This window comes from Oryctolagus cuniculus, chromosome 3 (genome assembly GCF_051225735.1).
Source record: "Oryctolagus cuniculus isolate XC-2025 breed Fujian yellow rabbit chromosome 3, ASM5122573v1, whole genome shotgun sequence".
Lineage (NCBI taxonomy): Eukaryota > Metazoa > Chordata > Mammalia > Lagomorpha > Leporidae > Oryctolagus > Oryctolagus cuniculus.
This window is the reverse complement of record NC_142869.1, coordinates 41,374,142-41,446,230: the sequence shown is the minus strand read 5'-3', so window position 1 is coordinate 41,446,230 and position 72,089 is coordinate 41,374,142. Positions and strand designations below refer to the sequence as shown.

The 72,089-nt window shown below is 37.6% G+C and overlaps 1 long non-coding RNA gene across 4 annotated transcripts; it reads right to left on the bottom strand.

Annotated features, from left to right (window-relative positions):
* Positions 1-33,552: 33,552 nt before the first annotated feature.
* On the bottom strand, positions 33,553-68,543 carry LOC103348808 (uncharacterized). 4 transcript variants are annotated; one of them, XR_011387171.2, is made up of 5 exons: positions 68,415-68,543; positions 67,595-67,645; positions 44,927-45,044; positions 37,668-37,810; positions 33,553-33,866 (listed from the first exon to the last, which is right to left on the bottom strand). It is a non-coding gene; the product is annotated as an uncharacterized LOC103348808 (long non-coding RNA). The 4 variants fall into 4 exon arrangements; XR_011387172.2 differs by having other exon boundaries at positions 37,745-37,810; XR_011387173.2 differs by lacking the exon at positions 44,927-45,044 and having other exon boundaries at positions 37,745-37,810.
* Between the last annotated feature and the right edge of the window lie 3,546 nt (positions 68,544-72,089).

The window sequence follows — 72,089 nt, the reverse complement described above, 5'->3', positions numbered from 1 at the left end:
TGTATTTCCTACTCTCTTTTGAATTTTAGCCCTTACTTTCCATTACAATTTTTGCCAATACAGCCAAGATCTCAGTTGTTTATCTAATTCTTGATAGACACTTAGCTATGCCTACCTGTTTCTTCATCCTCCAGATGTCCGTGTTTTTTGCATGTAAAGTAATATTTTATGGTAAAAATAACATGTTATAAGATAACATTTAAAGACTTTTATTAAAGATAATAACACAAAAGTGTCTGCACAATCAAGATTTAGTTATAGAGAACATATCAGTTAGTTAAGAAGTCTCAATCTCATCTCCTCCCTCCACCACCCAAAAGTAATCACTACTCTGAATATTATGTTAATTTCACTACATTTAAACCACTAAGTATGGATACTGTTTGATAAGATTAATTACATCTATTTTATCATAGAACTGTATATATTTCCTATTGTATTTATGAGTTTAATCATACTATATATAACATCCAATTAATATTCATATGTATCATACTATATATAAATCACATTGTTTATTTAATATTAAAATTTTAAGATGTATGTAAGTTTATGTATGTGGTAGTAACACGTTTATCTTCATTATTAATATATTTTATTATATAAATTTATTTCAATATTTTATCTCTTAGTTTGCCCTTATCTCTTTCTAGTTTGCCTACTTTGCCTTTATCGTATCTCTTCTTCTTGCCCTTACTTCATTTTTTTTAAGATTATTTATTTATTTGAAAGTCAGAATTACATAGAGACAGGAGATGCAGAGGGTGGGGGAGTCTTCCACCTGTTTGTTCTCTCCCCAATTGGACGCAACAGCCAGAGCAGCGCTGATCCAAAGCCAGAAGCCAGGAACCAGGAGCTTCATCCGGGTCTCCCACATGGGTACAGGGGCCCAAGGATTTAGGCCATCTTCCACTGCTTTCCCAGACCACAGTAGAGAGCTGGATCGGAAGTGTAGCAGACAGGACTCAAACCGGCACCCACATGGGATGTCGACACTATGGCTTTACTCACTACGCCACTGTGCTAGCCTCCTTACTACCTTTTTAAATTAATTTAATTTTAGGGGCTGGCACTGTGCACAGAGGGTAAAGCCACTGCCTACAGTGCCGGCATCCCATATGGGTGCTGGTTTGAGTCCTGGCTGTTCCACTTCCAATCCAGTTCTCTGATATAGTCTGGGAGAACAACAGAAGATGGCCCAAGTCCTTGGGCCCTTGCACCCACATGGGAGACCCAGAAGAAGCTCCTGGATCCTGGATTTTGGCTTTGGATCTGTGCAGCTCTGGCCATTGTGGCCATTTGAGGAGTGAACCAACAGATGGAAGACCTCACTCCCTCTTCCTCTGCATTTCTATAACTCTGCCTATCAAATAAATAAATCTTTTAAAAAATTTTTATTTTTTAAAAGTTTTTAATACATTCAATATAGTTCATAGATCAAATAATAATAATATAATTATATTTCCTTCCTCTCTCCCTCACTCTCTTCTCCTTCCCACTCCCACTTCCCCTCCTTTCCTTACTTTTTTTTTTAGTTTTTGTGATACCATTTATGTAAAAGATTTATTTTATGTATTTGTAAAGCAGAGTTACAGAGAGAGAGAGAGAAAGAGAATCTTCCATCCACTGGTTCACTCCCCAAATTGCCACAGCTATGACTTCCATGATAAAACTACTCTTCCTACCAAGAGTAGGAAGTGTTCCTCTTTCTCCACATCTTTGCCAGCACTTGTTACTCTGTCTTTTTGTTTTTAGCCATTCTGTGAGAGTTGAGGTGATAACTCATTGTGGTTTTCATTTGCATTTCCCTGATGCCTAGTGATATGGATATATTTTTTATATATTGTTGGACATTTGTTTTTCTTCTTTTGAGAACTGTTTGTTGAGTTCCTTTGCTCATTTCTTTTCTTTTCTTTTTTCTTTTTTGACAGGCAGAGTTAGACAGTGAGAGAGAGAGAGAGACAGAGAGAATGGTCTTCCTTTTTCCGTTGGTTCACCCCCAAGTGGCCACTATGGCCAGCGCGCTGCGCCAATCCGAAGCCAGGAGCCAGGTGCTTCCTCCTGGTCTCCCACATGTGTGCAGGGCCCAAGGACCTGGGCCATCCTCCACTGCCTTCCTGGGCCACAGCAGAGAGCTGCGCTGGAAGAGGAGCAACCAGGACAGAATCTGGCACCCCGACCAGGACTAGAACCCCGGGGTGTCAGTGCCGCAGGCGGAGGATTAGCCTAGTGAGCCGCGGTGCTGGCCCTTTGCTCATTTCTTAACTGGATTGGTTTCTGTTGTTGTTGCTGAGTTTTTTAAGTTTTGTTATATTCTGGATATGAATCCATTATTGTATAGGTAGTTCTTGAATACTTTTTCTCATTCTGGTGGATGTCTCTGTACTCTATTGATAATTTCTTTGCTGTGCGGAAGCATCTGAGTTTGATATAGTCCCACTTGTTTAGTTTTGCTTTTGTTGCTTGTGTTTTCATCATCTTGTCCAAGAAATTGTCTCCTACACCAATGACTTGGAGTGCTTCCCCTCCACTACATTTTTTTCTAGCAACTTCATTGTCTCAGTTCTCAAATTTAAGTTTTTGATCCATCTTGAGTTGATTTTGTATATGGTAAGAGGTAGGGATCTAATTTCATTCATATATATGTATGTGTATTTATATGTACACACATATATGTATATATACATCTCACATCCATTTATAGAAGCAATTATCCTTATTCTACTGTATCGTCTGAGCACTTTTGTCAAAAATTAGTTGGCTGTCCATATATGAACTAATTTATTGGTTGTCTATTCTGTTACACTGATCTATGTGTCAGTTTTTATGCCAGTACTATGTTTTAATTAGCATAGCTTTGTAATGTGCTTCAGAGTCAGGTATTGTGATGCCTACAGCTTAATTTTGTTGTTGTTCAGGATATCTAACTCTTCTGGGTCTTTAGTGATTCCATGTGAATTTTAGGATTGATTTTTCTAATTCTGTAAGGAATGTCTTAGTATGTTGATAGGGAGTGGATAGAATTTGTAGATTGCTTCAGGTAATATGAATATTTTAATAATGTTATTCTTCCAATCTATCATCAGAGAATATCTTTCCTTTTTTGTTTGTCCTTGCTGATTCTTTCATCAATGTTTTATGATTTTTGCTATACAAATCTTGCACTTCTTTGGTTAAATTTGTTCCTAAACATTTAATTTTTTGTGCCTATAGTGATTGAGATTTCTTTCTTGATTTCACTTTCTGTGAGTTTGTCATTACTATGTAAAATGCTGCCTTTTTTGTATGTTTATTTTTTAACCTGAAACTTAACTGAATTTGTTAAGATAGATTTTAACAGCTTTTTTGGCGGATTGTATAGGTTTTCCCAAGTGTAACATCAAATCATCTATACACATGGATATTTTGACTTCTTCTTTACTAATCTTGATACCCTTTATTTCTCCTCTATATTTAACCTTGATAAAGCTTCCACTAATATATTGAATAAGAGTGGTAAAAGTGAATATCGTTGTCTTGTTCTAAATCTGAGGAGAAATGTTTTTAGTTTTTCCCCATTCAGTATGATATTGGCTGTTGGTTTGTCATATATAGCTTTTATAATTTTGAGGTAAGCTCCTTCCATACTTAATTCGTGAAGGGGTTTTATCTTCAAGGGTTGTAGAATCTTATCAAATGCTTTCTTGGCATCTGTTGAGATAACATATGGTTTTTGTTTTTCATTTTGTTGATGTGGTTTATGACATTTATTGATTTGCAAATTTTGAACAATACTTGAATCTCTGGGATAAATCCCACTTGATCGTGATGTATATGCTATTTTTTGATGTGGTTTTGGATCGGTTTGCTAGTATTTTGTTGAGACTCTTTGCATGTATGTTCACTAAGGATATTGGTCTATAATTTCCTTTTGGTGTTTTGTCTTGATTTGGTTTTTGTGTCAAAGTGATGCTGGCCCCATGAAGAGTTTGGCAGAGTTCCATCTTGTTCAATTACTTTGGAATAGTTGCAAAAGTATTCAATTAGTTCCTTTTTAGGTGTTTTGTAGAATTCAGTAGTAAAACCATTAGATCTTAGACATTCTCTGGAAGACTTTTGATTATTACTTCAATCTCCTTGCTTTTTATGTCTGTTTAGGCTGTTGTCTATGTTAGGAAAAGAGTAACAGATTGGTGCCTCCTCACACAGGGCACCAAAAATGTCAGGAAAAGATAAACAGAATAAAAAAAAGACAGTGTACAAATTTACAGCCAGACCAAATTTATTCAGAGAAAATAAATTAGCAAAGGTTGGTGACCAACTGCTGGCATGCACACTGATGGAACACCTGGCAGAAGGCCCTGATCCCAGGGGCTGGGCCTTTTTATATTTTAGGAGGGTGAGGGATGGGGAATTATTGGAACTGGTCTTTCAGGTGTTCCAGCAGCTGGTCTTTCAGGTGGCTGTGGAGTTAGGGTGTGAAGACCATAGTGTGTGAGACCCAACTGAGATTCAGGGCAAAGAATAAATTCCATTTATCTATCTTTGGGGCAATGAGGGAGAATGGCTGAGGCTAATGTCTTTGTTCCATCAGTTTATATCTTCTTGATTTAATCTTAGTAGGTTAGATGTATTCAGGACTTTATCCATTTCTTTGAGGTTTTCCAGTTTATTATCATATAATTTTTCATAGTAGCTTCTTATGGTACTTTGTATTTCAGTGGTGTTGGTTTTAATGTCTACTTTTTCATCTCTAAGTTTATTTTATTTGAGTTCTTCCTCATTTTTCTTTGTAGTCTGGCTATAAGTTTATCTATTTTGTTTATCTTCTTAAAACGCTACTTATTGTTTTGTATTTTTTTAGTTTAATTTATTTCTTACCTTCTGCTTATTATTTTTCATCTCTTGCTGCTTTTGGTAATAATTTGTCCCAAGTCATTGATATGCACCTTTAGATATTTTATCTCCAATATTTCTCTTTTTTTTAATGTAAGCACTGAATACTATAAACTTGTCTCTTAACACTGCTTTTGCTTTATCCTACAGGTTTTGTTGTTTTCATCTATTTTTAAGAAAGTTTTTGATTTCCTTAATGACCCATTGATCATTCAGTAGAATGGTGTTTAATTTCTGCGTATTTATGAGTGTTTTATTGTCATTCCTATTTATTTCTATTTTATTTCTTTGTGGTCTGAGAAGATACATGACATGATTTCAATTTTTTAAAATTTATTGAAAATTGATTTGTGGCCCAAAATACAGTCTGTCCTAGAAAATTTTCCATGTGCTGATGAGAAGAGTGTATATTCTGTAGCTGTTGAATGAAATGTTTTGCACATGCCTGTTAAGACCATTTGCTCAATTGTAAGTTTCAACGCTAATGTATCTTTATTGATTTTCAATTTGGATAATCTGATATCAATCAGAGTGGGGTGTTGAAGTTACCCACTCTTATTGTATAGTAGTCTATCTCTCCCTTTATGTCTAATAGTATTTGCTGAATGTATCTGGGTGGTTTTGTGTTGTGCATGTATATATTTATAATTACTGTATATTTTTGGTTGAACAGAAACTTTAATCAAAATGTAGTGTCCTTATTTGTATCTTTTTATAGTTTTTTATTTAAAATCTGTTTAACTGGTCTCAGGATAGCTATTCCTGCTCATTTTTGGTTTTCATTTGCCTGGTATATCTTTTTTCAGCCATTCACTTTCAGTCTATGTGTATCTTTGTGAAGGAAATTTCTTGTAGACAGCATACATTGGGGTCTTGGTGATTTATACATTCAGGTAATCTGTATTTCAGCTGGAGAATTTAATCCACTTACATTCAAGGTTAGTATCGATATACATAAGAACTAACACACTATGTTTTGTTGATTTGATACTGATTACACCAGCTCTGTTAGTGAATTTGGTGGTGCCCTGCAGTTTCATGATGTTTTCTATTAATGCAGGACACACTTTAGAATTTATTGTAAGGCTGGTCTGGTGGTGGTGAATTCTCTCAATTTTTGCTTATCTAGAAAATACCTAATTTCTCCTTTACCTTAAAAGGGTAGCTTCACTGGATATAAAATTCTTGTTTGGAATTTCTTCTTTTAAGATCTTGTGTATATCATACCACTCTCTTCTGGACTCTAAGGTTTCTGTTGAGAAATCTGATGTTAATCTAATTGGTTTTACTTTATATTTAACTTGACATTTTTCTCTTACTGTCTTTAGGACACCATCTTTGTTCTTAGCATTTGACAATTTGACTATAATATGCCTAGGAGAAGGCATTTTTTAGTTGAATCTTATAGAGATTCTTTGAGCTTTTTATATCTGGATGTGCATGTCTCTTTTGAGACAAGGAATATTTTTAACTATTATTTACTTTATCAAGTTCTTGATACCCTTTTTTCTCTTCTATAGGAATACCTATAATACAAATATTTGGTCATTTTATGGCATCTCATGTTTCATGTAGACACTCTTTATTCTTTTTAAATTCTTTTCTCCTTATTTTTGTCTGTTTATCTCAAAGGTCTTGTCTTTGAGGTCAGAAATTCTCTCCTTCATTTGATCTACTATTGTGTTAAAAGACTCAATCCTATATTTTATGTCAGTGATTGAGGATTTCATCTCCAAATCTTCTATCTGGTTCTTCTTAATGATCTATCTCCTTAGTAATGTTTTCATTCATGTTATTCATCTCCTTATTTTTTAAAAAAATTATTTTAATTTAAAGTTTTTTAATATAAAGAACATTTTAAAGGCACAATTCTTTCTTAAAAATGTTATTTAAGTTATACAAGTTTCATGTATTTCATATATACAGATTTAGGAATATAGTGATACTCCCCCCAACTCTCCCTCCTACTCATGCTCCAATCCTTCTTCCTCCTCCATCTCTTATTTCAGCTCTTAATTTTTACAAAGATCTACTTCCAACTTACTTAATGATTGTATAGTTAACCCTACATTAAGTAAAAGAGTTCAACAAATGGTATGAAGAAAAAAAATCACTCTTCCTCAATGGAGGAGAAAGGGCTGTAAACAATCATCAAATCTCAAAATGTTCATTTCACTCCAGTACATTACATTTTAGGTACTTTATTAGTTAACCTGGATCAGGAAAAACATATGATATCTGTCTGTTGGGGACTGACTTATTTCACTAAATATAATGGTTTCTAGGTGAGTCCATCTTGTTGCAAAGTAGGATTTCATTATTTTTGTAGCCAGGTGGTTCTCTGTATGTATATATACTGTAATTTCTTTATCCAGTCAAAAGATGATGGGCATCTTGTTTGATTCCATATCTTAGCTATTGTGAATTGAGCTGCAATGAAGATAAGGATACAGATGACTCTTTCAGATGCTGATTTCTTTTGGTTTGGGTAAATTTATAGGAGTGAGATGGCTGGATTAAGATTTCTGAGGTATCTCCATACTCTCTTCCACAGTGGCTACACCATTGTACATTCAAACCAAGAGCAAACCAGGCTACCTTTTTCCCACATCCTTGTCAGCATTTGTCATTTGTTGATTTCTGTATGGGAGACATTCTAATTGGAGTACGATGAAACATCATTATGGTTTTGGTTTGCATTTCCCTGATGGCTGGTAATCCTGAGAATTTTTTCAATTGTGTGTGTTGGCCATTTGAACTTCCTCTCTTGAAAAATGCCTATTTAAGTCATTTACCCATTCTTAACTGCATTGTTCATTTTGTTGTTGTTGAATTTCTTGAGCTCTTTTCAGATTCTGGATGTTAACCTTTTATCAGTTGTGTATCTTACAAATATTTTCTCTCATTCTATCAGTTGCCTCTTAACTTTGCTGAGTATAACTTTTATAGTGTAGAAGCTTCTCAGCTTGATGTAATCTCATTTGTCAATTTTGGCTTTGATTGCCTGTGCCTCTGGGGTCTTTTCTAAGACATCTTTGACAATGCCAATGCATTTCAGAGTTTCCCAAATGTTCTCTAATAATCTAATGGTAGATTTATGTCTTTGAATCATTTTGAGTGATTTTTTGTGTGTAAGGTATAATGTCTATGTATACAAAGGCTATTTTTTTCTGTGTTGATTTTATATCCTACCACTTTCCCAAACTTTTTTTTATGAGTTCCAGTCGTCTCTCAGTGGAGTCTTTTGGACTCTGATGTATTGAATCATGACATCTACAAATAGGGAAAGTTTGATTTCCTCCTGGCTAATGTATATACTTTTAATTTCTTTTTCTTGCCTATTGGCTCTGGCTGAAACTTCCAGTAATGTTGAGAATGGATATCCTTGTCTGGTACTGGATATTATTTGAAATGCTTCCAGCTTTTCCCATTCAGTAGGATGCTGGCTGTGTGTTTGTCATAAATTCCCTTGATTGTGTTAAGGAATGTTCCTTCTATACCCAATTTACTTAAGATTTTCATCATGAAAGGATGTTGTATTTTATCAAATGCTTTTTCTGCAGATATCGAGATAATCATATGGTTTTTGTTCTTCAGTTGTTAATGTGATGTATCACATTTATTGATTTGCAAATGTTGAACCATCCCTGCATATGCGGAATAAATCCCACTTTGTCTAGGTGAATCTTTCTAATGTGTTGTTGGACTCAATCAGCTAATATTTTGTTGAGGATTTTTGCATATATGTTCAGCAGAGATGTTGGCTTATAGTTCTCTTTCTCTGTCGTATCTTTTTCAGGTTTATGAATTAAGGATATGCAGGCTTCATAGAAGGAGGTTGTGGGGATTTCCATCCTTTTAATTGTTTTGAGTAGCTTGAGAAGAATTGGAATTAGTTCTTCTTCAAAGTCTGGTAGAATTAAGCAGTGAACCATTCTGATCCTGGATATTTTTTCTTTGTTTGTTTTTTTCTTGGGAGAATCTTTATTACTGATTCAATTTCTGTCTTGGTTATTGGTCTGTGTAGGTTTTCCATGGCTTCATGATTCAGTTTGGTAGGTTGTATGTATCTAGGAATCTTTCCAATTCTTTTCCCAATTTTTTGGCATACAGTTCTTTGTAGTAATTCCTAATGATTCTTTTTATTTCTGTGGTATCTGTTACATTTCCTTTCTCAGCTCTGATTTTATTGATTTGAGTATTCTCCCTCTTTTTTTGGTTAGTTGGGTCAATGGTGTGTCAATTTTGTTTATTTTTTCAGAAAATAAGCTCTTCATTTTGCTGATATTTTATATTGTTTCTTTGGTTTCAATTTTGTTTATTTCTTCTCTAGTTTTAATTATTTCTTTTCTCCTACTAGATTGGGGTTTGGTTTCTTGTTATTTTTTCTAGGTCCTTGAGATGCATTGATATCTTATTTATTTGGTACCTTGCTAATTTCTTCATGTAGGCACTGATTGCTATAAACTTCCATTTTAACACTGCTTTTGCATAATCCCATAAGTTTGATATAATATATTGTCATCTACATTCATTTCCAGAAATTTATTTATTTGTCTTTTTATTTCTTCCATGGCCCTCTGTTCATGCAGGATCATGTTGTTTAATATCCACATATTTGCATATGACTTATTTATTTATTTATTTGACAGGTAGAGTCATAGACAGTGAGAGTGAGAGAGAGAGAGAGACAGAGAGAAAGGTCTTGCTTGCATTGGTTCACCCCCAAAATAGCCACTATGGCCAGCACTGTGCCAATCCAAAGCCAGGAGCCAGGTGCTTCTTCCTGTTCTCCTGATCTCCAATGCAGGTGCAGGGGTCCAAGTATGTGCGCCATCCTCCACTGCCCTCCCAGGCCACAGCAGAGAGCTGAACTGGAAGAGGAGCAACCTGGACTAGAACCTGGCGCCCAGTTGCTGCAGGTGGAGGATTAAACAAGTGAGCCATGGTGCTGGCCCCTGCATATGATCTAGAGATCTTTTAGTTGTTGTTTTCCAGCTTCATTATGTTGTGGTCAGAGAAGATGCATGGTGTGAATTAGATTTTTTAAAATTTGCTGAGACTTGCTTTATGGCCTAACATATGTTCTATCCTAGAGAAAGTTAAATGCATTGTTGAGAGGAATATGTTTTCTGAAACTGTGGAGTGAAAAGTTCTGTAGATATCAGTTTGGCCCATTTGCTCCATAGTGTTCATTATTGTTTCTTGGTCAATTTTCTGTCTGGTTGATCTGTCCATTGATGAAAGTGGGGTGTTGAAGCCTCCCGTTACTATTGTATTAGAGCCTATGTCTTCCTTTAGATCCATTAACATTTCTTTTGAATAGCCAGGCACCTGTAATTGAGCATGTATACATTTATTATAGTAATATATTCCTGTTGAATTGATCCTTTAATCATTAAATATGCCCTTCTTCAGCTCTTTTAACAGTTTTTATGTTAAGATCTATTTTGTCTGATATAAGGAAGGCAACACCTGCATTTTGTTTCTTTTCTTTTAGTATGGAATCTTTTCCATCCTTTCACTTTCATTCTCATTGCATCTTTCTTGGTGAGATCTATTTCTTGTTGGCAGCAATTAGATGACTCTTGTTTTATAATCCATTCATCATTCTGTATCTTTTAACTGGAGAGTTGAGGCCATTTACATTCAAGGTGACTATTGATAAGTAATGACTTGGCTCTGACAGTTTTTAAATAAGTATTTATCTTGCTTACCTTGGATTTATGTTGTGCTTTTACTGGGGGATTCTCTGCATTCACATTCTTTCATAATGATATCTATCATTCTGTGTTTCTGTGTGTACATATCCTTAAGCATTTTTGTAAGGTTGGACAAGTATTGACAGATTCTTTTAATTTTTGTTTGTTACTGAAGGTCTTTATTTCACCTTCATTCATAAATGAGAGCATTGCAGGACAGAGTATTCTGGGTTGGCAGTTTTTTTCTCTTAAGATTTAGACTATGTGTTGCCTCTGAATATTATCTGGCATTTCTCTTCTGTGATTTCAGAATCTTTTCTTTATGCTTTACTATGGAAAGTTTGATTACTAGGTGTTGTGGTGAAGATCTTTTCTGGTCATATGTGCTTCCTGTACTTGAATATCCCTTTCTTTCTCCAAGATAGGGAAGTTTTCTGTAATTATTTCACTAAATAGCCCTTCTAGTCCATTCTCTTTTTCCATACCTCCTAGAACTCCTAAGACCCATATATTGGGGTAGTTAATAGTATCCCATCAATCTCCCACACTGTTTTTAAGTTTATAATTTCCCTTGCTTTTTTTAGTCTGACTGTAAGATTTCCAAAGATTTGTCCTCTAGTTCAGATATTCTTTCTTGTCAAATCTGATAAGGCTTTCTACTGCATTTTTTATTTTATCTATTGAATTATTCAATTATGGTGTTTCATTTTTATTTCTCTTTAAAATCTTAATTTCATAGGAATTATCTTCATTCATGTCATATATGTTTTTCTTTAGTTCATGTATTTGCTTCTGTTGCTTTTGAGTACTCCCATGATTAATTATTTATTCCATTTCTGGCATTTCTTCAATCTCTTCATCCTCACATGCTAATATTGAAATGTGTTTGTGTTCCTTTGGGAAGGAGGTCAGGGTGTCTTTCTTATTCTTGTTTCTTGAATTTATGCATATATTTTTAATCATTTGTGGAGCTGTTTTTTTTTTCTCCCTCTGATGGCTTTTATGTTTGAGCTATGCCTCTGTTGCTTTGTGGAATGTCTGTACTTTCAGTGAATACCAAGAGGTATGTGGTGTGTGTGGCCAGCAAGATCTGGTGCTTGCTCCAGGGTGGAGTGAGAATCCAGTGTAACACTCAAACTGGGTGTTGTAGATCTTCTCTTATTAACAGAGGGAGGGGAATGGTCACCTCTGTTGGTATGATCCCCCCACACCTCCTTTCCTCCAAGCTGAGAAATGCCCGGTATTAGCCTCCAGTGTGTTTAACACTTATACACGCCACTGTATGAACCAGACAAATGATCTGTGTAGTCTTCCCTATAAGCAGGGTTCCTGCTGGAATGATCTGTCCTAGGCATCCAAGAAGTTCTGAGCATGTTGAGCTGCACCCAGCAATTTCCCAGACATCCAGCTATATCGTGTACTCTCTCATGTAACCAAGTTCTCACAGTCTCAGCATACAAGGCTCCCATAGTCACTGGGTGCAGAGATTTTATTCTGCCCTGCCAGCCTTCCCAGTCAACAGGGAGACAGATGTTCCCTGAGCCAGCTCTGCCTATGTGTCTTGCTCAAAGAGGCTGCAGATGCCTCACCATCCTATGTGATTGCCCAGGGACCTCCCAACCAGGCTCAAAGTCAGTGGGTACTGTGGATTTTTCTCTCCACTAGTATCTCTGGACATACAAAGGAGTCACTCCACTAGCCAAATATTGTTCTCTCCCTGCCATTGCTGCCAGTACTACAGAAAAAATGGAATCCTGTTTCAGCCAGTTGCTGTGCACATGCACAAAGTTGTCTGCAGTTCCTGTCCAAATACAAATGGCACCTGCTCTTTCTTAGCCGGGCAGAAGGTGCTGTTGTGGGAAAGTTGGGGCAAGATACCCGTGCTCCCTCTACTTCTGCTGGGCCCATGGGCAACCACTAACAACCACTAGTGCCCAGAGCTCCAGTCTGGATTCATGCCAGGCTCTCCTTGCAGTTCTACCACCATGATTTCCTGCAGGCCAAGCTCACCTCTGTCTTCCAGCTGCTACCCACTCTGGCCTCAGCTGCTGCCTTCGTATGTTCTGTTCATGTTCATGCTGCACGTCTTCAACCTTCACATAGTTCCATGGTGTTCCTCTCCCTCTTGGAGGATTTCCAGTGTGATTTTTCTCTCCAATTCTACCCTGAGAGTACACTTCCTGCACTTTTTTTTTTGGCCATTTATTCCCAGCCTAGTACAGTGAAGATAACCTTAATCTCTCTCACTTTTTCTCACTCCCCAAATCCCCTTCATTCCTTCCTTCCTTTTTCTCCTTTAATAATTTCAATAACAATTTCAATTTACTTTTAATCATTTCTTAATGTAGCACTAACCATATGTTCAACAAGCAATAAGTATAAAGGCCCTTTTTCCACAGAAATATATACAAGGGCTAAAAATAATAAATCATATGATGTCAGCTTCATCATTATACTTTTTGTATTCTATATTAGTTATCACATAATGGAGAAAAAATTAATAAAATCAGAGATGAAAAAGGAGATATTACAACTGATGTCACTGAAACAAAAATAATCATTAGACCTTATTACAAGCAGATTTATGTTAATAAATTGGAAAATCTGGAAGAAACAGATAGATTTCTGGACACATTCAATGTACCAAAATTGAGTCATGAAGACATTGAAAACCTAAATGTAACAAATAAAGAAAAGAAAAACCAAGATGGAGATTGAATCAGCAATAAAAACCCTTCCTACAAAGAAAAGCCCAACACTGCTGAATTCTACCAAATTTTTAAAGAAGAACTAATCTCAATTATTCTTAAGCTATTACAAATAATTGAAAGGTAGAAAATCCTCCCAGACTCCTCTGTTAGACCAGCATTATCTTAATCCCAAAATGAGAAAAAAGATAAAACAAAGAAAGAGAACTGTAGACTTATTTCCTCATTTCTTTAGTCTTCTGTATTCTCTTGCATCACTTACAATCATTATTTTGAGTTCTATTTATTGTATTTCATAGATTTCCTTCAGTTCAGGATTTGATTCTGGAGGTCTATTGTGTTCTTTGTGCGGTATCATGCTACTTTGCTTCTTCATTCGCCTGTGTCCTTCGTTGATGCCTGTGCATTTGGTATAACTGTCCCTTTTTCTTTATGGAGTAGGTTTTATTTGAAAATACTTTAAAGTTTAGCTGAAATACAGGGTGTCACTTAGCTTGTTGCTTTGGCTTTGGTTTTGGGTGATCCCAGGAGTGTAGTTTCTGAGTGATTTCTTTTTATTTTAATCAATGTCAGGTGTCTGAATAGAGTGTGACCAAACTGACTTCTGCCACTTGGAGATGTATTCATTCTCATTGGTAATATGTAGCTGTCTCTAGAACTGTACCATATTCCAGCTTCTGAGGTGTCCAGGAGTTCTTCACAGGGCTACTGAAGTGAAGGAAGGTCACACAGTGGCAAAGGCTGAGTAATCTGGGGGTTCTAAGCAGCAGATCTCTGCCTTATATTCCTGATATTAATTTCTCAGATAGCCTCACAGAAGTTTTGTAGTTTACATGTGCAGGCATTTCTTTGGAGAATGTTAAAGCTAGATAATTATTTATGTGCATATTTAACCTGACTGATTAATGACAATCAGATTTTAATTTAGTTGTGTCAGTTTCTACTACCATTAGTTTCTTACAATACATTATTGCCAATTTCTAGTGTCCACTTTCATTTATTTTTTATTTTAATACAAAGAGAAAAGACTTAACATGCTAATAATCTGATGATACTGCTCTTCCTCCATCCTTCTCTCACTCACTCCTTCCTTTCTTCTTTCCATCCTTCTGCTTTTTTTTCCATCTTTAATGTTTGGGATAACACTATTAATTTACAGCATACTCAAAGGTATAATACCACACTAAATGAGAAGTTCAACAAGCAAAATGTACAAAACACCATAGTTCAGTGGGAATATAAGCAAGGGCTAAAAATAATAATCAAATGAAAATATATCAATTCTACTAATAAAATAATTTTTGAAAATAATCATGGATCATTAAAATTATAGTAGTATATAATTCTTAGCAATATGTTTCACATTATAAATGAAATTTGGCAAATTTGTTTGCAGCAATTCTCATATACCTGGGCACTTTTTTTCCTTGTTTGTTTCATTTTTTAAATTTATTTTCTTTTTTTAAATTTTAATTACCACATTTACAGAGAAGATGTTGTATTTGTCTTTCTGTATCTAGCTTCTTTCATTCAACATGAATGTCCTTGAATTATATTCATTTTGAGGCAAATGGCAGAATTTTACTTTTATATAGCTAAAATATATTCCATTATATATACCACATTTTCTTTTTATTTTTTTTCAAACTTTTTTTTAGTAAATATAATTTCCAAAGTACAGTTTATGGATTACAATGGCTTTTTCCCCCATAACTTCCCTCCCACCCACACCCCTCCTATCTCCCCTCCCACTCCCATTCCATTCACATCAAGATTCATTTTCAATTTTCTTTATATACAGAAGGTCAATTTAGTATATATTAAGTATAGATTTCATCAGTTTGCACCCACACAGAACATAAAGAGTAAAATACTGTTTGAGTACTAGTTAGAGCATTAATTCAATTGGACAACACATTAAGGACAGAGATCCCACATGAGGAGTAAGTACACAGTGACTCCTGTTGTTGACTTAACAATTTGACACTCTTGTTGGCGTCAGAAATCTCCCTAGGCTCTAGTCTTGAGTTTCCAAGGCTATGAAAGCCTCTTGAGTTCGCTGATTTCGATCTTATTTAGACAAGGTCATAGTCAAAGTGGAAGTGCTCTCTTCCCTTCAGAGAAAGGTACCTCCTATTTGATGGCCCATTCTTTCTACTGGGATCTCACTCGCAGAGATCTTTCATTTAGTTTTTTTTTTTTTTTTTTTTTTTTTTCCAGAGTGTCTTGGCTTTCTATGCCTGAAATACTCTCATGGGCTCTTCAGCCAGATCCGAATGCCTTAAGGGCTGATTCTGAGGCCAGAGTGCTGTTTAGGACATCTGCCATTCTATGAGTCTGCTGTGTATCCCGCTTCCCATGTTGGATTGTTCTCTCATTTTTAATTCTATCAGTTAGTATTAGCAGGCACTAGTCTTGTTTATGTGATCCCTTTGACTCTTAGTCCTATCAGTGTGATCAATTGTGAACTGAAAGTGATCACTTTGACTAGTGAGATGGCATTGGTACATGCCACCTTGATGGGATTGAATTGGAATCCTCTGGCACGTTTCTAACTCTACCATTTGGGGCAAATCCGATTGAGCATATCCCAAATTGTACATCTCCTCCCTCTCTTATTCCCACTCTTATATTTAACAGGGATCACTTTTCAGTTAAATTTAAATGCCTAAGAATAATTGTGTATTAATTAGAGTTCAACCAATAGTATTAAGTAGAGATGTATTAAGTGAGATGGCATTGGTACATGCAATCTTGATGGGATTGTATTGGAATCCCCTGGCATTTTCTTTTTTAATTTTTTATTAATACAAAAGGAATAGATTTCATGTATTTTTCACACAATTTTATGAACATATCAATATTGCCCTTCTCCCCACCCTCTCTCCTCATTCATTCCTTTGTTTTTGCTTTTAATTTTTACAATATCATACTCCCAATCTATTTCATAATCACAGGCGTAATGCTAAGCTAAATATACTGTTCAACAAGTAAAAAGTAGAATTACCACTGTTTCACAGGAATATAGACAGGTGCTACTAACACTAATGAAGCCATAGAATATCAATTTCACTCTGATACATTCAGGATTTTTGTACTATATATATTAGCAACTACAAATCAGTGAAAACATGATATCTTTCTTTTTGGATCTCATTTATTTCACTATAACAATGGTCTCCAGTTGCATTCATCTTGTTGCAGAAGACAGAATTTCGTTCTTTTCATGGCTGAGTAGTATTCCATTGAGCATACAGGCCACATTTTCTTTATCTGGTAATCAGTTGATTGACATCTGGGTTGATTCCATAGCTTAGCTAAAGTGAATTGAGGTGCAATAAATATGGGGCAACATAACTTTCATACGGTTTCATTCCAGAATTTTTTTAGCCATTCATCCAAAGATGGATACCTTGATTGCTTCCATATTTTGACTATTGTGAATAATGCTGCCGTAATAACAGTGGTGTAGCTATCTCTTTGATATAATATGTACATATCGTTTGGATATATACCCCATAGTGGGATTGCCAGATCAAATGGCAAGTATATTTCTAGTTTTTAAATAAATCTCAAACTCTTTTCATTAGTGGCTGCACTCATTTACATTCCCATCAATAGTGTATAAGAGTTCTCCTTTTTCTACATCCTCTCCAGCATTTATTTCCTATCTTTGGATAATAGCCATTGTGACAGGGATGATATCTCGTGATTTTGATCTGCATTTTCCTGATAGCTAGTGATAATGAGTATTTTTTCATACATTTATTGGCCATTTGTATGTCTTCTTTTAAGAACTGTCTGTTGACGTTCTTTGCCCATTTATGAACTATTTTGTTTGTTTTTTATGGTTGAGTTTTTTGTAGTTGATTCTGTATAGAATCCTGTCTGAAAAATATCTTACAAATAATTTTCCCATTCTGTTGGATCTCTCTTTACCCCATTGATTGTTTCTTTGTTGTGCAAATTTCCTGAGTTTGACATAATCCCATTTGTCTAGATTTTTTTTTTGTGTTGCCTGTGCTTTTGGAGTGTTATCCAAGAAGTGCTATACCGATGTCTTAAAGTGTTTCCCCTAGATTTTCTTCTAGCAATGTCATAGTCTGAGGTCTTAAATTTAGTTCTTTGATACACCTTAACTTGATTTTTGTATATAGTGAGAGGTAGGGATATAATTTCAATCTTTTATACGTACATATCCAGTTTTGCCAGCACCATTTATTGAAGAGATTTTTTTTTCTCTAATATATGCTCTGAACACTTTTGTCAGAAATCTGTTGGCTATATGTACATGAATTAACTTCTGAGATCTCTATTCTGCTCCATTGATCTATATGGCAATTTTTATGCCAGTATCATTGCTGTTTTAATTACTAAGGCTTTGTAGAATGCTTTGAATATAAAAAAGCCTTCATATTTTTTTTTCTTTTTCTTTTTCTTTTTCTTTTTCTTTCTTTTTTTTTTTTTTTTTTGCTTGGGATTGTATTGGCTATTCTGAGTCTTTTGTGATTCCATATGACTTTTTTTCCATATGACTTTTAAGATTTTTTTTCTAATTCTGTAAAGAATGCCATCTGTATTTTGGTAGAGATTGCACTGGATCTGTAGATTTCTTTAGATAATATAGACATTTTAATGATCTTGATTCTTCCAATCCACAAGCAAAGAAATTCTTTCCATTTTTTTGTGTCTTTGCTGATTCTTCCATCAATGTTCTATAATTTTCATTGTTGAGGTCTTTCATTTCTTTGGTTAAATTTATTCCTGAATATCTGATTTTTCTGTGGTTATAGTGTCTGGATTTCCTTTTGGTAAGTTCATCATCAGCATATAAAAAAGCTAGTGCTTTTTTCTGTTTATGTTATAATCTGCAACTTTACTGGATTGGTTTGTCAGTTGTACTAGCTTTCTGGTGGTATGTTCAGGTTTTTCCACATGCAACATCATGTAATCTGAAAACATGGATAATTTGACTTCCTTTTTGCAATTTTGATGCCTATTATTTCTTTTTCCTCCCTAATTGCTCTCACTAATACTTCCATTACTATATTTACTATGAGTGATGAAATTTGGACATCTTTCCCTTGTTCCAGATCCGAGGGGAAATGCTTTCATCTTTGTCCCATTTGGTATGATATTGGCTATTTATTTGTCATATATAACCTTTATAATTTTGAGTTATGTTCCTTCTATACCTAATTTTATGTTTTTTTTTATCATGAACAGATATTCAATCTTATGAAATCCTTTTCCTGCATCTACTGTGATGAACATATGGATTTTGTTCATTCTGTTGATGTGATTTATGACCTTCTTTGATTTAAAAATGTTGAACCACACATACATCTCTGGGTTATATCCAGTTTTTTTTTTATCTGCTGGGTGTGAAAATAATTATCATTGCTGTTCTAATTTGTATTTCTCCAAGTACCAGGTTAAACATCTTTTAGGGCTGGCGCTGCGGCTCAATAGGCTAATCCTCCACCTAGCAGCGCCGGCACACACTGGGCTCTAGTCCCGGTCAGGGCGCCGAATTCTGTCCCGGTTGCCCCTCTTCCAGGCCAGCTCTCTGCTGTGGCCAGGGAGTGCAGTGGAGGATGGCCCAAGTGCTTGGGCCCTGCACCTCATGGGAGACCAGGAGAAGCACCTGGCTCCTGCCTTCAGATCAGTGTGGTGCGCCAGCTGCAGCGCGCCAGCCGTGGGGGCCATTGGAGGGTGAAGCAACGGCAAAGGAAGACCTTTCTCTCTGTCTCTCTCTCTCACTATCCACTCTGCCTGTCAAAAAAAAAAATCTTTTAGATTGCTTATAGACTTTTTGAACACTATTTCCTATGAAATTCCTGTTCAATGTGCTCAACTTTCTATTGGCTCTTTACCTGTTTTTAAATTGATTTCTAGAGATTCTTTATGTAGTCTGGGTTCTGATGTTCGGATATTATGTGTAAAATTATATTATATTTTGTCCAGTCTTATTATTTTTAAAAGAAAGAACACATTCTTCCAGTAAAATTAAATTATTTACCAATGAAGATATGAATCACAATTTTTTATGTATCAATTAATTAATGGTTTTCATGGGGAGGGGTTCTCTTATACTATCACATTTAGAACAAGAAAGGAGCTATAAATTGTAGCACATTGCACAAATCTAGGAAGTATAGATGTCCAAGGCTAGTCTACAGATTTTTTTTCTTCATTAAAATCATGAAAATATTCAAAGAAATTTAAATAATGCTAGTTTAGTTTTAAAAATATTCCCCTGATATCAATTCCATTTATGGTGCTCATAAATATCAAGACATTCTATCTAGTTCCAAAGACATAAATTTTAAGCTTGATACTATATGTATATATTTTCAATTATTTTTAAATTAATAATTAAGTTTATTTTACCCTGTTGTATATATTTTAATAGGTTTCTATTTGTAGTTTATTACCTACACCTAAATTCTTGTCAAGCTAATTTTTTCTTGCTTGCTAGAGCATTGGATACATCATTTTCTGATTCTGTATTCAATAATGTAAGTTTAGAAGCTTGAAAACATCCACAAGCAGAGTGCCTGAACCACGGGAATTGGAAAATGTTTAAAGCAGAGATTCACATCTCCCCCAGATAGCTAGTTTTGAAAATTTACCAGCATACCACTGACCAGGAACATTCAATACATATCACATTTGTTCATCACTAGTAATTACAAGGTCATCATATCCAATAGGCATTTTTTCTTACTTTTAAATATTTTTATTGGTTTATGTATTAGAAAAGCAGAGACAGCAAGATACACACAGAGAGAGAGAGAGATGGATCGATAAACAGACAGGTTTGCTCTGCTGATTCCTTCCCCAAATGTCTGCAACTGCAGGGGCTGGCCCAGGACAAAGGCAGGAGCCTAAAAGTCACGTGGTGGCACGGACCCTACTACCTCCTAAAATTTGCATTAACATTAAGCGCCTGCTACTTTTCAGGCTGTACATTAGCAGGAAACTGGAATCAAATGTGTAAATGGGACTTGGATTCTGGCTCTGATATGGGATGCAGGTATTCCAAGTGGTATCTTAACCACTGCACTAAAGTGCCCCTTCATTTTTTTTTTTTTACTTTTTAAAAAAATACTAATTAATTTATTTATTTGAAAGAGTTACAGATTGAAAGGAAAATACAGAGATATTGTTCATCCACTGGTCACTTCCCAAATGGCTGAAGCAAAAGCCAGGAGCTTCTTCCTGGTCTCCCATGTGGGTGCAGGGGCCCAAGGACTTGGGCCATCTTCCTTTGCTTTCCCAGGCTCATTAGCAGGGAGCTGGATCAGAAGTGGAGCAGCAAAGGCTCAAACTGGGATTCATGTGGGATTCCAGCAATGCACACAGCAGCTTAACCCACTGCATTGCAATGTCAGCCCCAATTTTTGTTTAGTTTTTATGTAACTTTTCAGTCATTGATCACTTCTTTCTTCTTGAAATAAGGCTTTCTTCAATTGTACTCCAGGATTTCGCTCCCATTGATCATTCAGCCACTTTACTTGTTTACCATTTCTCAGTCATTTTACCTATTTTCTTTCTATCTCTCTAACATCCAAATGTTGAATGTGAGACAAGTGTTTGGCATAGTTGTTAAGATACTGCTTGGGATGCTGGCATCCTCCATCAGAGTGCCTGGGTTCAAGTATAAGCTCAGCTTCAGCTTCCTGCTAATATGTACCCTGTGTGGCCGTGGTGACGACTCAAGTATTTGGGTCCCTACTGCCCTCATGGGATATTGAGTTCCCAGCCCCTGGCTTCAGTCTGGCACCATTTAGGGAGTGAACCAAACATGGGAGGTCTCTCTTCCTCTTCCTCTCCCTCTCCCTTACTCTCACCCTCTCCCCCTTTACCTCTCCCTCTCTTTGCCTTTAAAAATAAAATGTTGGATGTTTTAAGATTCAATCCTCAGAACTCTCTGTTTTCTATCTAGACTCACCCCGCTAGGTGATCTCACCCTTGCTATTTTTTTTTTTTTTTTTTTTGGACAGGCAGAGTGGACAGTGAGAGAGAGAGAGAGAGAGAGACAAAGGTCTTCCTTTGCCGTTGGTTCACCCTCCAATGGCCGCCGCAGCCAGCGCGCTGCGGCCAGCGCACCGCGCTGATCCGATGGCAGGAGCCAGGTACTTATCCTGGTCTCCCATGGGGTGCAGGGCCCAAGCACTTGGGCCATCCTCCACTGCACTCCCTGGCCACAGCAGAGAGCTGGCCTGGAAGAGGGGCAACCAGGAAAGAATCCAGCATCCCAACCGGGACTAGAACCCGGGGTGCTGGCGCCGCAAGGCAGAGGATTAGCCTAGTGAGCCGTGGCGCCGGCCCTCGCCTATGTCTTTAAATACCCTTCACATACTGGTTATTCTCAAACGTTCCTCTCTGACCTTAGCTGTCTCTCCAATTAGAGGATTCATATTTCAGCTGCTAGCTTGACACTGTTTCATAAATATCTAAAGACAGCTCAAAATTAAAATGTGCAAGTTTGTCTCAGTATTTTGTAATTGCATTTTTACCAATTACTTACCTCAGCATCCTTGGTGTCACTCTAACTCTTCTTTTCTCCCACTTCCCCCTTGGCTCAAGTCATAATACTGTGTCTCTGGTTTAGTGTCGCCAGGCTTCCGTTTTATCCCCTTATAGTCCCTTCTACACGTGATTCTCTGAATTCACAAGTCAGAGCTGATCATTCTTCTTCAGAGCACTGGAATGGTGTCCATCTGCCTCTGGTAACAGCTGAAAGCCTTAGCGTGTCCTAAAAATTTCTCTATAACGTGCCCACTCAATTCCTATTTGACCTGGCTCCTATCTGCCTCTATCTCACCCCTCATCCGTCTGCAGCTATGGGGGCAATTTTTCAATCAGAAACAGCCCATTACTGGCACAAGAGCTTTGTAGATAGCTAATTCCTCTGCCTGTAGTCTCTCAGCTTATCAGAGTCCATGCTGACTCTGGTTATCTTCTGCCACTCCCTTACTCACTATTATGCTTCTAAACAGCATTTGCTTTTTTTTAAATTTTATGATGGCATCTTCAAAAAGCTCATGTGAAATGCACATTATGAAAAAACTGCATTTATTTAAGAGTTTACAACAAAATAAGCATCTTTTCATTCCACTTTTCCATCAGCTTTTTGAGGTACCCTGTTATATCTTCCAGTTAGCACATAAGCCAATGAAGAAAAAAGAATCAGTTTTCTTTATTGCTATATTCCCAAAACCTAGAAAAATTCTTCCTCTATAATGGGCATCAGTCAACATTTGTTACATAAAAATAGTTATAATGACATTTTATATTTAGTAGATTATTTTTCTTACATAAAAATAATCCTAAGAAGAGTTGATCAACATGCTCTTATATGGTTTCTTCTGCCCATCTTCTAAAGAAGACATCAAGTGCATATCTGTGCAATGAAAAGTGACCCACCCTCTTGCTAAGATATCCAGCACAGAAAATCAAGTGTGAGAAAATATAGCAATAAAACCTACATGAATGTCACAGTTTCTTTGGCCCTCCTAGTTACAGAGATAACTAATTTTTCCAGGTGCAGATGAGCAATCTGATCAGATATACCTGTGGGCTTTAATCTTATCATTCACACTGGTTACAGAAGTTTGCTCTTCACCAGAGAGAAAGTACCATACAGGCATTCCACCAGTTCTATGAAAAATTTCTAAAACCCTCTACTTGACATCTTCCTGCCAAATTCCTGCTGACTGCAAATGAGCACAAAATGTCAGCTTTTGTTATTTGAAGCACTAATGATGGATTTGAAATATTTTCCTAACTTTGATTCCAGGATTCACTATTATGATTTAACTGGTGCAATATCCCAAGTCCCGTTAACGGAAGACTCAGATTTTAATAGGGAGCTTGATCAAATCCAAATAGAGAAAATTTGAGTGAATTATTTTGAGAGCTCTTTTCAGATTCTAATAAAATTTCTAAAATCCTGTCTAGCTTAAAGTTATTGATTTCCTAGAGAATGAAGGATGCAAACCTCTTGCTAAAGAACATGCTGTTTTTCTTCTGTAGTTTAAATTTCACTTACTGACACAACCACCATCAACAAAATATTTAATGATAGACCATTTATGCAAAAATATTTCAATTTGAAAATGAAATACAAACATTATATTTTTACTTTTCATATTATTGGATAAATAGCAACTTTTTTGAACTTTTATTTAATATATGTAAATTTCCAAAGTACAGCTTTTGGATTACAGTGGCCTTTTCCCCCCATAACCTCCCTCCCACCCGCAACCATCCTATCTCTCACTTCCTCTCCCATCCCATTCACATCAAGATTCATTTTCAATTATCTTTATACACAGAAAATCAATTTAGTATATACTAAGTAAAGATTTCAACAGTTTGCACCCACACAGAAATACAAAGTGTAAAGTACTGTTTGCGTGCTAGTTATACCGTTAATTCACATAGTATAACACATTAAGGACTGAGAGCCTACATGGGGAGTAAGTGCACAGTTGTCGCTCCCCGTCTTCGTGGAGGAACGACACAGGACCCTGCGCTGTTCTTTCGTCTGCTCGGCCCTCCCCGGGTTTGCTGCTGGTTCTTCCCGGGTTGGCTACTATCCCTTCCACCTCCGTGGAAGGGCAGTTCCCCCTGGCCGCTTTCCCCACTTCCGCAGGGGAGCGGCACACCGCCGGCCGGCTTTCTCGGGGGGCTGCACAGGTGTTCCCCTTAGATGTTCCCCTTAGATGTTCCTGGTGCATGCCGTCTCTCTCCTCCTTTATAGTCCTCCTCCGCCAATCCTAACTCGGCTGCCCACACGCCGAGTACGCTGCTCTCCAATCAGGAGCAAGTCCTACAGTTTATTGGTTGAACTGGAGGCAGCTGTGTAGAAGCTGTTTACTTCTCTCCCAGCGCCATATTGTGGGAGAGCAGATGCATAGAATAAGTCTTAATTCCAGTAACAGTCTAGTCCGAGTTGCTCCCCACACACAGTGACTCCTGTTGTTCATTTAACAATTGACACTCTTGTCATGAGGCTTTTGTCACGAGTTGCCAAGGATATGGAAGCCTTTTGAGTTCGCTAACTCTGACCTTATTTAGACAAGGCCATAGTCAAAGTGGAAGTTCTCTCCTCCCTTCAGAGAAAGGTACCTCCTTCTTTGATGGCCCTTTCTTTCCGCTGGGATCTCACTCACAGAGATCTTTCATTTAGGTCAATTTTTTTTTTTTCCCACAGTGTCTTGGCTTTCCATGCCTGAAATAATCTCATGGGCTTTTTGGCCAGATCTGAATGCCTTAAGTGCTGATTCTGAGGCCAGAGTGCTATTAACAGCAACTTTTAAAATGAGAATCAGTTACTCATTTTAAAAGACATAGTAATATATATATATATATATATATATATATATAAAATGCTCACTCAGTTCTTTCAGTTCAGCTGTCCACCAGTTTCCCTGAAGTATGCCTTGGACTTATCTGGGTGTGTGTTGTTGCTTGTCAAGTTAGAATTCATTTCTGAAGCAAAGTAAAATTGAACAGACTGGTAAAGTGGTATCTGTGGGCCATTTCAGAACCAAAGTCCAGTCTCTAGAACCCCAGCATCTTTGAAAATGCCCGAGGATTGAAATGCCCTTGGGAATCCTGAAAAACCTAACATTGTTCATCAAAGGACAGTAAAGAGGACTGGCAAATGTGCATAGTGCCTGTACAGCAGACAATTGAAAAGCGGTGGCTCACATCTCTGCTCTTATTTGAATTATCCATTGAGTCAGTTACTATACATTTCTAGCTAGCATATTCCAACTTCTCTATTTGTCTAATAATGGCTATTTGCTTTCAAAAATAATTCTGGTGTACTTGTTAGCCAACTATCTGGAATGTTAAAAAAAATAAAAGAAAAAATTCCCCAACTCTATAGTACAAATATATGGCAAAAACATGAGACATGTGGATGATTTTTCCGTTAACTGTATCAGGAGCCAGACAGAGAGGTGAGCCAATTCATTTTTAAACATTTAATCATTTTGAGAGAAGAAAAATGTAGGAAACACATAAATTGTTTTAAATAGATACTTTTTAATTCTAGGGATGAACATTTTGGAATAAGGGCCAAAATGGAGGCTACTAACTGGAAAAGTCTGAATCTTGACATCTAGTACTAAAAAAATAGTTCTTATAAAGTAGATAAATTGGCAAAAAGTAGCATTTTTACATTCTAATATTCTTCTCTAAGTCATTATGCATTTAGTATACATAAACATACTTATGTGAATGCTGATATGTATTTCATATCAAATATTTATTTGCGTATGCATACAATGCCTGCCATGTGTCAAACACCATTAATTTTTTTTAAAGGCAGAGTAGACAGTGAGAGAGAGCAAGACAGAGAGAAAGGTCTTCCTTTACCATTGGTTCACCCCGCAATGGCCGCTGTGGCCAGTGCACCATGCTGATCCGAAGCTAGGAACCAGGTGCTTCTCCTGGTCTCCCATGGGGTGCAGGGCCCAAGGACTCGGGCCATCCTCCACTGCACTTCCTGGGCCACAGCAGAGAGCTGGACTGGAAGAGGGGCAACCGGGACACAATCTGGTGCCCCCACCAGGACTAGAATCCAGGGTGCCAGCGCCGCAGGTGGAGGATTAGCCTATTGAGCTGTGGTGCCAGCCCTCAAACACCATTCTTTATGGCGGTGTTCTGAAAACAATATAACATAGTGTGTGCAGGTAAGAAATTCATAGTCTAGTGGGAAGAGGGTTTAGCACAGCAGTCATTTTGAAGGGCATTAGTGTAGATATTACTGTACCTTCTAGGAAAAATACCCAATAGTAATTCTTTCTTTGCATCCACCCACCAGGTTGTTTTAGCTATGACTTCCCTGAGGTTCCTTATCTCAAAGGCTCTAAGTATGAGGCTGATGAATCTCCTTCCTTACAAATATTTCCATGGTTCCCAGCCTCCCAGAGAGCATTGCCAGTGAAAATGTAAGGTGCTGCATTAAATGTAAATTTAAGATTGATAAATACTTATAAGTGATAGTAAATCTCGTGCATTATATGGGGTATGCTTATTCTTTAACATGTTACATATGTAAGTGTGACAACCAAGTCATTGTTTAATTCTATTTTCCCTCAAACTAAGCCCCTCTCTAACTGATAATGTTCTGGGGAGTAATATTTATCTATCAATTTTACCAATTCTTAGAATTACAATTATGATAAAGTGGGATGGGAATAGGTCCGATATTCACAAAGCTTGCGGAAAATGCCTATCGTGAAAAAGCTCTGCATGAATTTCAAAACTGTTTGTGTTCCAATAGGCTTATCTTTTAATTCCACTTTTCTAGAAACTTTTGGAAATGCTCTTGTACGATGAGAGCATGCTCTATATATAGAAATGTCTGTTTTGATTGGTGATGGGCACGGCACTAGTAAACAGAGTATAGAGACTAAAGAGGGAGGGAAGAATTTCCTGGGCAAAGAGAAGCATCTGTAAATTCACAAGACATTGGAAAACAAAGGCTGGTTCACACTGGTGAACTGCTGAGTACTGCTAGAGTTTTGGAAGCTTGTGGGACAGCCGCATGTTCCTAAGTTATCTGGCTAACGATTTCGGCGTTTCAACCTGGAATCAGAAGGCAAGGGCAGGTCCTATATTAGAGTCCCTCCGAAGCAGAGCCTCAGACAAGAATGTGGGTATGGATGGTTTATTTGAGAGGCGAACCCCAGGGAGCAGGAGTGAGGGGACAGAGAAAGCCAGGCACCCATGGAGGACAATTCAATCTAAGAGTGAATCATGTAAATTGCTGCTGAAGACAACAGGGTTTTGACTCCATCAGGATCGCGGAATAGGATACTGTATGCCTTATGTCCTTGAGAAGAGTGGAAGCTAGGGCATTTATCAAAAACATCCCAACCGCCACTGATCAAGAGAGTGAGAAGATGGCAAGTGCTAACTCCTGCCAACCTTCAGGCTTAGTATTGTGCACAAGTCAAGAAGGCTGCAATGGCTTTCTGGGCTTGGCAGGCAGAAAAGCAAAAGTGGGACATTTGCTCGGGGTGGGACACTGCATGGATCTGAGATCATGCCTAAAATTAGCTGTAGCCCAGGAGATGAGATGGAGGGCACCAACAGTGTCTGCTATAATCAGAGATTCATTGGCAATTTATATTGCAATTATAATTTGCTAAATTGTAACCTAAGCATAGTACTAAGGCTGAATCATTCACAAAAAACCCAAGAGAAGAAGGAAATATTAATTGATTCATAAATGCTATGAATTATTACCTAAAATTATACAGCATCTTATATGCTAGTAACTCGTTATCCAAAAACCATAGTACTACAGCCTTCCAAAAGGATAAAAGCAGCCAAAAGATGTACACAGAGAATGTAAACATTATAAATCCATATGATGAAAAAGCTTGCTATTTAAAACTAGGGAGAGTAATATGTTTCTCAGTATGGCTTGTGGGTAGTTTTCAAAATTCTGAATGGATATTCAAATGCAAGTAAACTGTCTTTAGCTGCATTAGCAAATCTGTGGAAGAGAAAGGTGTTTGAGGGTGGAGGAGTAGTATTTACTGAGTTCCCAATAGGTGAGAATGTGAACTTCATAATCACCCTGAGGAGTGGGTATTATTGTCTCCTAAAAATACAAAGGAACTGAGGATCGCGGTGTCTCAAGGGTTTATTCAAAGTCATAAATGTGGTAAATGGAAAAGTCAGTACTCAAATCCATGTCCCTGGGCTCTTCAGTTGTCCTAAAAGCTAGTTATTTTGGAGGGAAAAGTGTTGAAATATTTGTAATTCTTCAAAAACTAAGGTTCAAAATTCAAACATACTAAAACACATGTTGTAATATTGTCTGCTTGTAAAATATGTATTTTGGTATTTTACGGTCATAATAATATTTATAGTAAAATATATTGAGGCCACATGAAAAGGAATCTCTGAAAGTGTTAAAGAATAGAGAGAATTATTTTGGCCATAGACAAGGATTTAGTGAAAATGAAAATGTATCAGCATGTTTGGTAAAGAGAGGAAAAAAATGTTTTCTGTGGTCATGTTTTCCAACTTTAAGTGTATTTCCTATCATATTTTAATATAAACAGGGTGTATTTATATAGCCTAAAGCAATAGGAACCAGATTCCTTGTTTTGAAGATGCCAAAAAATGTATCTTCAATGATGATAAGCAACAACAGAGAAGAGTGAATAAAAAAATCAAGATTTTAATTTTATTGCACAAATATGCCATAATGACAGATCTATACAGGATTCCCACCCACCCAACCCTGATACAGGGAAGGGTCTGCCAACATTCCCATTATAATCCTTAAAGGGAATTCTGATATTTTAACGCACATGAAATTGGCATGTAGATTCTCAACAAGATTTTTTTTTTTAAATATTGAAATAAAAGGATCTAAATAGCGTCGGCTGGCTTTGATTAGAAGGCACATAGCACGAGAGTTCTGGTGTGCTGTTAGCCCTCATGATGTCACTGGGATGACTGTACTTGTTTCAGTGACATTGAAGTGCCTCCAGAGGATAATGCCAAAGGAGAGATTTTATTTCCAGGAGTACTAACAAAGGTGCAGCATCCAATTTCTTCAAACTATTATAGAAACTACACATGTAATACTGAATCTTATTTTAAATCATTCTGCTTTTCATTTTACAAGGTAGAAAGCTGTCACAGACAAGAGGGTGTATTGCATCATGGTAGAAACACAGGCTCTGGAGCTAGGCTGCCCGGGTTTGGATCCCAGATACATTTAATTCTTAGCTATGTGACTACAGCCTCTTAATGTGTTTTCTTCCCTCACTATAAAACAAAATCCATAGTAATAAGATAGTAGGTTTGAGTATTTAATGAACTAATGTAAGCAAGTGGTTAGAACAAACAGCAGACAGAAATCACTCATAAAATATTGAAAACTAAGCAAAAGCAACCCACTATGCTTGTACCCATTCTGAATAAAAATCTACTCTTAAATTGTACAGGAAGGAATAAAGTGTGAAATTTCTCTATCTCTCTCTGTATGTGTATGTGTACGTGTTTTTCCCTCTAAAATATAGGTCCTGAGAAAATCAATAAATTAATTAAGTAATTAATTTAAACATTAAATTAGATTGGTTAAATGTTGAAGATGATGATGATACATGTATTTCTTAGACTTTTTAATATGTTTGTGAAAGAAATCTGTATGAAAAGTATCAGGGTGGCAATGGGACAAATGATTCAGCACAGTCACCAGGCACTATGACTTGGGTCAGGAGCCATGTTGTCTCGCAGAAGTATGATGGGAGTCATGTATGTAATGGTTTCTTAAAGTTTATGCCATGTACTCATCATGGCTTTAATTCCTTTGTGGATGGGAAGTGAATGTAGATACAAAATTTCATCCAGACACTGTTGTGGAAAAAAATGCCAATTACTCCCTAATGTTATGTTCGAACTTGTTGTTTACTAATTATTATTCTGTAGGAAGGAAAGAAGAACATCCATCTCCAAAAATTGCCTGAGCACCTCAGTGCAGCTCCTTAACACATCAACACTCAGTCTTCCTTTTCTAGATACACTTTTATTTTATTTTATTTTATTTTACTTGACAGAGAGAGAGAGAGAAAGAGAGAGAGAAAGAAGCAGAGATACCCCATCTGATTCATCCCCCAGATGCCTTTAACTCCAGCACTGGGCCAGGCCATGACCAGGAGCATAGTGCTAGGGGATGTGGGAGTCCTCCATTAGCAAACTGCAAAAGGCAACTTGTAAGGGATGGTGATAATATGCACCCAAAGGCATACACAGTGTTCAGTAAAACACTAAGTTCTTTCCTTTTGCTAAGACTTCCACGTTTTCTCTGACTGACATTTTTCATAACATGAGGTTGCCAGGGCTGGGGCTGGGGGCCTGAGACAGGGGTTGTGGAGTGCCAGATGTGTGGGGGCTGCATCCTGTGGTTAGTTGTCCTGCATCTCCAGGTAGTTCGTCTAGGCTTCTCCAGGTCTTTCTCTCTGTTCTCCTTGGATGCCAGAAAAAAGCAAAAGCATAGGGGCTCTTTTGTATGCTTTTAGCTTACGAATGGTATTATTCTAATTATAGCAATTTAATGACCTTTGGGGAATTTTAAGCACTAGTTGGTTCTTTATACAAACTTAATTTATTACACATATTAAAATATTTAAAACTGCACTTATTAACCTGATTTCCTGTGTAGTTACTTCAGTTAACTTTTAAATAATTCAAATAATGTCTTCCTGATGGAGTATTATTATAACAAGTTAAATTTGTAAATAGGGCAGACCTGAAGTTCTTGTAAAAGCTTTAATACTATAAACTTAATAGGATTCCAATCTAAAATCTTAAGTCTAAGTCAATTATCCAACTACTTATTTCACATTAGATTTACCATGAGAAGATAACTTCTTTTCTAGTTTACAATTACACAAAATATCAAATATACACAGATTTTTTTCATAGTAGTAATTTTTAGTCCTTTAAAGTGTTTTTTATATTAAACCAAAATCCTCTAAGAGTGGGTTGATGCTTGGCACAGGGAAAGGAAAGGAATTACTTTTGCAGTTAATTGAGGTAGATAAACACCTGATATTTGCACGAAAAAGTTGAGGAGATCTTTCTCCATGACCCTGATGAAACACACTGATGTATGTTTACAGTTGTTACAGCAGTAGTTCCAGAACTCACCACAGCGATCCCCTTTGCCCATTTATCTGAGCTCTAGTCAAAATACATTCCCTCATCTTTCTATCCACTCAAGTTCTGAAGTACTTGCTCTCATTTGATTCAATAGAGACTGCTAAAAATTTTTACTTATTTATTTAAGAGATGGAGAGAGAGAGTGAGAATTAGAATACTTATTCATTGGTTTACTCCCCAAATGTCTGTAGCAGCTGAGTTTGAGCTTATTTATTTATCACCAGGAGACAGGAGCCTGATCCAGGTTTGTCTCATGGGTGGCAGGGACCCCAACTACTTGAACCCTCAATGTTGCCTCCCAGTGTGCTCATTAGCAGGAAGCTGGAGTCAGAAGGCAGCCCCAGAACTGGGAACTGAATCCAGGTACTCCAATGTGGGAAATGGTCATCTCAGCCATAAGGCTAACCCCACACTCCACTCTACTCCACCACCACAGCCAACAACACAGTATGGCATTTTGATTCCCAATTTAAATAAATGAGTTTTTCTTTTAACCCTAAGCAACTGTAACTTCAAATCATTCTCAAATTACATGAAGTTAAAGGCTTTTCTATTATTATTTTTTATTTATTATTATTTTAAAAACTTTGTACTTAATGAAGTGTCCCTATTTAAATGTTCTTGGGACTATATAATTGATATGGATATCTGAATACTTGATTAAGCTGTAATTTAATGACTTTGTCTTGCTAATGATCACAACAGTCAACAATTAGGATTTTCCTCATGCTATGTCCCCTTCTGTCATAAACATTTTGCTTCAGACTTATTTCGCGTTCTTTCATCTCTGTGCTGTTCAAGTGAGTCAGAAACATCAACATGGTGCAGTAACAAAATTCAACAAGGATATGCATACTCTCTTTCCTTAGAATATGTTGGAGTTCTTTTTTTTCTTTTTATGTAACAGTGTAGATTTACAGATTTTCATATTCTTGGTGCCTTCAATCAATCATAAATCATAGTATTCTCCTTTTGGTGCTTACATTATAGCAATTATTTACATTATGGCCTGTATTCAGGGAAGCTGAGGGAAGGGACAACTTTTAAAGGTAAAACGATGGGAGTTGGCATTGTGACACAGAAAGTTAAGCTGCTACTCTGAGTACCAGATCAGTCATGGCTGCTCCACTTCTGATCCAACTGACTGCTAATGTGCCTGGAAAAACAGCAGATGATGGCTAAAGTGCTTCAGACCCTGCCATCCACATAGGAGACCCAGATGGAGTTCTAGGCTCCTAGCTTTGGCCTGGTACAGCCCTGGCCATTGCTGCCCTTTGGGGAGTGAACCAGTGGAAAAAAGATCTCTTTCTCTCTTTGTCTCTCCCTCTCTCTTAGTAACTCTTTCAAGCAAATAAATTAATCTTTTTAAATAAGGTAAAGTGATGAGATTCACATAAATTATTTTGAAATAATAATCGTAGGCCACAAAGATCAAGTAAGATGACACCCATCTGAGGTTGAGCAGGCAGTGGTACAGATGTCTTTACAGAAGTATTTTTAATGTAAATGTCATGATAGTCTGTCTTCAAAGTTCTGGCCATCTTTTGGGAGAGTTCAGGTATGTGTGCATGAGAACCCCTCCTTTATAACCTGCTGGCTTTATTTATCACTGCTCATTCTGGTTAGAGTTTAACAAAAGTGCCTCCAGTTTCATTCCGACAACTTTCATAGCACTAAGAGAAATCAAGGTAAAATGTCACTTTTGGGTCAAATCATTGGACCAAGCTCAGGAAATATATGCATAGGGGTGATATTTGCAACTTAGTTCTAACAACAGGGTATATCCACATTTTTAATTATAAAAGTATATCTCTTTGGCCGGCGCCGCGGCTCACTAGGCTAATCCTCCGCCTTGCGGCACCAGCACACCGGGTTCTAGTCCTGGTTGGGACACCGGATTCTGTCCCGGTTGCCCCTCTTCCAGGCCAGCTCTCTACTATGGCCCGGGAGTGCAGTGGAGGATGGCCCAGGTGCTTGGGCCCTGCACCCCATGGGAGACCAGGATAAGTACCTGGCTCCTGGCTTCTGATCAGTGCAATGCGCCGGCTGCAGCACGTCGGCCACAGTGGCCATTGGAGGGTGAACCAACTGTCTCTCTCTCTCACTGTCCACTCTGCCTGTCAAAAAAAAAAAAAAAAAAAAGTATATCTCTTTTCCCTTTTGAATGAAAATCTTAGCCTTTGGGGAAAATAACTGAAAGTATCTTTAATGAAAATCAAAATAACAATGTAAATTATAATGCAAACAGTAGAGTTCCATGAATGATGTTCAAAGTTTTGCATGTAGTCCTAGCTGTGCTTTAAACGCACCCTACTGTTCAGTTGTATAGCAAGGTGAGGGAGGGTAGTGGCAGACATGTGCCCTGTGGAAGGAGCTCACTAATTGGTAGAACTGTTGATGCTTGGTGATAGTATAGAGCAGACCAACACTGAGTGATTTTTATTATTGTCCGTCAATCCTTTTTGGGAAGTGCATGTTTATTGTCTGATCCCTTCTTCTCCTACCCCCTGGATCCCTTCTTCCCCTCACCCCCATTCAGGACTGATTCCAGGTGTGAGCAACCAACTTTATTCTGGAGTCATTCATACATTCTCATGTAGTTTTGCCAAGTAAGGGCTTCCCTGGATAGCTCCTTCTATAGTTTCAGTTTTATTTTTCTCTGAAGTCCATTGGCATTTGTATAGATGACAGCTTAGAGTTCTTTGAAGGGGACTGCTTTCTGGCATTAGTCTTTTCCTGATGATAAATTCACCTCTTGAAAAAGGGTGAAGTCACAACCCGGTTCCACCTTGAGAAGATAGGGAAACGAGCAGCTCAGCATTCAAAATTTGGTACACGAGTTTCATTTCACCGCCATCTGGTTCATCTACAATGAGAAAATGTATATTTATAAGTGCAAGATTTATATATTTCAGTGCTGGCTCACACACAAAAGAAGAAAATCTGCTTCCTACTATTTAATTTCTAGTGATATTAGAACCATCGTATTTCTATGTATTCAAATATACAGCAACTTTTTAAAATCCTGTTCTGATATTAAAGCCGTTAAATTTGCCTTGTTTCTTTTTTCAAAACCACAAACTTTTTTTAACACTGTACATCATTCTTACTATGTATTATTATAATGAAGTTGGCAGATCCAAATGATTTCATTATTAGAGTTATATTAACAAAGAATTAAGTATAAATAAGGGCTTTTGAGTTACAATAAAGATATTCTCTTTTGACACTTATCATTAAAAGAAATATAATATTTTTATTTTAACTAATAACGTATGCACAAAATATATTAAAATTGTATATATGTGTATATATATTTTGGTTGAATTTTAGTTGAAGGTAGCTCTAGATAAAATCATTTTTTTCCAATGGATTTACCCTCATGTTTCTTAAATTCACATTTCTACAATCTACTTTTATATGCAGAAAAACTGGAGTCTATCAAGATTATAATTAAATGATAAATAAGACACATATCACTAAAATTCTCTACAGATTATATAATTAGTGGCTTCTGCTAAAACTAATTCATTAAAAAACAGCTTTTCTATGATGTGCGCAGTTATTGCTTGCAAGTTTGTATTTTGCAAAGCATTTTTTAAAAATTTTAGATATTTAGTTTTAAAATAGAAATTCAATTCCTTTGTGGGATCAAAATAAGCTATAACATCACCAACATTCTCACTTCTGCTTTTTGTGATAACTGTATTAAACTCCGCAGAGAAAAAAAACACTGAACAACGTTATTTTGAGTTGTTGGAAAACCACTACTTTTGACAGCTTTAGTGTACAATATATTTCATCAACCTGTGATATTTAAAAGCACAGGTTTGTGATTGACTACATAAGGAAGGGATTGTCGATTTGACTTCTGATTTTCTAGATTAGTTTGCTAATGGTAAAAACTCAAAATGCCCACTTTTTTCTTCCCGTCTGCCTTAGTCTCCTATTCATTTCTTATAATGGGGAGTGTTCTTTTAATCCTAAAGTTAATTTATTCTTTGAATCTGAATCTACTAGGGTCAGGTGGAAGAATTATTTATTTAGATACAGACAGAAGCAGAGAACACTGGGAGGAGAGAAGAAGTGAGAAAGGGAGGCGGGGCTAGAGGAGGAGAGGAGAGGACATCCAAGGAAATGTCTTTTCAGATACTTGTTAAAAGCCTGCGAAAAAGTAGAAACCATCTCAGAGAGAACTTTGACCTCCCTGTGTTATCACCCAGGTGTTTTGTTTTGTTTTGTTTTTACCCTCCATAGGGCACACTCTACAGACTTAGAACCTCCTGATAGCTCCCCAGAACTCCATTGTAGTTGGGATTTATGTCTCCCCCTCCTAGCTCAACTTTAAATTTTGAATAATTAGAAAGAATTCAAGTTGGGGTAACTCTGAAAAAGCCTAGATTACAAAAAGACAGGAGTGGAAGAATTGATTGTATTTAAGTGGATCCTATTCTGGAAGAAAGCTTGAGTTTATATTGACTGTAAGAATGCATCACGGGAAGCAACTCCAAAGAAATCTTGGAATGCTGAGTTTGATACAAATATCATGAATTTATTGAATGAAAAATTATTATCTTAAAAATGATTATCTTGAGCTTGCAGCATCATAAGAATGGCTGAATGAAACTGTTAGAAAAATATGCAATCAAAATTAGAACATGAATCTCTTAATTGGTATATGTGGAATAAGTAATATGACCTGTGGGGCCTGCAGCTGCTGTAGAACTGTGGCTTTTTTCTTAACTGTGCTAGTTGGTAAAGTCTGTGGTACATGCACACACGTTTTGGTAACTTAATATTTTGCTGAATGAATTGTAACAATGTAAATATTTCCCACCATTTACAAGTATTTTATGAAATCAGTTTTGGCTGAGCTGTGATATTCTATCAGAGGACACACAAAATAGTTCATTTAACTAATTGTCCAGATCTAAACCTTCAAGATTACTTCTATTTTTAATATTTTAAATAGTGTCTTCAGAAACATATTTATAGGTACATGACCATATATATAGATATGCTATATGTGTAAATCCCCAATAATTCACAGTTGGAATTTTTATAACTTTTTTACATTTTAGCAAAAGCATCTAAATCATAATATTAATATTTACTCTTTTTTATTTTCTATTTTTAAAAATCTCTTTGGTGAGTAGAATATGTTTTAAAGCCTAGAAAAGATAAAAGAAAACAAACCAGATTTTATGGTCTCAGGCCTTGATTGTATTATTCCATTCATATCATGCATATGGTACTAAAATCTATTTTCAAATCAGAATTAGACACTGATAATTAAGCCAATTTTAAGAAACACGAGGAATATTTTTTTCTATGAAGACCTCTTTCACATTTTCACTTATCCAAAGATTTCACTCTCACAGAATAGGTAAATACCAAATTGAAATCAAATATTCAAACCACATTAACAAAGAGAATTTTGAATCATCTCTTTGTTACAAGAACTATTTTCAGATATTTCATTACATTTACATTTCTGTTCACCTCTACAAAGACAAATTTATTTACTACATGAATTGATAGTCACACCACAATATGAATGTAAATTTACAAAAAAGTCTTTTTTTCTAAAGCATTTTGGATCTAAATTAAATATTAAAATTCATGCCCAGATTTTTTTCATAAAGCTGTCAACTTCTCCTTACCTTAAAAGTAAACTATGTGAGACAAGAAAAATAAAAGCTAGACAAAGAAACACCCAGCCAAGAATTCTGAATTGGAAGAATGACACACTGCTCCTCTATAGGGCTACAAATTGCATGGCTATAGTAACAGCAGCTACAACATAAAGACTTCTACCAGGTGCTGGTCATTTAATCTATGTTAATTATTTCTCCTGACACCTTGTCAAGGAGGCTATTATTATTACTTATAAATAAAGAGACTGAAGCACAGGATTCTTCCAACACTTTAACACCCCAAAGTACACCTACAAAAATTAGTGGTTTTCCAACAACTCCCATAGTAAGTCATCAAGGTCTATAGGATTCTAGAATGTGTGTACATCTGACTGCTCCCCACTGTGTTCCAACTTGAAATTGGTGTAAATCCAGAACTATTGGCTGGCCAGGGAAAAATGCTTTGAAACCCTCATTGTGTCTCGAACTCTCCATAATAAAAGACAAGTCTTCTGCTTTCCCTGTTACTAGGGAAGCAAGTGTAGATTGTGATGAAATTAATTAACTTAGAGACCACTAGAAATGTGCACATCTAATAGCTGCTCAGTGTGCTTTTTTTTTATTTTAAGGATTTGTTTATTTTATTTTAAAGTCAGAATTACAGACAGAAAGAAATAGAGAAATATTCCATCTGCTGGTTCATTCATTCCCCAGATGGCCACACCAACCAGGGCTGGGCCAGGCCAAAGGCTGGAGCCTGGAACTCCATTTGGACCTCCCACCTGGGTACCAGGGGCTCAAGTACTTGGGTCATCTTCTGTTGCTTTTCCCAGGCCATTAGCAGGGAGCTGGATCAGAAGTGGAACAGCTGGGCCTTGAACTGGTGTCCCTATGAGATACCAGTGTCACAGGTGGCGGCTTTACCCTCTACACCACAACGCTGGCCCCTCAATGTGCTTCTTGAGTAGGTAACTAACGTAACCCTGAAAGCTATCTGGGATGCAAAGGGGGCTGGCACTCGCCTCCCTCACCTAGGTCCCTTCACCACCACCCTCAGGTCCTCAGGTGCTGCCTCCCTTGCCAGGCCAGCTGTCATGGTGTGCCCCACCTGACCCCTCTGGATGCTGAAAGGATGACGAGCAGGCTCTCCTGGAGATCCGGTCTGTGGGAGAACCTGGGAAATAAAACCAGAACTTTTGTCATTAACTTTAAGCTATCTTATCTCTTATGTTACATTACAAGATTTTCTCTTTCTGGATGTTGAATTGCATTCTAAAAAGAAAGGTCTACCAGCTCACTTGGCTAATCCTCCCTGTTGCGCTGGCACACGGGGTTCTAGTCCCAGTTGGGGGCCGGATTCTGTCCCGGTTGCCCCTCTTCCAGGCCAGCTCTCTGCTGTGGCCCGGGAATGCAGTGGAGGATGGCCCAAGTGTTTGGGCCCTGCACCCACATGGGAGACCAGGAGAAGCACCTGGCTCCTGGTTTCGGATCAGCACAGCGCGCCTGCCGCAGCGGCCATTTGGGGGGTGAGCCAAAAAGAAGGAAGACCTTTCTTTCTGTCTCTCTCTCTCTCTCACTGTCTAACTCTGCCTTTCAAAAAAAAAAAAAAAAAAAAAAAAGGTCCTCTTTTGCTACCTACACTAAGCTGTCATTTGGGGTAGAGACTGGCCTTCGGGGTGAGGGAAGTGATCCAAAGAGAAGGTTTGTGGAGTTGGGGTTAGAGACTGCTTTTTATAAACTGCTTTAAGCCAGACACCCAGTGCATATTCCCCAAACCATAACAAGGAATGATTGGGGCAGGAAAGTCCTCTTTTCCTAAACAGGTTGGTGGGTTGCCTATCAGGATCCAGTCTCACACTCATTTGCAAACAGGACTGTTCCTGTTGAGAAGGGAAAGATTGAAGAGGCGTTAATGCCTCATCCCAAAGCCTTCAGGGAGGGAGGAGGTAGGCTGGTACTGTGATTTTATTTAAGTTCTTTCCTCTCCAGATCTCTACAATGACTCAGAAAAATCCAGTCCCAATCAACCCATATTTGTAATTTCTTTTTCTCATTCTAATTATTCACTAAAACAAAACACTATATTCATCTGATACATTTAGTAATTTAGATAACTAAGATATGACTTAGTCCTAGAGGATGTTACCATTTAAACAAGAAAAAGAAATGCAAATAGGGAAATCAGTAATGCTTCAAAACTGTTGATTGATTAATGTGTGTTCTATTTTCCCTACGTTCTGATAGGTGAGCCTTGGAGTGTGTGCGGTTGGGAGAGTTCACTCCTTCGGGCTGTGATGTTTCTGTGACAAAGAGAAAGTCAGTATTCATCCTGTGGCCTTCAAAACAGGCTCTTGAAGGCACACAAGCTGGGAGAGCAGTGTGCTCTGCAGGCAGCGCCAGTACCTCTTCTTCCCTCCTTCCCCCCTCCCCTCCTCAGAGAGCCCCTAGAGTTTTTGCTGAACCCACAGCTGCTCACTGTGCAGGCTTTGATTCCCTGCTCTTCCTGTCTCTGTTTCTGAGTTTGGCATCTTCCCTTTGCTTCTTGGCCTCAATCGTTTCTACCTTGCTGTCCCAGCACGACAGTGTACACACAGCTGGACATCTTTCCCAAAGAATCTACTGCTTTCCTAAGATGTGCTTATTTATTTATTTATTTATTTGAAAACCAGAGGTGCAGAGATGAGAAAGAGAGAGAGAGAGAGAGAGAGAGAGAGAGAGATCTTCCATCCTCTCGTTTGTTCCCCAAATGTCCACACTGTCAGGGTTGGGCAAGGCCTCAGTCAGAAGCCTGTAACTCTGTACTAGTCTCCCACACAAGTGACAGGGCCCACTGCTTTCCCAGGCTCATTAACAGGGAGCTGGATTGGAAGTGGAGCAACTGGGACTCGAACTGGTGCTCATATGCTCATATGAGATGCTGGTCACATTTGTTGGGAATTAACCTGTTATGCCACAACACCATCCCCAAGAATCCTCTTTTTGTCTTAGAAACTAAAGCTTATTAATTCCTTCTCCATAAAGTAGTCCAACCTCATCCTTTTCTTCAGTGAACCTACTCAAGATCCTAGTTCATATGTTCTGCACAGATAAGGGCTTAGACATGACATATAAGTTATTGCAGCTCAATAGGCTAATCCTCCGCCTGCGGCGCCAGCACCCCAGGTTCTGGTCCCGGTCGGGACGCCTGGTTGCTCCTCTTCCAGTCCAGCTCTGCTGTGGTCTGGGAGTGCAGTGGAAGATGGTCCTTGGGCCCTGCACCTGCATGGGAGACCAGGAGGAAGCACCTGGCTCCTGGCTTTGGATTGGTGCAGCGCGCCTGCCATAGTGGCCACTTGGGGGTGAACCAATGGAAAAAAGGAAGACCTTTCTCTCTGTCTCTGTCTCTCTCTCTCTCTCTCACACACTGTCTAACTCTGTCTGTCAAAAAATTTGAAGATTTATCATTACTGAATTAATAAAATCAGCAATCATCACTATCTTACTTAAATGATATCCTTAGTTGATATATCAAATTACTTAACTGGGTCTAATTTTACTAAGTTTGCTGACCAGTTTACCTTAATAAAAATATGTCTCTTGGGTCCAATGTTGTGGTGCAGTGGGTTAAGCCACCACCTGTGTTGCCAGCATCCCATATGGGTGCTGGTTTGTGTCCTGGCTGTTCCAAGTCCAATTCAGTTCCTTGCTATTGACCTGGTAAAGCAGCAGAAAATGGCCCAAGTGCTTGTCCCCCACCATCCATGTGGAAAACTCAGCGCTCCTGTCTTCAGCTTGCATCAGCTCCAGCCACTGTGGCCATCTAGGGAGGGAACCAGCAGATGGAAGACGTCTCCCTCTCTCTCTCTCTCTCTCACCTCTCTCTCTGTAACTGTGATTTTCAAATAAATAAATAAAATCTTAAAAATGTTAAAAATTAAATAGTCTGTCTCTAGGAAACAAAATTATATCAGAAATTGAACTTATGAAGCATATGTTACTAATAACATAATATGAACCATATTACTAAATGTGACAAAGCTGACATTAGCTGACAGGTACAAACTGAGTTAATTAAGTGTTAATAATAATAAATTGAAACTGTATTTAAATATGTGATCTAGTGAAACTTTCCTATCTGTAAAAATCTGTGTTCTTGCTGGTCTCAAAAGAGATAAATTTCTGTTGCTTAGGACAATGTAATAACTAATTCACGATGAGGGTTTCCTGTCCTCAGTCAGCAGTGGTATCCTCTGTATCATGTATCACATGTTCATTAACATTAACATACATGCTCATTAAACGTGTATCACAGTTCATTAACATAGTGAAGCATTGATTTATGATTCTAAAAATACAGAAAATATTCACATAACTCATAGAAAAAGTGAGAATATCTTAACTATTAAGAAAAGTATTGAGTGTGTGCATGTGTGTACATATTCTAGCATGAAATGCCGAAAGTAAATGATTTAGATACAGAGGCCATACTGGTGTACTTGCAGACTAATTCAGTCTACAGACATGAAATCATACTTTGTTTTGCCCATGGTGTTTTTTAAATTATTGCTAATGGGGCCAGGGTGAAGCCATGTACTCAGAACTCAATCCAGGTCTCTGATTTGGGTGGCAGGGACCCAGTGCTTGAGCCATCACCTGTTGACTTCCAGGAAGCTGGATTGAAGAGTGAAGCTGGGACTCGAACCCAGGCACTTGGATATGGGACACAGGCATCCAAGTACAACTTACTCATGGGTCAAACACCTATCCCCAGCTCATAGTGTTTTAAACAAGGGGCCACGTCAGGTAAAAAGTCTGGATTTTAAATTATATTTTGGAAAATGAGGCAACAGTGGGCATACCCACATAACAGAAATTGGTTATCTCTGAGTAGGAACTATCCTGTTAAATATATTACAGGCACTCCAATTCGCCATGACTTTCCCTAATAATACTCTATTCTAGCTCACTTCACTCATTTGTGCAACCTACCTGGCCCCTCTTCCCTGAAGATATGAGTGTTTCACTTCTGTTCCCAACATTCAAAGCAGGCCGGAACAGAAATGTATAAAGGATAATGAAGACCAGAGTATCCAATGAGTGTTTCATATATAAAAGGATTTAATCTTTGAATTTAAAGGTGACTTTAAATTGAAGGGATAATAAAAGGAGAAAGGAGTATTCTTAGTAAAGGAATATAAGATCAGTGAAGATATCTAGGCAGGAATGATCATTGAACCTGCACTTCAAATATTGGGTAGACAGATAAGAGAGAGGGAAGCAACACAATCAAAGTGCTAATGCACTGAACATGATAGGTAAGTAGGTGTTTGTAAAAAACTGGACCCAGAGGATCAGGTTGGTAGTGGTGGAGTAATTAGGTGTTAAGTAAGAAGAAAGTCCTAACTGGAGGTTTGTAGCCATGCAGAAGGAAGGACAGGCTACAGGTGAGATATTCTGGAGGACAAAGCCACTGCCCCTGAAAACCACTTTCCTAGCATCAGTTATAGGTCGAACAATTGTAGGTAGATGGCTACCCTGACTTTAAAATACTAGGTGTATTTGATTCATAAAATAGTTCAGTTTGGGGCCAGCACTGTGGCGCAGTGGATTAACGCTTTGGCCTGAAGTGCCAGCATCCCATGTGGGCGCCGGGTTCTAGTCCCTGCTGCTCCACTTCCGATCCAGCTCTCTACTATGGCCTGGGAAAGCAGTAGAAGATGGCCAAGTCCTTGTGTTTCTGAGCCCACATGGGAGACTTGGAGGAAGCTCCCAGCTCCTGGCTTCAGATCGGCGCAGCTCTGGCTGTTGAGGCCAATTGGGGAGTGAACCATTAAATGGAAGACCTCTCTTTCTGCCTCTCTTCTCTCTATGTAACTCTTTCAAATAAATAAATAAATTTTTAAAAAAATAGTATTCAGTCCATCTTGCAATTAAATCTGTTTTTCATACTTTTTTGCCTTTTATTACTCTTCATTTAATTAAAATGATTTCTCTTTTGAAGTGTCCAAGCCCTTTTCTTTTATCATACCACATCATCTGCCCTGTATCTTGGTATTTGAGTAACTCATTAATGTTGTAATAGAAGATGACTTCTTTTTTGATAAATTTATTTTATTTATTTGAAAGGCAGACTCAGAGAGAGAAAGAGAGAGAGAGAGAGATCTTACATCCGCTGGTTTACTCCCTAAATGATTACAATGACAAAGGCTTGGCTAGACCAAAGCCAGGATCCAGGATCATCGTCCATGTCTCCCATGTGAGTGCAGGGGCCCAAGCACGTGAGCCATCTTCACATCAGCAGGGAGCTTGATAGGAAGTGGAGCAGCTGAGACTCAAGTCGGTGCCTGTATGGGATGCTGGCATTGCAAGAGGCAACTTTACTTTAAAGATGCAACTCTTCCATAAGGGATAATGGACACGAAGGTGGTACTTAGAAAAATTAAATATGATGTTTTAAATTGATAAATTATCAGCTGGCTAAAATGACCTGATAGATATTTTGAGTTATGAAAGATCTTAGTTATTAATCCCCTTATTTCTTTTTTTAAAGTATTTATTTATTTTGAAAGTCAGAGTTATGGAAACAGGGAGAGACAGAGATCTTTCATCCAGTGCTTCACAACCCAAGTGCCGCAATAGCCAGTGCTGGGCCAGGCTGAATCCAGGAGCCAAGAGCTTCATTTGGGTCTCCTACATAGGTGGCAGGGGCACAAGCTCTTGAGCCATCCTTTGCTGCTCTTCCCAGGTCACTAACAGAGAGCTGGATCAGAAGTGGAGCAGCCAGGGCATGAATTGGCACCCATATGAGATGCTGGCATCATAGGCAGTCCTTTGCCCACTATGCCACAACGCTGGCCCCCAATGCCCTCATTTTCTAACTTGACCAAGAGACTGGGGCCCAGTTAGTACAAGTGATGTAAGAAACCACTGGTACTTCTAAAAAAAGGCTGCTTGTGAACAAAGCAAAAGCTCTTTCATTTCAATTAGATCCCAGGAATTTGGTAAATTATCCCCTCCTCAAATGTGCTCTGATTCTCTGCATGCCCATCCATTTATTAACTCCTCAGAGTTAATAATAGCCTCCCCATAATACTCAGAATTGCTGAAAATTGGTGCTTCTCATGCTACTTAGTTGTTGGAAGGTGGAGAAAATTCACCTGCAGAGTGATGATGCAGAACACTTTTATGAGCTATCAAAGAGGTGGTTTGCTGCCAAGATCCCCGGGCATTTCTTTAAAGCTGCATGTGTGTCTAAACATGTCACTATTTCAGATTTAGTGATATTAAGTCTTAACTTCAGGTATTCTCTGTTTATTTTACTTTACTGAGATTTCTTTTCTGGAGGAATGATGCAGAAAGTTTAATAAGATTACCCCTCTAAGCAAGCCTCGAGTTAAGCAGTGTCCCTGATTCAAGGTCTGGTTCAAGGACCTGCTCCATCTGTTGCCTGGCTCAGATGTCTCTAGCTAAGGCATGGGTTTTATCCTCCCTAAGATTTATATGTATTTTAACCCACATATTAATTAAAATGCCTTCTACCTGAATTGAAATATTGCAGTATCAACACATTATCTAATAAAACAATTTATACACAAAGACGATTTTATTCTCTCATTTCAGAAGATCCGCCTCTAAATTTTAATGACTTGATTGGATGTTGGCCAGAGTGACTCTCACTCCACAGATACCATAAATCCAGCTCTTTTCAGGATGATTTCACTAGATGTTGATGGTATCTATGCCAACAACTCTAAGCTAAAACAAAGTACCAGTCTATGATGATTCCTCTAAAAGTAAAAACAAATTTGTGTGTAGCTTATGACAATATACTCATGGATCTAGCCTAATGTGTTTATACAATAAACTGACTAAATTATGATAAGTTATATTTTCTATCTACTAGGAAAAATCACAAATTTAACATTGACAGCAGCTTCTCAATCAAAGGAGAAAACATGCAAAGTATGAATAACATTATTCAATATATAGATATGTAACTATAACATGAAATATCTTAATATTAGCAACAACTTCCAGAAAAAAGTATGAATTAATTTTATTCTGTGATGTATTTCAGCGTCTTCATGAAAAATCCCCAAAGTGAGTTACTTTAAGGTTAAACACCATTAATACTTTATATTAAAAATGACCTACTAGGGGCAGTGGGTATTTGCCTTAATGGTTAGGATGCCACTTGTGATATCCACATTGGAGTGTCTGAGTTTGAGCCTGGTGTGACCCTGTTTCCACCTTCCTTCTCTTACACACCTTTGGAGGCATTAGGGCATAACTTGGTTACTTGAGTCCCTACCATCCATGTGGGAGAGCTGGATTGAGTTCCGCACTTCCAATTTTCACCTGGTCTTGGATTTCGTGGACATTTGAGGAGTAGATTGGCAACTGGGAGCTCCCTGTTTCTCTCTCTCCAACTTCAAACAGAAAAAATAAATAAATGATTTTTAAGTGACTTAGTAATATATATCCCTTGCCTAGTAGATTAGGATAGAGTCAAGGAGTTGGATATTCATTGAAATGCTTTCATAAGGGAAATTTTCCAACCACAAAAATGGGCAGCCTTTTTGTTTGTGAAGTTGCCATTGCACATGAAACAATTTTGAAAAATGAGGAACAAGAAATCCTTTCAATGGAGCATATCAATCTTGTCTTTTGAACCTCATTTCTAATACACTGTCATTCCCTAGTTCTAAAATGCCAGTCATGTTAACATTTTTAAAAATCTGCAATATGAATCCTTTGTGAGTATAAATCCAAAAAGTTAGAAGTTACATTCATGTTGCAGCATATATCAGTACTTAATTCATGTTATGGCTCAGTAATGTTTCATTGCATGGATATGCCATGTATTGTTCACCCATTCATCATTTGATGGAGATTCTGGTTTGTTTCCATCTTTTGACTATTGTGAATAAAGTAACAATGAGCATTTGTGTACAAAGTCTTGAATACCTGTTTTCATTTCTCTTGGAGATTTTATACACACAAACACACACACACACACACACACACACAAACCTGGGAGTAGAATTGCTTGGTGAGATGGTCACTGCATGTCGAACCTTTTGAGGAACTACTGGGTTCTAATGTGGCTTCATGATTTTACATTTCTGCTACAATGCTATAATATGAAGGAAGACTGAAAAATCTAGGAAAAAAGTAATCATTCCATGTTGAGTGAAAGAATACAGCTACAAAGAACCCTGTATTGTGTAATTCCATGTATAAGAAATGCTCAGAATAAGCAACTCTGTAGCAGAGACAGGAAGTAGATAGTTTTCTGGTTCTCAGGGGACTGGGAGGAAATGGGAGTAAATGCTGTTGGGTATAGGATTCCTTTCTGAGGTGATGAAAATATTATAAAATTGGTTATAGTGATGGTTGCACAATTTATGAATATACTAAAAACCACCAAGTTATACACTGTGAATGTGTATATTATATGGTATATGAATTATATTTCAATAAATCTGTTAAGTTAAAAAAAATAAATTGTATTAAAATTTCTATCAGAACAAAAGTGAGCTTCTTTGGAAAACATTCTCATCACATTTCTCCCTATATTGTTGTTTTAATTTTAGTTTCTCAAGACATTAATAATACTGAGATTCTTTTCTTATAGTAGTGTTTATTTTCCCTAAATCATCCTTGGCTCCATCTATTACTGAAATATTAGCTCTCTGACCAGACCATATAAAATAACATTCAACCCACTCACTCATTTTCTGTTCTTACATTTCTTGAGATTTTAATAACATTTTTGACATCTTGTGGGTATATTTGTAAGATCTCTCTGTTGGATTATCAGCAGTTACATTGGAAACTGAGCTCAGTGAAAGCTGGGTGCCCATTGCCCAGTGTCTGCCACATATTAGGTGCAAAGTAAATATATTTTGCATAAATTTGATGAATTACTGAACTTCTAAAGAAAATCGAATTTCATATTTAGAACACTGGTTCTTCCAATATTTTTCTTCCACATCAGGGTAGAATGATATATATGTGGAAATATAAACTCTTAAGCATTTTTTTTTTTTTCAAATCAATCCATCACATCATCCCCTTGAGATTTATCCCACTGCATGGAGTTTCCATGGCACAAGTTGAGGAGGGTGAAGGAATAGGAGTCAATGTAGTCCATAAAAAGATGAGACCAACTAAATCAGAGCATAAGAGAATAATGATAATGACAATAAATCACTTATGATAAATTCAAGCAACATTTACTTTTGGCAGGAAACTTTGTGCCATGAATTAATCTGGTATTTCCTTTATTTATGATAAAACAAAAGTGACATTGCACTTTGTCATGAAAGAATGCTTTAAGTGATGCTTTTAAAAATATACACAATGTGCTTGAAACAACTCCTTCCTGATTTATGTTTGTAGATGTTGCTGTGCACATACTGGGGTAGTTGATAAAAAAAAGATTTGTGGTCAGCAACCAAGTGAATAAGATACATCCCTCATTAGATTAGAACTCTCACTTCCAATTTTTTTCGTAACAAGTATAATTTCTTTACATCTGTGGAGATAGTCATGCTAAACTGTCAATGGAACAAAATTCAGATGACTTAAGATCTGTAATATACTATAATCATATGTGTCATGCTGGGAAACAACTCTTTTATGGAATTTGAGGGATTTTTCTTTCTGTTCCACATTATTTTTAAATATTTAAGACTACATAATTTTAGGCCAACAGTACCTTGCCATTTTTTTTTTGTATTTTTGGGTTTGACAAAGAAAAATATTGAATATTATATACATAAGACCAAAAAGAAGGGGAAAAAGATGAAGTAGGTATTTGATTTAATTCCATAACCTTCTGCCCCCAGTTTATAGACTCTAAAGAAAGCTAGCTGAAGACTTGGAGAAAGGAAAGAGAATTCATTGTTGTCAGGCTGCACCTTGTGTAAGACCAGATACTGTCCTGAAATAAAGTCAGTTTGGGCTGACACAGGTCCTATTCCGTTGTGCTCACATCACTCTCACTCCCTGGGTCAAGCCCTTAACCCAGTGTTTGGTATGGGTTAATCCTCCACATCGTTGTGATGCTGGAGTAGTAAGTATCTTATCTTCATCCAAGCCATTGTAAATACTGGAACACATATAGCAGGATTATTCATTTTCCCTTTATTAGCTGTGTTACCTTGGGCGAGTCAATAGCCATCCTGGAAAAGGTTTTCTTATCTGTAAAATAAGCTAGAATTCTGACTTCAAACTACTGTCCAGGAAATATAAAAGGAAAGAAGGGGATAGAATAAGCTGATATGGTTCTGATTTTTCTGCTTTCTTGAGGGGCAGATCCTCTTTGGTTTGTTTTACACATCAAAATTTTGTGTAATAAAGGAATCTCAAAATTAATACATGTTTGCAAAATTTTTGGGCTAAATAATAATTAAGGCTCTTTCTACTTCTAACTTATGATATTATTTTAAAGCATATTTCTGATCTTAGGCGACACAAGAAGAAAAACTGTAAATAATTGAAAGCACTCTGGGGGTAATATTATGCAGGGGTTTTCCAAACATTGCTGTTATTAAACAAAAGTCAATATACCTTTAAAAAAGAACTAAAATTAATATGTACAATGTAACATTAAGAAAAACTTATGAGTTTTAAAGAAAAGTTCAATATATGTAATGTGTAACATAAAGAGAGAAAGAGGGAGAGAAAAACCTGGAAACAAAACCCACAAAATTACAAGTTTATTTTTCAAAGCATGGCATTTTAAAATCATTTATATAGATGATAACATAAATAATGAGTTATATAAGCAGAATCAGTCTCAACTTATATTTGCTTCAGTTGCTTTCTATTCTCAGAAATTATTTTAGCAGATATGCTTAACATTTGTTGAGTATATACATAAACACTAAGATTTTAAGAATAACTTATTTTAATGATTAATCTTTAGAAAACTGAATAAAAGAAAAATTTTCATTGGTATTAATAGGCAAATAAGAAATATTACATATAGTTTTTAAAAAAACACAACTCTAGAACTTCAAAGCAAAGAAATTCTTTCTATAGTCCAGCCAAAAAAATGATATATAATATACTCATTAATATGTCTTCAAATCCAACCTAATATTTTAACATTGTTTCTAATAAGCTGTTTTTTTTTTTTTTTTTTTTTCAAATCATTCTGGCTTTTAAAGTAATCACTATTCAAGCTCTGATGAGCAGTAGAGCCAAAAAGCATTGTTTTAGTTTTTGCTGCTTTTAAAACCAGTTTGTTTTCCTGGAACCAGTCTGCCAAAGTCTTTTTGCAGTTCAGTAGTTAAGTGAGAAACAGATTTGCCATTAAAATGCACAGTCGTGCCATCTGCATAAAGATGTATAGAGCAGTAATGACATATCCATGTTAAATCATTAATAAAAAGAGAAAAGAGGAACGGGCCCATGACTGACACTGTTGCTTAATAACTGGAAGGAGAAGGAGAGGAAGAGACAGCCCTGTGAACAGTAACAGATTGATGTCTGTCGGAGCCATTTCTTATCTTTTGACAGCATTTGGGTTGGAGCCCATGCTCCCTACCTTCTGTAGTCAAAGCCCACGGTTCACTAGGCCAAAGCAGTTTGAGAAATTAATAACAGCCATCACTTAATTCAGAATCCCCTTCAAGAATGTATTCATTAATATTGGGTTGTCATGCGCTGACACATGAAGCCTTGGCAAATTCCTTGAAGGTTTTTCATATGTGGAACTCATGTGTTTCCAGAATCAGCCTCTTTGAACCTTCTGTATACTTATTATCAGGATTCACTCCAGATACGAGTGGGCTTTACTCTGTGATTTCTGATGTTATTTCCTACTGAAGAGACAGAGTTTCTGGCAATGCCAGAGCTGGTCATGAATTAATTAATAATTGGTACCTAGTGTAAATTTTCCAAATTTCACAAATCTCTTCAGGAAGGACAACAAAGCAAAGAAATGAATGCTGCCTACTCTTGGTTATAATGTTCTAACTTTGATCCTTTCCTTTCTGGTGTCAAAGTTGGTAAGCAATATTTGTTTCAATATAATGTAGGACGTTCTAGAAGAATTGGGGCTGTGACTCCTCCGGCCCCTAGGAACAAGTAAGTTAAAATTAACTCTCAATGTATAAGAAAAAAAATTATAATCCATGCATCAACAAATATATAGAGGAATTCACAACTAATTTTGGCTTTATTTCAGTAGTGATATAAATCTACAGCAGTCCAGAATCTATGGGAATAAGTAGATTTAGATGCTGCTAATCTGGGAAGATGGACAAAAGACATAAATTTTGGAAATGCTCATTTCTTATTTTGATAGTACCAACTCACCGTATCCCCTGGTTACTAGTAAGTGGTCATTGTTGGGAGTTCATATTCAGTGAAACACAAGGGAAATAGAACACATTTCCCCCCTGCATTTATAAACATTTCCTCTGGGACATAGCCATGTGCTAGGGGAAAGACCACGGAGTTGCGGGCCAAGGAATCCAACTCTCCGCCCTCTTGGGGATTAAGTTGGATGACACCAAGCCCATCAGCCTCCTCTGCTTCAGATTTTCCTCCTGTAAACTGAGGTCCTTTCTGGGCTTTTCACTCTAGAATGCTACCATGATAACTGTCTTAGCAGTTGTGTGGATGATCATTGTCAGAGCTTTATAAACACTTGTCTGTGGGCTTCTTCCAAGGTCAAAGCACAACTATCGGTACAAGGAAACAACCAGGCTCTCTTTCTTCAAATGTTTACTGTGAAAGAAAGCCCCGTTATGTGCCAGGAATTGTGCTTGGCTTAGCGGAACGTGAAGAGCAAAACACCCTAGTTCCTACCTTTATGGAGCTTTTAGTTTAGTGAGGGACATTTTAAAAAGGGAAGAGTTAAATGTCTAATATTTAATTAAATTAACTGATTTGGGAAAGGGTGCAAGGTGCCAAGAGGAGCTTAACTTGGACTGGAGTTTTAAAGAAGCCCTCAAGGCGAATCTCTCTCTGAGCTGAGATGTATAGACAGGAGTTCATTAGGTATTGTGTGATGGAATTCAGGGTAGAGACTGCCAAAGTGGGCAGGGCAAAGAAAATACAAAGTGCAAAGCTTACTGAAAGTAAAATGGTGTCTTTCCCCTGAGAGGAGGGGAGCAGCAGAGGCTCAGAGGTTAGACAGGGGCCATATCAGATGCGGGCTTATAGTTGCCTACAATGCCTAGTTGCTGAGAAATAGTTCCTAGAAACATTCCTAGGGTCTCATTAGACACTCTTCAGTTTCTGTGTTGGATTCATTTTACTCTGAGGAATCCTAATGAAGGCACTGCTTGCTGATCAGCATGTGAGTGCAATCTACAGAAAGTACATGGAATACACATATTGTTAAAAACTACATGTGGATTTTTGTATTAAAATAAGCATCTTTTAGAGAGTTTCTTGATTGCTATGACTGAAATAATAAAAACAAAACATGAGGTTCTCTGAGTCAATCATGCTTAACTGAATTGCATTTCCAAAAAAAAAATTCCAATCAACAAAATTTTTTGATCAGAACAATTCTAAGCTATAGAATTTTCTTTCTTTTATTATTTTATTTGGCTGGAAGGAAGACCAAAAACACATTCCCATAAACTCTGTAGGTTTCACATTCTGTAAGACTAGACTTATTACTCCAAATTGAGTCTACAGACCAGCGACATCAGCATCACTGGGAAAGAGGCAGAATCTCAGGTCCCACCTGATACCCAGTGAATCTAAACTGGCATTTTATCAGGATTTTCAAGGGGATTTTGATATGCATGAAAGTTTAGGAGGTGTTGCTTTAGGTCCTGCAAAAATTTAATTCAAGATAATCTTTAAATTAAATATCTACAGTAAATTTAAAGCTAGCTTCCTTGTAGTTAATTGCCATTTTAATGTTAAAATGTCTTTAACACTTTCATAAATTCAAATTTAATTATTGTTACAGAAAATGCTTCACTAGGAAACAATTACTCTAGGCATGGTGCCAAAAGTTTCAAGGTTTAAAAATTACTCAAAACATAACAAAATATTTTGAACATATACATATTTCCTTGTAGGGCAGAAATAACCATACTAAATATCTGTTATCGATTACTGAAATTTCCTGTAAACAAACAATGTTCATAATAGTTAATTATAAAGTAGCAACTCCATGGGATGCTCTTGGTACCAAAATCACTGTTAAATGATGGCTTAGTCCTTAAGGCCCTTATAGTCAAAATCTAGAACTATTTATGGGATTCACATTTGAAATTTCCAAGAGTATTTGGACTTCTTTAGAACTCCAGTTTACATAACAAAAACACGTTCTGAACAATTTATTTAACTAAATTTGGAGTTAGAAGCTCTCAATGGATGTATGAATTATGGGAGCCTTGCCAGATGTTTTGGAGTGTGGAATTCAAAATGCATTAGCAGCATGGCATGTCATGAAGTTTGATGCAAAACATTTCTTCTCCCTTTCCAAAAGCCTTGTTTAGTTTCATTGTAAGGCATGAACTATGGTGACAGTTCATAGCTCTAGGGAAACATCCAAAACCCGTAAGTAGTATCTACCCAGACAGTGGAAATATGAGGCAATTATCTACAGAATCAATGCCATAAAACAGCCTGCCCACCCAGCCGTATGCAGATAACCAAGTCCAAAGTGGGTATTTACCTGTTAGGCTTATTTCGTTTTTTTAATGCCTAACGTTCTATGGAAGAGCTCCCATGTCTTGCTCCAGTCCTATCCCCCCTCAACCTCCCAAGAGTGGTTGAGACTGAATCCCTCTACTTTCTCTGGAACACAGTGGTACCACGTAGCCCTTCTTTTTCATATCCATCTCCTCTAAAACTTTCTTGTCATGCTTGCTACAAAACTTTACCAGCATTTAATAGCATCAGATTTGACACAAGTTGTTGTCTGTGAACAAATGTGCAAGTTGAAAGATGTCCTCTCACACATCTAAAAATGAAATGCACCCAATTATCTTCTCCTGACTCTGTTGTCCCCTAAAGAGTCTAACTGTTGGGAGCCTGCACTGTGGCACAGTGGGTTAAGCTGCCCCTCCTACACTAGCATCCCAAAAGGCAAAGGTTGGAGATCTACCTGCTCCACTTCTGATCCGCCTCCCTGCTAATGGCCTGGGAAAGCAGTAGAAGATGGTCCAAGTGTTTAGGCCCCTGCACCCATATGGGAGAGCCAGAAGCTCCTGTCTTCTGGTTTCCATCTGGCCCAGCCCAGGCTATTGCAGCCATCTAGGGAGAGAACCAGCGGGTAGAAGATCTCTTTCTCTCTCTCTCTCATTCTCTCTCTCTCCTCTCTCTGTAATTCTACTTTTCAAATAAATACAAATAAATATTGTGTTACAAGTCTAATTGTCTTTGGCTTTCCCTCTTCTCTTAGAATTATATTTCTTGCAAGAGAAATTAACACTCTTCAGTTCCTGTTGCCTCCTTAACCAGTCCTCAAAATTCAACAGCAACAGTTGGTAGCAACATCTCCAGTTACTTTGTTAATGCAGAGTTCAAGAACTAGTTTTTCTTTCCCTTTATTTCTCACCTCTCCTCAGCATTCTGAAGTCTGTAGCCTCTTTGAAGTTCTGTTTCCTCCTTCCTCAGACTCTAAGATTCCACTCCTCCCAATGACTTCTCCTAGTACATTTCCACAATTGGGCTTTCAACTCAGTCTCTGATTCCCTTTCACCTCCTAATGGCTTTTCTTGGCACTAGCCTTAACTCAGATCATTTCACATGGCTCTGAGAAGCATCATCCTTAAAAAATGATTCCCTTCTACCTAAAAATCTCCTCATGCTCCATTACTTAGGAACAAAGATACCTCCTTCATTTAAAGCATGAATTATTACAAATAATGATTTATAAATATCAAAATGCTTTGGTCAGTGTAAGTCATACTTAAGTAGCAATGTTGAAAAAAAGAGTAATCTCTAAAGGTAATCCTGGCATTTATGGAGCTTAAATGCTTTAGGCATTGTGCTAATTACTACAAATGCAATTTTAAAAAATGTGTCACAATAGTTCTATAATGTGTTCTAATCATTATCTTCATTTACTGACCATAAGACTCAGGACAATGCCTTGGTTATAATCACACAGAGAACAAGGGGTAGATTAAAGATATGAAAACTAGATAGCCGTAACTTCAGATTCTTTGCTAGAAGCCAGACTTTACATGGCCTTCTGCTATGACATGTTCAGTTACTCCAATATTGTGGTGGGTATTGCAGTTCAGGGGTGACTATGTCACCTGGCACACTCGCATCCTATGCTGGAATGATTCTGCTCTCAATTCCCACTTCCTGCCAATACACACCCTAGGAGGCAGGTGATTGCCCAACTAATTGGGTTCCTGCCAATCACATGGGAGACCTGGATTGAGTTCCAAGCTTCTGGATTCAGCATGACTCACTCCTGCATTTGTGGAGTAAACTTGCAGATGAATCTCTCCCTCTTTCTCTCTTCCTCTCTCTCTTTCCCCCTCTCTTCCCCCCTCCATACCCCTAAAATAAAAATAATTGCAAACAGAAAGTCTAGTATTTCTAACAATGCCACCCTTACACCATAGGAAGAGGAGCGCCTGCTGGGCTCCACTGCCAGTCTGGCTCTGACCCTTGTCACCTTGGTGGGAAGTCTGCCCAGGGGATGTTGCAAACAGGGTGTGCAACACAAAGCACATGTCCTCTCTTCCAAGAATGCTTGGGGTATCTGGAGCTAGACTCGACCTCCTGAAAGACTCTGTGCAGATTTCCAGGGCATGCACAGGCTTCTTTCCTGGGTCTACCAACCTGCATGAATACCATAGTGTCAGAGTCCAAACCTCTAACCCCAGGCATTGCCAAGTATAGGTTGGGTTCCCACAAAAGTGCACTGCAAGTCTCAAGTAGGGCACAGCATTGGGGCTGGAAAGCGAAAGGAAGATGATAACAACCCAGGGTTGGGCTGGTGATCTCGCTCTACCACATTCTGGTACACAAATCCAAGGCATGGAAGGATCCTAAAATCTGCTCTTTCATGCGATTGACAGATTTTTCAAAGTAGGAGGAGAGAGAATATTTTTATGTAGCTGGTTAGCTTGATTTAAAACTTTTAAATATTTATACCTATGGTTTATGTACCTCAACTGTCTGTTCCAGGCCTCACACTTGTTAGGCGTGACCCTGGTTGTTGAGTTTTTCTCCAGTATTTTTTCTATTTGAAGCTTCAAGAAACAGAACATCACCATCCATTTGTTTTTTTCATATATTAAACAATATTATGTAATATAGAGAAGTTTTCTTTTTAACGTAGTATATACAAGCGTCACCTGGAACCATAATTGTCAAAACTGAATGTTCTTAGAAATACCAGAGGTTCCTGTGAAACTGCAGAAACTGACTTGGCAGGTGAAAGGTAGGGCCTGAGGGTCTGAATTTGTCTTTGACCACATTTTCAGCCTCAAGGACCTATAGTATTTGTTGAAAATACAAAATCATAGGCATCACCTTTAGAAAGTCTGATTAAGGGTCCAAATGGGACCCAGATGGTGAGCAAAATAGGCATTTTTGAGGAGGAACCCAGGTGATGCTGCTCAGGTGGTCTGTAGCCCACATTTTGAGGACAAATGCTGTGGAGCATGCTTCTCAAACTTGGGTGTGCATGTGGGCTGCTGGGCACTGTGTGAAAATGCAGGCTCTTGATTCAGTTAGACATTGCATTTCTTAGGCCCCCAGGGGATGCCTGCGCAGCAGACTTGCCCATCACACTGTGCATCGAGGTTTCGGGAGATCATCTTGGAGTGTTCATTGCATGACTATACTGGATACAGCTTATTTAAATTGTAAAATAAGGGGTTAAGAAGGTGGTCTCAGCTATAATGTCTATAGACAGCTTTTTCAATCCTTTTTGCAAGCTTCATGCAGATAATCTACAAGGCCTTTATGTGAAAGCAGAACTCTTTTTGGTGAGTTCCTATTCAGTTATCTGGGAAGCTGGTAAGTCAGGTGAACAATTTCAGAGTGCAAAGGTAAAATGAGAGTAGAATTCTATGAAAACATTTTAGAGCAGCCTAGCCAGACGGGGGGTGGGAAGAATGGCTTGGGGAGGGAATACGAGTCTACTATTTATGCCCTTAACTTTAGGGACCTCTTCCCACAGCACACCAAAACTCTTGAGATATGCAGTGTTCTTAAATGACAGAAAAAATCATGAATGAAGGTGACAGAGTTGTTTCACAGGATTAATGATCACAGTTGAACTGTCTGGCATTTATTATTTACAGTATTTCTCACATTTATTTTTGGCACAATTGTATGTGAGTAGATTCCATCCTATGTGCAGGAAAGGAACTTTGGAATTGAATTTATCTCTTGCAAGCTAAAATGTTCACTCTGATTTATAAATGTACAATGGGATAAGATTCAATGAGCCTTGATGAGACAAAACTGAAATAATTCAGAATCAGGAGCCTGAAATATTATAGGCAGTTTGCTCATCTCTGAAATCTCATATTGTTATTTAAATTCCTCTAAGTTCATTAATCCCATTTAATAGCTGCTGATGCAAATCCACTTGTACTTTTGGGAAGAGAAAAATAATGGGCCATAATGCCCTAGTACCACAGAAAATAATACAATTATTTTTACTTTGTAAGTGGTAACAATTGAAGAGTTAGAGATTTTGAGATGCTATAACTACAAATTTAGCAAAAAGTAGGCATTTAATGATAGAGTTCACTTTGGTGGTTTAGGTTTTATTTTGAATGTTTGTTTTGTCTTAAAAGCACTAATGCTGAAATGTTGTCTCAAATCTTTATTTTCAAATCACTTATTATATTACCCTAAATTATGGGGTGCAGGAAAGGCCAGATTTAAAAGAAAGGACACTTTACTGTCTCATTTTTCTATAAATAACATGACACTTTATGAAATAAGAATTATCATGAAAGTTTCTCTTTTTCTTCCCATCACTCCATTTGCAAGTAAGCACTGAGTGAATGGCCTTCCTCCAAGGAGCTCAGTGGATCAGTCCAAATATAGCATATAATGGGTAGAGGTTGACTGTAGGAAGTCTGAGAAAAATGGCAATCTATAATTTCACCACAATTATAATGTTTCCCTTAAATAATAGTTATGTCTAAGGGGTGAGTGCTAACAAATACCTTTTAAAGATGCTGCTGTTACTTTCATTGTTGGATGCTTGGGCATTCTCTGCAGATGCCCTGAGAAGCAGTGAAAGACCCGCCCGTGACGCTGACCCAGGGTGGTTTGGAGGTGGAGGGTTGCAATCAAGCAAAGGCCCTCAGCCCATTGCGGAGGGTGGAGAGCGTTTTTATCTAGAAGGCCTGGCTGTGCCACATGTACAGGAAGCAAACGTAGCCAAGTTAAGGGACTCTCTGTCAGGATTGACCAGGCCACCATCAAGGCCCCACAGAGGAGAAAACGGTGTTGATCTCAGTTGGGATGTCTCCGAGAAAACCCTTCGTTTTTTCTAGTTTCTTAATAACTAAGAATGCTACAACATAGGGGATTTAGGTGTAAATCCTGATTTGTCTGTTTTATACCCAGCCTCTGCAAGAGGAAGATGTATGAGTAAAGCTAAGTCCTGGATAAAGAACTCCATGGCCATAAAGACAGCTGTGTGGGGATATCTTAGAAGGAATATGGTTCTGGTCCTAAGAATCAAAACAAAGCAGGTGAGTGGCAATTAGACCGGAAATCGTCAAGTAGCAGACACATCGTTCACAGGCAGCGGGACCTAGGTTTGTCCAATATCTTGGGGACAAAGGAGAGTTTGGCTGAAGGGAACACCCTCCCTGGGATTACTTGGGGAAGGGCACAGTAGAACACAGACAACTGTCCTGGGTAGATTTATTGGTATATTTCAGGAGAGTCCTCTGTCCCCACTGTCACACACTGTACTATTATGGATCATGATTAGGGATGGGATCATGCATTTTGCCAAGTTTAAAACCCACACAAAATTGTAGGGTTAGAGTCTGGAACAAAACTGCAGCTTCTTGGTGTGGAGTTTTTCTACTTATGGCAAAATGTGGCTTCCGGGAGGGTGAGTTAAGATGCCTCAAAGGGAAAAAATTCTTCCAAGGGAACATTTTGATAATTCAAGTGTAAATAAATATAAATCCAAAACACATTTTTAATTAAAGGGAAATTGCTTAGAAAAACACATTTATATCCACTCCCCTTTCCGCACATACTCACTCACAGTCCCCTCCAAAGAAAGTTCAAAAGGGGTAGCTTTGGAAAGGGAGCATTTATAAAGCCACACTGGATGGCCTTTTCAGTGAGTGTCCTGAAATCAAACTCTTGGAATACGCCTACAATTTATTGAAGTAATATTAATGGGCGTTGTTGTAAATCACAATAAATCATGTTTAATAAAACACTTATAGAAGTAACTGGTTATGAAACCTATTTCATTATTTCCGCACACTGAACATACCAACATTTGTGTACTTTTACCAACTTACTTCGTGATCTTTCCTAAGTAGGTTTTCCATTTCCCAAGAGGTTCCTGTTCTTTGACAGCCATGAATCCTTTGCATTTTCACCTGTCTTTAACCATTCTGTCACACCAAGCCACTTGAATTACTGTATGTGAGATATGAAAACTTAGTTTAAGCTTCTTTTTTTCCTTTTAAGCTCTTTCTCATCTTGTGGTTTTTGTGGCATCTTCTAATTATGTTGCATAAAATGCCATCTACTCCATATATAGATCTATAAAAATATGTATAATAAGCAACCGTTCAGAGGGAAAGAAGACAGGAACAATGGGAGGGAAGAAATGTGAAAAGGAGTATTCCCTTTCCCTGGAACATTTGTAGTATCTATCTATGGTCTAGGACTTTTTATTTTTCCCCTGACACTTGACTTCAAAAGGTGACCCAAAGTCACTGACACAGAATTCCTTAGAGATCTCACACCAGCTGCCTACAAGGATAAACTGAATTTAGTATTTATCCCCATATCTATACAAAAAGGAAGAAGAAGTTTGGTTTGTATAAATGAAACAATTAAAAGAGCACCTAGATGTGAGCCTTAAGAATCTGTTTTCAAGTGTGCATTTACAATGGCCTTCTCCTACTCCTAGCTCAATGGTTGTCTCCCCCACTAGACTCAACTTAGGTCCATGAATGTATCTTTCTCAAACTGACTTCTTTACTCTCTAATACTGGGCCTAGAGCTTATAGGTTTCCAATAAATGTCTCAAAAATAAATTATTTTTAAAGATTCCATAATACATAATTTTTATCCTCTTATGGAAAGCTTGTATCCAATAAAAAAATCAAACCAAGGATAACAATGAAAGATTTATGGGCCTCTTGTGCTTTAAAAATAGAACAACAAAGACTGGAGCCGTGGCTCACTCGGCTAATCCTCCGCCTGCGGCGCTGGCACCCAAGGTTCTAGTCCCAGTTGGGGTGCCAGTTCTGTCCCAGTTGCTCCTCTTCCAGTCCAGCTCTCTGCTGTGGCCTGGGAAGGCAGTGGAGGATGGCCCAAGTGCTTGGGCTCTGTACCCGCATAGGAGACCGGGAGGAAGCACCTGGCTCCTGGCTTTGGATCGGCGCAGAGCACCAGCCATAGCGGCCTTTTGGGGGTGAACCAACAGAAGGAAGACCTTTCTCTCTGTCTCTCTCTCTCTCACTGTCTAACTCTGACTGTCAAAAAAAAAAAAAATAGAACAACAAAGATCTACAATGAGTATGTTCAGGTACAGCAGGCTTAATGGTCCTATGTTTTGAACTGTTTATGAATGACTTTTAAAGTAGGAGTGGAAAAACATCCACTACCTATTCCCAGAATTTAAATGGAGGGCAAGAGACATACTTTATACACAAAAGCTATGGCAGCAGTTCGAATGTGACCTATGTAATTGTGGAAGGGAGATTTTCTAAACACAGCTAATTTCCAGCAAATCTAACACACTAAAATCAGATGATTACAAAAAAGAAATTGTTTTTGTATAGAAATGTGTGTGTACATACATGTTTCTCCTCCAGATCCCACAGTGACAAGAATTGTATCCCCAAAGTGTGTAGGGCTATTGTGAGCAAAAACATTGGCGTTAGATATAAACCCCACATGTCAGTTAGGTGTGTGTTTTTACAGAAAGTAAAAATGGACCCAAATGCTTCAGGATGCCAATTTAAGAGGCATATGATACATTTGTCAGATAATTTATGATTATTTCTTTAGTATTCATAAGGAAATCATCTGGTTAAGACAAGGCACACTTGAGCTTTGATTTTCATTTTTGTTACTATTGGCACTTGCCAATAATAATGAGTTTTAAAATGTGTAAATTAAGGACTATTTTAAATGGAGCCAATGCATTACTTAAGTGTAAATCCATGTGTACTCGAAAGGCAAAATTAGTAAATATGCATGATTCACTTATCTGGACTTTGAATATTGTTTTCATTTTATATTTGTGGTCCAAGAAACCCTATAAAAAATCTTTTTTGAAGTCTCAAAACAAGTACTTTCTGATTGAACATAATTAAGAAATTAAATAGTTGTATCAAAAATCAGAATTAAATTTTTATTCTAAATTATGAATTTCAGCATATTTCATAATTATTTGTGTAGGGGGAGTATTGTTAAGGGAATTTTTAAGGGAATATTTGATATTTGACATTTGACATCAGTGTATAGATAAGATCTTAAGCTTCTATTCTGCAGAAAAAAAAGGAAGTTATTTAGTTTCTTTTGCCATTCAGTGCTTATAGTGACACTCAGGGGGAGCTAATTTAGCAATAGCAATGGAGACTTGTGATTCTCTTTTTCTTTAACTGAATTTCTCCTTTCAGGTTAATGATTAAACACATTGAGTGGCATAATTGGGGGAAAATGAGATTTCCCAGGCAATGAATGGCTTTCTAATAGATTACAAATTTATTCTGAACAGATAAGCTACTGTATTTTCAATTGGACAATCAAAATATCATTTTACTTCAAAGGAAAGAGAGCAATAATTGAATACCTTGACTGACTTCATATTTATGACTGTTTTCCCATTATAGAATACAATTGGGCATAGTTTTATATTCCTATGAACTGAACACATTTCTTCTCCACGTGGAATTCATTACATGAGAGAGGTATTGTACAGCAGACAAAATGAGAGGCATATAAGAATCGGGTCAGTGGCAATAAACCATTCTTGCCCGGTATTCAGTCACCCTTTCAAAAGAATAAAGGCTATCTCACTTTTCTCTTCTCAGAATCACCTCCTTTGCCCCTATAGTTGAAATATTCACATTTGTGTTTAAAGGTATCTCATTTTTCTTTAATGATCCTGAGGAATATAGAAATATACATACCGTAACACTAATTCAGATGATGTGAATAACAACCCAAGGTTGTGGAAGAAATAAATTTAAACATGTTAGTTGCAAATTAAGAGATTGATAGTGCAGTGAAACAGCAGCCAAACTTATGACATCGGTGACTGCAGGTGTTTGGGAGGAAATTTAGGGATGTGAACAAAGCCACATAATCCTGCTGTGCAGGGTCCCTCCCTCAGGCACTGGCAGCAGCCTAGGAACAGAAGTGTAGACATACAGGGTTAACCCTGCCATGCAGCACAAACTCATTTCTAAAAACAGCCTTTGCATAGCCTCATTGTTATCAATGTTTAGCATTTATCAAATGGCAATGATGCACTTTATGGTGAATAAAACATCAAATGGTCTTGATGAATGCCACATGCTACTTTTGTGTAAAGGGTAAACTCAAGAGCCTAACACTGGCATAAGAACCAAGAAGATGTTACTCTTCAAAGATAATTCATGAGGTCCTTGCTTGGGGTTCTCCTTGAATCTGGAATTAAATAAATTCAGCTTCTGTCAAATCTGATGCTAATATCTCACAACCATGATACCTTTCTTTGGCTTGTCCTTAAGTTATGCGTTTAAGCCCCAGATCTCAACAAATCCTACCTGTAAGTCAACAGGCTGGTGTGAATTCAAAGGAATAAAAAATACTATGAATATTCAGTTTGATATGCAGAAGGCAAGTTTAGATGAGCTGCATAGGAACAGTTCATTCTCCAACTAGGATGTACTGAGATTATACTCTGCATGATGACCAACACATTCTTCTTGGTCTTGAAAACTCATGATCTAATGAGCAGATGTGGGTGAGGTACACAAGCCTGCAAATGGAGGGCTTTCCTGTAGTTTCACAGAGATAGGGAATTGTATACCCTGATCCCCCAACAGCTGGAATGAGGTGGGAGTAAGGAGAGAAAGTTATTCCCCAAGAAGGAATGTGATAGGCTCAGTCTTGAAAGACTAATGGGAATTATCATGTTTAAAGGCTGGAGACTAAGTGTTCAAAGAGGAGTAAATGGTAAAAGCCAAGGTGTAGAAGCAAAGGAGGCTGCAAGGCATCAGCGACCTTGCCAATACTGTGGACGACTGAAAGCTGCGGGGTAGTGGATCCAGGTCCAGGCAACGAGGCCAACTCCGGAGGACATTGCAGTATGCTTTGGGATGTACACTGACATCTTTTGAACACTTTTAGGTAAGTGAGTGCCTTGATTCACTTTACATATTCAAAAGACTTAACTGGCACCCTATAGAGACTTTTTGGAGAAGACTGGAATGTTTGAAGAAGAATGAGTGGGGGTTTAATTTACATGGAGCCATCAAGTGACTGGTCTCTTCAGGAGTAATTCTTTCTTGTTTTTAAAGATTGATTTATTTATTTGAGAGGCAGAGTTACAGACAGAAAGAGTGAGAGACAGGCTGGTGCACAGCTCACTTGGTTAATCCTCTGCCTGCTGCCCTGGCAACCATATGGGTGCCAGTTCTAGTCCTGGTTACTCCTCTTCCAGTCCAGCTCTCTGCTCTGTCCTGGGAAAGCAATGGAGGATGGCCCAGGTGCTTGGGCCCCTGCACCCGCATGGGAGACCAGGAAGAGTCACCCGGCTCCTGGCGTTGGATCTGCACAGCTCCATCCGTTGCAGCCATTTGGGGAGTGAACCAACGGAAGGAAAACCTTTCTGTCTCTCTCTCTCTCACTGTCTGTAATTCTACCTGTCAAATAATAAAAAGAGAGAGAGAGAGAGACAGAGACAGAGACAGAGACAGAGGTCCATCTACTGGTTTTCTCCCCAAGAGCCGCAACAGCCAGACCTGGGCTGATCTAAAGCCAGGAGCCTGGATCTTCTTCAGGGTCTCCCACAGAAGTTCAGGGGCCCAAGCACTTGGACCATCTCTACTGCTCTCCCAGGCACATTAGCCAGGAGCTGGATCGGAAGTGGAGCAGTGGGAACCCAAACTGGCACCCATATGTGATGCCAGTGCCACAGGCAGAGACTTAAGCTACTGCGCCAGTGACGGCCCCAGGTCTAATTCTTCAACATGGTAGCAGTGTCTGTGGTCTTTCAGTTTATATGAACACCTGCGATGCCTTGTTGGAGTGCTTCCTCCCCCAGTCAAGGAACTTAGGAAAACTGTGGTAGTTGCATGGCGAAAGCAGACATTGTTTCTCTTCTTCAGTGGATGAGCCTCTTCCTGCTGTTTCGCAAGTCACTCTGTGTATCACTTCATCATAAAAATCACTGTCACAGTTTCACTTTTGGGATTTATTAAATATCCCCTGAATGCTACTAAATCATCAGTAACCCTGGTCCTCAATGATCTCATTATGATTAGCAGCTGTCAGTCATTTTATGCTTGTAACATGCCAAATACCCTGGTAAGGACATCTATGCATTATTGCATTCAGTCCTCCAGGAGTGCTATAAGGGAAATATCATCCTCATATCGCCATTTTGTCTATGGAGGAACTGAGCCTTTAGAAAAAGCAAAAACAAAAGCTGTAGTTTGCTTTCAAGAACATCCGGAAGTAGCAGATCCAAGGTAAGAACCCGGAGCTGTTTTATAGCAAAGCCCCGCCTTTAGTTATCTCTGTGTCCTGCCTAGTTGAACTAGTTTCCACTATTTTTTTTAAAGTTTTAACTCTTGTTTTTAAAACATTTCTCTGTAATAGATAATGTACCATCCTTTAAATGAAAATATTTTTGCATCTTCAATAATATGTTTTGAATGAACTCTCAGTAGAGTTCAGTTTGTTTTGCATGTCTCCCTTGGCCTTTTCAAAGCCTCTCTTTTGTTTTGTTGCTTTATTTGTATTTTAAATCAGGACATTTCTTCCTGTGGAGTCCACATCAACCACTCTTGGGACATCCTTACATTGCAGCAGAGGCTAAAAATGGAAAATCCAGGGTCCTTAACTGGACTCTGGCTTTATAATTGCTCCTGCGGTGCTCTCACCACATTCCCAGATGTGTGGAGAGACAGAGGGTAGTGAGGGAAGTGAAATGGCAAAATAAAGCTAAGCAAACAGTTTGCCTAACAGATGTTAACCCAATTCATAATTTAAAAGTTCCTATTTTTGTTCATCATGTAGACAATGAACATTTTAATTTCTCCACCAAACACTGCTTATGAATCAGGTTCAGAAAGCTGAAGTCATTAATATTTGCATCCAACTTTCTTCCTAGCCATAGGTCAAAGAAACAAAAGGGGCATGTTTTCTTTTTGTTCGAAGCTTAGCATCATTACGAAGCCTTGTTAGGACTTATACAATTTGTTTAAATATGTCTTCTTAGTTAATAGGGACTAGATTTAATCAAGATGGAATAACCTGTTGTTGTAACACAAATCCCATTGGAAAACCAATACTCCAGAGTTATGTACGGGTCGTTTGAAATAGAATAATAGAAATCAACTATGACTAACATTTCTCCCTCTCGTCACTCTCACAGTAAACTTAATTCCTATATGGAGTTTGGGGGTGGGAGGGAGCATTAAAAAACTCAATTCGGTTAGTAGAATAAACCATTATCATCTCCCTACTAAGATATGTGAGCAGAATACGGAGAGCTATTTACATTGAAGAAAGAAAAAGAATATTTGCACATACTTTATAACTATATGGTGACAAGTTATTTAGCTGGCAGAATCTAATTCAACCTGTGAGTTTCCTAATCTCCAGTCTGGTACTCACACCACAGGGAAGCTGCAACCACAGCCTCCTCACAGGGTGGGTTCCTCAAATTTCAAGTACAACACAAGTCTCTCAACAAGATCAGCCCCTTGGGGCAGGAAGGTCAAGCTGACACAAATAGTAGTAGGCATATTGGTGGTAAAAGTCAAATGTATACCGGAGGAGCTGGAATGATTGCAAATCTAACTCTTGTGCTCTAAAAGGACAACAAATAGAAAGCAAAGGCATATAGACAAGAACAAAGAAAATTAAAAGCACTGAGCAAAACCTGAAGAACAATCCAATGTTAGGTGAAAGCCCAGGGTAATGAGAAGGGACATTCTTGCAAAGAGAGAAATGTCTTTTTTGATCCAGTGTTAGGACTTGTACACTTTCACATTTTTCTCCCCTTTTATGTGACATCTTCATCATTTTCCCATAGGTAAAAATTACAGACTCATTGACTTTCTACTTATCAGAGGACTGACACCGGAGAAGAGATACGGAAGTGAGGAGAGGGAGCATCTTCATTATAATTGCAGATGAATGCAGGAGGTAAACAGAGAAGAAGCAGGATGGTGGTTGTGGTGATGAGAGGGATTTAAAGACATTTTGTGGAATCAGAATCACAAACTGGACATGAGCTTAGAGACTAAATCTTCCAATATTTGTCTTTCACGATGAAAAAACAACAAGGGATGAGATATTCTTACCGAACTTTCCTATCTCACTTCTGGAATTTCTGTTGTTCTTGCAATTATATGATAAACCTACCTTATGAAAGAGATACTGAGTGTTTACAAAGCAGGGGCAACAAATTTATTTGGCTGTCATATATTAAAATTCAATAACTTTAAGATGTTTCTTTCAGCTGTAAAAATTCATATTTTCTATTTCCCCCCTGGGAAATATCTCATCTCTCCCAGTGAAAATAGTTTTCTTTGGAGTAATTTCTGTCTTATCAATGTTTAAGTTTTAGCGTCCTGTAAATCTGTGAATAAGAATGCACTTATTTTTTTGCTCCCAGTTTGATCTTTTGGTGGGAAACTATAATCATAAAGATATATACAAGGAAGTTTAAGCAGTTTCTAGGAAGCTACAGTATAACTAACCTTTGTAACTAAGGCAATATGCATAGGGGTTTTATTAAAATTGTTTTGCAGCCACAAAAAATTTTACAGAGGTATATACTTTAATATGGTCTTCTATCTGCAACTTTATGGACTTAGCTTTAGGTTTTATTAATGCAAAAATAAAACCATGTGAGTAATCAATGTTATATATAGTAACTGGTCCAGTTACTATATATTATTGTTATATACTATAATATCAGTATCATTTTTACAAACATACTGAAACTAACTAGAATGAAGAAGTACCATAGATTTATTTTGTTGTCTTTTTGTCTTTTTCTGGTAATTTCTAAACTTGAAGATGTCTCATTCTGATTATTCTGTATTTAGAGATGGGCTTTGGAAACCTGAAGATTTTTAAATGCCTTTTCCCAATATATCTTTTTTTTTTAACTTCATGACATTTTTATAATAATATCAATAGAGAGCAAAGTCATAATTGTAGAAGGACTCTGTGTACTAAACCATCTTGTCTCCTCATTGGGGGTCCAGGGTATCTCCTCTGAACGAAGGAAGGGACACAGGTCACAACCTTTTCTTTCCTCCAGAAAGTGACAGCTGTATCCCAGAAACCAAAAAAAAAAAATAAAAAAAAAATAAAAAAAAACAAAAACAAAAAAACACACAAAAGGAATATTCTGTAGAAATAAATATGGTGTTTTCCTGTTGATTCCCTGAGCTGGCCTGTCACTTGAGCAAAGGAAGAAAAAATAGCTTAGGGCAAGAAAGGGACACATATGAGCATATTCAACAAAAAATCCACATGATTAGAGACATTGTTACTAATTACAATTAAACTGAAAAATAGGCTGCTTCCTTCTGACTGAATAATCTTGGGTCTTCAGGATAAAGGCTGTCTTGAGTGTTTTCCCATTCCTATTGTCGTTAACTTGGCAACCGGGGTTTACAAACAGTAAGGCCTATGTTCACAATGAAAGTGAAGTAATTACAAAAGTTGTAAAAATCACTTTGCGAAATCTGATTTTTGCATTTGGATTTATGAGACAAATGCCAGGTGGGAGCACAGACAAGAAGGACAGAGCAGAGAAATATGTTTTAGATCATCAGCTACATGAGAACTATCTTACCCCATAAGCAGCGGAGCCGTGGATTAGGTTAGCACTGAGAATTTCTTTGCAGTGAATAAATTTAATTCGATACAAATTAGATTTTTAGGCAAATATCTGAAAATCTAACGTTTTCTGCATATCTGAGCTAAGTGCATGTCACAAGCGAACTTGCAAAAAGGAAGTAAAATGATCTCTCTATGTGTGCATGATTTTAACTTTAGAGAGTACTGATTCTGAAAATCATTCAGGTAGGACATGAGAAGGTATTGTTGATTCAGTAGATGGCAGTCTTCCAACTAAGCTGGGGGAAAAAAAAAAACCTTGTGAAATCACGTTTTAAGAGAAGGAAAACTTGTGTTTTGAATAACATGCAACTTTGTGACACTGATTCTTAAAGATAAAATTGAGTTTAAAAATTCAGAGTCGTTCTGTGGACATGAAACAATTTAAATTCATTGCCAATATAAATCAGTGAGCCAAGTTGTAACTTTTACTCTAATTATTAGAACAGCAATGATAAAAAAAAAGATGGCATTTTCCCTTTCATCTATCTGTCCCCTTACATTCAGGTAAGGAAAGAAATGGCTTAAATTAGGTCTCTAGACACTGAATTAAAGTATTATCACCCCAATAGCCTTAGTTCTGCCGACCAAAGAAAGAAACATACAAACACAAAAAATACCCCTTGTATGTTGCAAAACCCTAAGCAGAATTTAGAGACAGATTAGACAGAAGCAGGTGGACCAGAGTCTAGAGAGTTTTCGTTCTGCAACTTACCTTGGGATCCCGAGCAATTTCCATAAACTCTCTGACTTGCGTCCTCTCTCTCTAAAAGCAGAGATAAGAAAACCAACAGCCTTGGATCGCTGTGAGAATACGAAATACACTTGTACCACTTCAGAGACGTTTCATTTCTTTCCTTTCCTTTTTTTTTTTCCTATCTTTTCTCCCTTCCTGAAAAGTGATCTTGGGACTATGCATATATCTATAATCAAATAGGTAGATATTTAAGCAAAGTGAATTAAAATAAATTTCATTTAAATAATTTTAAGCTGATTTTTTTTGTGATAATTGACCCTTTTCTTTATGGGATGAAGGCACAAGAATACAAAGTGATGACCTTATCATTTCTATTTAAAATTTGTGTTTTTACTTTCTTTCATGTTCAGCATATATGAATCATTAATTGTGTTTTGTCCTATACAGGAGTTTGTGCATCAGAGTTAAGCTTATATCAAAATGACACTTTACTCTCATTAAGAATGTGTTGCTCAGTGTTTAGTATTAGAAAGAAAAAAAGCAAAGTTAGATCTATACCTTGAAAGATATTACAAAGAGGAAATTCTATCTGTTATCTTCCAGTATTTTTTCCTCAATCCAAGTAAAGTGTAGGGATTTATTATTCGTACTCTAGCAAATGGATATTGCTACAAAGTGACAAAATCTCATAATTTCTTGCTCTACTGATATTTTGCTGAGTAGTATTATGAATTTAATATCAAATTAACTTCTGATAATATATATTTAATAATCCTTTTTCCTAATAAATTTAAAATAATTTTTTAAAAATTCTTTGTCCAGTGAAAAGTCAAATTACCTCGTTGACCTGGCCTCAGCTCCATCTTAGATGGTTGGGCTGTGCTAGTCTCCATTCCATCCATCCCTTCAGTGTGTATCCTTAAAGTGTTGGATGTGGAGCGCAAATGATCTGTACTATAAGACAGTCTTAGAAAGCTGTTTTCATTTTGAAGGATTCCTCTACCTCAATGATTTGGTTAAGACACTGTGGCAAAAAAAAAAAAAAAAAAAAAAAAAAAAAACCTAAATGAAAGATCTCTGTGAGTGAGATCCCAGCAGAAAGAATGGGCCATCAAAGAAGGAGGTACCTTTCTCTGAAGGGAGGAGAGAACTTCCACTTTGACCATGGCCTTGTCTAAACAAGATCGGAGTTGGCGAACTCAATAGGGTTCCATAGCCAACTCAATAGGGTTCCATAGCCTTGGCAGCTCAGGACAAGAGCCTCCGGTGATGACTGACGTCATAAATAAGAGTGTCAATTGTTAAATCAACAACAGGAATTACTGTACACTTACTCCCCATGTAGGCTCTCTGTCCTTAATGTGTTGTACTATGTGAATTAACGGTATAACTAGTACTCAAATAGTACTTTATACTTTGTGTTTCTGTGTGGGTGCAAACTGTGGAAATCTTTACTTAGTATATACTAAATTGATCTGCTGTATATAAAGATAATTGAAAATGAATCTTGATGTGAATGGGATTGGAGAGGGAGTGGGAGATGGGATGGTTGCGGGTGGGAGGGAGGTTTTGGGGGGAAAAAGACGCTATAATCCAAAAGTTGTACTTTGGAAATTTATATTTATTAAATAAAAGTTAAAAAAAGGAAGAGGTTTGCAAATATGCAATAAATGAAAAAAAATGTGCTTAGTGAAAAGACAGGTGGAACTCTGTTGCTCTGCAGGTAAACCATACACATTGGCAAATCTCACTGTGAAGATTTGGGGGAAGAGCTGCTTTCTTATGTGGATGCTGCTGCAGTAGGGTGTTGGGGTTGACTAATACAGGCTGCTACTGAGAAATACAATCAGAGGTTCCTCAGCTATTAGGACTCCCATCAATTCTGTGTTGTTGCTTACAGAGCTCACGGCTTCAAGAATGTAGTCTTGAAGTTTGTTTGTTTGGGGGTAGTTTTGTCTAGGTAAAGTAAGTAAAAGTCACTGGCACCACTACATTTTTGAAATTTCATTCCTTAAAAGTTTTTCATGCCACTTGTCTTATTCCTTTAGCATCTTTACTTTCAAAGTAAAGCAGAATATATTTTAAAAGATATTAAATGTTGTGACTGGGGGAACCTGGAATACAGATTTGAGAGAAGGAGGATCATACCTGTGAGAAGTGGGAACTGTGTCAACAAAGGAGTGACTGTTGAATGAGGTAAATGAAGCTCTCTGGGGAACGCAGCTACCCCTATTATTGCAACTTTAAGTCGTTGCAACAAATGTACTCTTCCCCTCACCCACCACATTTCTTATCAAAACAGATGTACTTCAACTGTGTGATATTATTTAAAAACATTCATGTCATAGGTCACTGAGGAGAACTGTGAGTTTGTTAAATGTGAAGATGCCTTGTCTCATTTGCCTGTGAATTCTCCATCCTAAACAGTCTTTCAAAAAATGGCTGCTGAATGAATGAATGCAACAAGGAATGAATGATGTTCCCTGAATTTGTGTGGATTTGATTGAACTCAGGGTTGATTGCTGATCCACAGAATCAAAATCCTGGTTTGTCTCTGTAGTGTGTGTGTTGCTTACAAATACCCAGCTAGGACATGTAATCGTTTTTTGTTCACTTATTTCTAAAAATCTTGATTTGATATGAAGTCAAATGATCTATCACTGAGCTACACTCCTTCAGCCAAAAAATCATCGTGGATTTATTAACCTCTACAAAGGGCTCTCCCACTTAAAGGCTTGGTGACACCCAATAAGTGAATTTATCACAGCTCTTTGACCATTCAAACGCTAGAGTTGTCCTTCTAGCATTTAGATCTGTTGATAAACAGACTCCAAATTTCAATGTTTTTTGCCAAAAGTTGGGAAAATATTGCATTAGGTGTTGTTCTTAGTCTCCAGATAATAGATAGTTTGGTTGGTGATATATTGATACACAGCATCTCTAAGCTCAAAGGTAACTTTGCTCACCTGATCGCTAATTAGGGTGAAGGCCTTCTGTTTCATAAACGAATTTCCATTGTGGCTATTATGAGCTATAACAATGATTGATAACAGGATATGGCTTAAGCCTATATGCTTAAACAAACACAGGAACAAAGAAACACACCCAAGTAAGCACAGGAAGAAAGGAACCTTGGAAACTTTTGACCAGTCAGAATAGATTTGTGTTTAGTCTTATGATCCCTTGACTTTTCTGTCTAAGCCAGTGGTGGTTATTTTCAATCCCTCCCTCAGCTTCTGAATTAGGTTACTTTCATAAAATGCTTAAAATGTTAATGTTAATGCACTTAACTTTTGTGAGCCACCTTTGCATAATATGTACACACTCATTGTTATCAGGTATAAACTATTATCCTCAATAAAATTTCTCACTTTTTTGCCACACTCTAGAAAGGATGCTATGGACCAAGAGAAGAAGTGAAAGTGTTCAATAAGTCATGAAATTCCCATTGACAAAAAGGTTGGAAAATCCCTAAACTCCTTTTTAGATTGTCTATACTTTTTAAACAACTCATAATTTCAGTGTTTTCTCACAATGAGAAACCATACTCAGTACTTCTTATGCTATCCGTGCAAATTTATTCACATTAATATCTAAGAGTGAAGGACAAAAGGTGATATTTGTCATAATTTGATAATTTGATGTATAAGAATAACATAAAATATATTGTTTTGAGTTTAGCGGGTCATTAGGAAAAGGTGAATTAAAGTGTCAGAGAGAGGAGAGAGGACTCATTTTAGTTGAGTTCATACCTAAATGCCCTTTTCTGGATTTGAATACTCTGTTCCCTGTCACAGAAATGTAATGTATGTGATCTATGGGTTGAACTCAAATAAAATGCTCGATTTCTACCCTTTTGGATCTCAAAGAGAGGTTATAGAATGACATTATTGTGTTCCAATCTGCCATTGCTTTTCCTAATTGTCGATGTGGACTAGAAACAAAAGTCATGCAGGCAACAAGTAAAGACACTGTCTTCATTTCATGCTTCGAAACATTAGAATAACAACAGTCTTCAGAGTGTGAGTATGGCTGTCTCATGATGGTGCTGTTGTAGAGCTATCTGAAGCTTCGTAAGTTAGCTCTGAAGGATCAGACATGAATTCTTGGGCCAGATTCAGCACACCGAAGATTACCTTATATGATTGAGGAACTTGCCATGGCTAAGCAGAACCAAGGTGACATGTTCCATTAAGACCATTTTATTTTATTTACTTTTTAAAATGAATTTGTTTATTTGAAAGTCAGTTACACAGAGAGAGAAGGAGAGGCAGAGAGAGAGAGGTCTTCCACCCACTGGTTCACTCCCCAATTGGCTGCAATGGCCAGAACTGTGCTGATCCGGAGCCAGGAGCCAGGAGTTTCTTCTGGTCTTCCACGTGGGTGCAGGGGCCCAAGGACTTGGGCCATCTTCTACTGCTTTCTCAGACCATAGCTGAGAGTGGGATTGGAAGTGGGGCAGCCAGGCTGCAAACCAGTGCCCACATGGGATGCCAGCACTGCAGGCTTTACC